General features: G+C 39.4%; 5 protein-coding genes and 2 long non-coding RNA genes across 8 annotated transcripts in view; 6 read left to right on the top strand and 1 right to left on the bottom strand.

Annotated features, from left to right (window-relative positions):
* Positions 1-1,455, top strand: part of fgg (fibrinogen gamma chain) — a 3,109-nt gene extending 1,654 nt beyond the window's left edge. Inside the window, exons 6-9 of the mRNA XM_014968274.2 lie at positions 11-144; positions 287-471; positions 608-885; positions 993-1,455. Of these exons, the coding sequence (XP_014823760.1) occupies positions 11-144; positions 287-471; positions 608-885; positions 993-1,180 (785 nt within the window). The 3' untranslated portion in view covers positions 1,181-1,455. The remainder of the gene's footprint in view (positions 1-10; positions 145-286; positions 472-607; positions 886-992) is intronic.
* A 5,656-nt stretch (positions 1,456-7,111) lies between these two features.
* Positions 7,112-13,081, top strand: plrg1 (pleiotropic regulator 1). Of its 2 annotated transcripts, none has more exons than XM_014968273.2 (15): positions 7,112-7,261; positions 7,472-7,578; positions 8,397-8,533; positions 8,673-8,723; positions 8,847-8,940; positions 9,028-9,118; positions 9,497-9,595; positions 9,693-9,785; positions 10,162-10,311; positions 10,502-10,603; positions 11,240-11,342; positions 11,443-11,551; positions 12,049-12,188; positions 12,334-12,527; positions 12,606-13,081. In XM_014968273.2, the coding sequence occupies exons 1-15, from the start codon at positions 7,253-7,255 to the stop codon at positions 12,663-12,665; spliced, it is 1,539 nt and encodes a 512-aa protein (XP_014823759.2). In that variant the 5' UTR covers positions 7,112-7,252; the 3' UTR covers positions 12,666-13,081. The 2 variants fall into 2 exon arrangements, with proteins under 2 accessions (XP_014823759.2, XP_014823758.2); XM_014968272.2 differs by having other exon boundaries at positions 8,670-8,723.
* A 608-nt stretch (positions 13,082-13,689) lies between these two features.
* Positions 13,690-31,905, top strand: LOC106904113 (protocadherin-23). Its single transcript, XM_088003710.1, has 13 exons — positions 13,690-15,637; positions 17,621-17,812; positions 17,900-18,104; positions 19,125-19,361; positions 23,726-24,754; positions 24,828-25,015; positions 25,723-25,822; positions 25,894-26,063; positions 26,623-27,466; positions 27,974-28,213; positions 30,588-30,722; positions 31,592-31,801; positions 31,853-31,905. Exons 1-13 carry the CDS (start codon positions 13,892-13,894, stop codon positions 31,903-31,905), a joined length of 5,349 nt encoding a protein of 1,782 aa, XP_087859836.1. The 5' UTR covers positions 13,690-13,891.
* Positions 31,906-32,344: 439 nt separating this feature from the next.
* Positions 32,345-36,067, top strand: LOC148160325 (protocadherin-23-like). The gene is made up of 6 exons (XM_088003709.1): positions 32,345-33,645; positions 33,730-33,843; positions 34,483-34,694; positions 34,781-34,932; positions 35,500-35,630; positions 35,736-36,067. Exons 1-6 carry the CDS (start codon positions 32,841-32,843, stop codon positions 36,065-36,067), a joined length of 1,746 nt encoding a protein of 581 aa, XP_087859835.1. The 5' UTR covers positions 32,345-32,840.
* Positions 36,068-36,238: 171 nt separating this feature from the next.
* Positions 36,239-41,981, top strand: LOC148160324 (protocadherin-23-like). The gene is made up of 2 exons (XM_088008682.1): positions 36,239-37,026; positions 38,053-41,981. The coding sequence occupies exons 1-2, from the start codon at positions 36,867-36,869 to the stop codon at positions 40,656-40,658; spliced, it is 2,766 nt and encodes a 921-aa protein (XP_087864808.1). The 5' UTR covers positions 36,239-36,866; the 3' UTR covers positions 40,659-41,981.
* A 4,214-nt stretch (positions 41,982-46,195) lies between these two features.
* Positions 46,196-47,521, top strand: LOC148160323 (uncharacterized). The gene is made up of 2 exons (XR_015764249.1): positions 46,196-47,159; positions 47,306-47,521. It is a non-coding gene; the product is annotated as an uncharacterized LOC148160323 (long non-coding RNA).
* A 2,049-nt stretch (positions 47,522-49,570) lies between these two features.
* Positions 49,571-52,600, bottom strand: LOC148160322 (uncharacterized). Its single transcript, XR_015764247.1, has 2 exons — positions 51,637-52,600; positions 49,571-51,490 (listed from the first exon to the last, which is right to left on the bottom strand). It is a non-coding gene; the product is annotated as an uncharacterized LOC148160322 (long non-coding RNA).
* Positions 52,601-62,883: the final 10,283 nt, after the last annotated feature.

Here is a 62,883-nt window from a genome sequence, read left to right as displayed (position 1 = left end):
TTTTTATCAGACTGCCAGGATATTGCAAACAAAGGTGCCACCACCAGCGGCCTTTACTACGTGAAGCCAGCCAGTGCACAGGCGCAGTTCTTAGTCTATTGTGAGATTGACAACTTCGGTCGAGGCTTCACTGTAATACAAAGGGTATGCACCCATGGAATTGCTGTTTTAAGCTAATTTTCAGTCATTTGTGAACATTGTCTAAAATACCTTGGACAGATTTGGCATTATCAGTCCTGAAATAAAGAGTAAAAGTCTTCACTCTTTAATACTGTGCTGTCCACAGAGACGTGACGGCAGCGTGGACTTCTTCCGGGACTGGATCCAGTACAGGGAGGGCTTTGGGTATCTCTCCCCAGATGACACCACAGAATTTTGGCTCGGCAACGAGAAGATCCACCTGCTGACGACCAGCTCTCCCATCCCAACCGTGCTGAGAATCGAGCTTGTTGACTGGGAGGGTAACAAAAAGTACAAATGCACAACCACCCACACACTCATGTGTTATGTAAGGGAGCAATGGCAAACATGACCCCCTTTGAGATTTGGCAACCTCCTGAGAGCAAATTCAGTCAGCAAACTAAAAACAAGGCTTGTTTGTCTGCAGGTATGCCGACTACAACATGTTCCGAATCGGCTCAGAGGCTGACATGTACAGACTCACCTACGGTTACTACTTTGGTGGCGATGCCGGCGACGCCTTCGATGGCTTCGACCTTGGAGAAGATCCCAGTGACAAGTTCCACACGTCACACAACGGCATGCAGTTCAGTACTCACGACAAAGACAACGACAAGTACTCAGGGAACTGTGCCCAGCAGGACGGCTCCGGCTGGTGGATGAACAGATGCCACGCGGCACATCTGAATGGAAAATACTACCAGGGTAAGAACCTTTGACTAAAACCAGCTGCGACTCTGCAGCTGCAAATGTGAACTTCAATCCGTTGAGTCATTTTGACAATTTAATATTTTTTTTCCGTGTCCTTCCAGGGGGCAGGTACAGTGAAAAGGATACTGGTGAGTACGGCTTTGACAACGGAATCACTTGGCTCACATGGCACAGTCGCTGGTACTCCCTGAAAGAGACCACCATGAAGATCATTCCAGTGAGCCGCATCTCAGCGGGAGGCGGACAGCAGACTGGGGTCAAACAGTTTGGAGGACTCGGAGATGCATAAACCAGAACGATTGTTTTGGTCTGTTTTCAACTCTTAAATTGACCCAAAATAAAAAGGCTCCAATTGTTTCTCTCTGATGTTTGCATATTTTCCTTATGTTAATCTGATGTAACACAATTTCTGAGGTTAAATTTTCTTTAGTTTACTTATTTAGTATAATAGATGCTATTTTGTATAAAGTCCTTAGACAAAAATAAGATTTTTTTTAAGCTATACTGTTGACAAAAGAATGTTAAAGCAAAAGCAAGTACATCAAATAAATGGTTACCATTGGATTTCTCTGTTTCAATTATTTTTCTGTTTGATGTCATCATTGCAAATCAAACATTTCTCACTATTTAGATTATTAACAATCTTGTTTTTTAATAAAAATAGGTATGAAACTATTCTGGTCCTTTACTGAAATAAATCAGTAAATGGCCAGTAAAACAAACAAAAAAAATCTGCTATCAACACAGCTTTCATAATTCACATTTTTAATCATTAAACAAGTTCCATTGGATTTACTTCATCATTCTCTCTCTCTCTCTCTCTCTCTCTCTCTCTCTCTCTCTCTCTCTCTCTCTCTCTCTATATATATATATATATATATATATATATATATATATATATATATATATCTTTATGTATGATGTATATTGGCTATCACCTGTATAAAAGCAGAGTGATCTGGAGCTAAGAGGCCTATTCCAACTCAACAATGAGACAGAAATACATCAGCATTGTCCTTTGAGAGGACTTTTTGTTGCCTATCTGGGTTGGGAGTGTTGTTTTGCCTTTTCCAAACTATTTTGAGTCCAACTTGTAGAGGGAGAAATATTATTCACAAATAGAGAATATATAAGACAGTTCCCAATTTTCATAAGAATAGACCACACGGTTAGACCATCCAATGCTCAAGGTGAATAGTAAAAAAAAAACTGACACAAAAATTATTCCTTAGTCAAATATCCGCCTTGGCCCAAACTGTGACTTAACACAGGACAATGATCCCAAACACAGCAACGCCTCCACAGCAGAATGTTCAAACAAATAAAATAATCAGTGTGTGGCATTGATTATTTTCAACAGGACAGAAATACTGTAGAGTGTAATTCAAAAGAGAAGGATATAAAGTAGACTCAGAGAATCCACGCAAAAGAATTGTGGTAAAAAATGTCCATTCAATGATGTGAGACTGATCAGGAGCTGCTTTTTCTTTTTTTTTTCTTTTCTTGGTGTTTAACCCAACTTACAATGAAAATTGATTCTGTGTGTGGTCTGTTTCACCACCTTGTTTTACACAAAGCCAAACATTTAACCCTGCCATGGTCCACCACTGTGTATGATCAAAAATGCTGTCAAATAAATATACTAATGGAAAAGAATTTCAATGAAGAAGAATTTGAATATTTAGTGCCTCCGTTTTAGGATTTTGTAGTTTAATGTCCAACCATACCATAATATACCAACTTTATTTATAAAGTATAAACTTTATTTAATGTCCAACATTATACAGCCCTTGTCATTTGGTTCCACTGTCAGTGAGTCAGCTGGAGTTTGGACTCTTCAAAAGGAACAAATACTACAGGTACAAAACCAGAGTAAATAAGCCATGTTACTGAGTAAACAAACACATCCTCTGACTATAAGTCAATTTCTTTGGACCAGCATACTGCGTTATCACTCAAAATGGCTGCTTTTTCAATCAGGTTGAAATATATATATCAGTGTTGTGTTCAAGACCACCTAACCCGAGACCAAGACAAGACCAAGACCAGAGTGTATCGAGACCGAGACAAGACCAAGACTTTTAGGGTCCGAGACCAAGTCAAGACCAAGACCAGCGGCCCGCGCTACATGACACAATAAAATGTAAAATATGATCGAAATTGCTTCTCAAAATAATCTGAAAGATCCATATTCCCATAAAAACACCTAGATATTAAATACTTAATACATTTTACCAATATTAAATATTCAATTTCTGTGCTACAATGTGTGATGGTCTCGTGCCATCCCTAAAAACATAACACCCTGGACATTTGCCCATATTGCTCATATAAGAAACCACCACTGTTGCACCATTAAACATAGCAATTGAGGCAATGCCCTGACGGTAAATAACGCTCAACTATGAACACTGACCAATGAGCAACAAGCAAGAAGTAACCAAACAGAAGGCGCTCATCGTGACTGTTTTCACTCTCTCTCCCAATACATGAAGCCAGGTTGTCTGACACCATGGCAGATATTACAGCTGCCACTTTGAACAAAAACAATCAAAGAGCATTGTGCATGCTCTGCGTGCTCTTTCGTTCTTGTGTTTTAGTTATTTGTTAATTTAAATATCAACGTACATAATTAAATAAAATAATGATGCAGTGTACACAGAGCATTACAAGAACAAAGAACGGGTGTTCTGTCAGGTCAGATCGTCATACGCTTAGCAAAACTCACGGTGTTCTGTCAGATCAGCATACGTTGTCAGATAGTCGTACCCTTAGCTCAGACATGCATACGCTGTCATTACCATATGATTTTATTTAATCAGCAACATAGAATCATGACGTAGATCATTATTAACAGTAATTAACAGTTGTATGGCATCCAGCTGCAGCCAGACCCTGCTTTAAATACACTTTGAAAACCATGGCAACACATGTATATCTATATAGTTATCATTGAAAACAATTTAATGACTTATTTTCGTCATAACTTGCTGCGTATGGTGAACTGACAACTCCTCTGACGGTCGGACTTCTTAATGCGCATACGTAGGCATGGTACTCACTGCATGTATGCTATTCTGACAGCGTATGGCTATCTGATAAAACAACGGCTCTCAGCGACACTCCAGTCCAATCTAATAAGTAAAGAGACGAGCAGATGAATCGTACTGTTCCTGAATGTCACATCACTATATTCATCACTATATATATATATATATATATATATATATATATATATATATATATATATATATATATATATATATATATATATATATATATATATATATATAAAAATTCCCCTCTCACCCTCCGTGGGTGGTCTCTTTCATCCTCTGAGCTCGGGTCCTCTACCAGAGGCCTGGGAGCTTGAGGGTTCTGCGCAGTATCTTGGCTGTGCCTAGAACTGCACATTTCTGGACTGAGATGTCTGATGTTGTTCCTGGGATCTGTTTGAGCCACTGCTCCAGTTTGGGGGTGACTGCCCCGAGGGCCCCGATGACCACAGGCACCACTGTGGTCTTCACCTTCCAGGCCTTCTCCAGTTCCTCTCTGAGGCCCTGGTATTTCTCCAGTTTCTCATGCTCCTTTTTCCTGATGTTGTGGTCACTTGGTATTGCTACATCCACCACAACGGCTTTCCTCTGTTCTTTATCCACCACCACAATGTCCGGTTGGTTCGACATTACCATCTTGTCTGTCTGGATCTGGAAGTCCCACAGGATCTTAGCTCGGTCATTCTCCACCACCTTTGGGGGTGTCCCCCATTTTGACCTCGGGGCTTCCAGTCCATATTCTGCACAGATGTTCCTGTACACTATGCCCGCCACTTGGTTATGTCGTTCCATGTACGCTTTCCCTGCCAGCATCTTGCACCCTGCTGTTATGTGCTGGACTGTCTCAGAGGCCTCCTTGCACAACCTACACCTTGGGTCTTGTCTGGTGTGGTAGATCTGAGCTTCTATTGCTCTGGTGTTTAGGGCCTGTTCCTGGGCGGCCAGGATGAGGGCCTCCGTGCTGTCCCTGAGTCCAGCTTTCTCCAGCCATTGGTAGGATTTCCTGATATCAGCCACTTCTGTTATTTGTCGGTGGTACATCCCATGTAGGGGCTTGTCTTCCCATGATGGTTCCTCCAGCACCTCGTCCTCTGTTCCCCATTGCCTGAGACATTCGCTGAGCACATCGTCCGTTGAGGCTTTGTCCTTGATGTATTTATGGATCTTAGATGTTTCATCCTGGACAGTGGCTCTCACACTCACTAGTCCTCTGCCTCCTTCCTTACGGCTCGTGTACAGTCTCAGGGTGCTGGATTTGGGGTGGAACCCTCCATGCATGGTTAGTAGCTTCCGAGTCTTAACATCCGTGGCCTTCATCTCTTCCATTGGCCAGCTAATTATTCCGGCAGGGTATCTGATTACTGGTAAGGCATAGCTGTTTATTGCACGGATCTTGTTCTTGCCATTGAGCTGGCTTCTCAGGACTTGCCTTATTCGTTGGAGGTATTTGGCTGTGGCTCCTTTCCTTGTGACCTCATCGAGGTTGCCATTTGCTTGTGGTATTCCCAGGTACTTGTAGCTGTGCTCTATGTCTGCTATTGTTCCATCTGGGAGTGAGACCCCTTCTGTGCGGACGACCTTCCCTCTCTTTGTAACCATCCGGCCACACTTCTCTAGTCCGAATGACATCCCAATGTCAGTGCTGTAGATCCTGGTGGTGTGGATCAGTGAGTCGATGTCTCGCTCGCTCTTGGCGTACAGCTTGATGTCATCCATGTAGAGGAGGTGACTGATTGTGGCTCCATTCTTGAGTCGGTATCCGTAGCCAGTCTTGTTGATGATTTGGCTAAGGGGGTTCAGGCCTATGCAGAACAGCAGTGGGGACAGAGCATCTCCTTGGTATATGCCACATTTGATGGACACTTGTGCAAGTGGTTTGCAGTTAGCTTCAAGGGTGGTTTTCCACAGCCCCATCGAGTTTGCAATGAAGGCTCTTAGAGTCCTATTGATGTTGTACATCTCTAAGCATTCAATGATCCAAGTGTGTGGCATTGAGTCATAGGCTTTCTTGTAATCAATCCAAGCGGTGCACAGGTTGGTGTGTCGGGTTTTGCAGTCTCGGGCGACTGTGTGGTCTACAAGGAGTTGGTGTTTGGCTCCTCTGCTATTTATGCCGATGCCCTTCTGTGCATCGGCATGCTCATGTATTTATCCGTGCTCATGTATTTATCCATGTGCCCGCTTATCTTAGCTGCTATGATGCCTGACATGAGCTTCCATATTGTAGAGAGACAGGTTATCGGCCGATAGTTGGATGGGACTGAACCCTTTGAGGGATCCTTCTGGATCAGGATTGTGCGCCCTTCATATATATATATATATATATATATATATATATATATATATATATATATATATATATATATATATATATATATATATATATATATATATATATATATATATATATATATATATTAGTATATATATATTAGTGACGTGCGGTGAGGTTCATTGCTGGTGAGGCACTGACTTATGACTTAGACATAAGTCATAAGTCTTATGACTTATGTCTTATGTCATAAGACATAAGTCATAAGACTTATGACTTATAAGTCATAAGTCATAAGTCCGTAGGTCCCGTATTGGACCTACGGGAATTTCGCGCAACAGTTACAAGTTACAACAGTGCAATTGAGCTATGCAGTGTGGGTCCCTAGGCAAGACCCTTGGAGCTATATAGCCTACCTCATACAATGAGAGACACTGATATATATATATATATATATATATATATATATATATATATATATATATATATATATATAGCAGAAGAACTGCTTTCTTTAGTTTTTGGGGGTTTTTTTGTTTCTGCAGTTCTGCAGTATTTAAGACTATATAGACATGCATATAGACTGCATGTCTCTATGTTCTTTCATATTTTTTTTCATAAAAATGGAAAAATATCTAAAAAATAAAAAACAGGGATTTGTTTGTTTATTTATTTCCTAAAGCTTTTTATAGGTATAAATACAATGACTTTTATTTTTATAACAGAAATAAAATGACTCCTTGAGAAACTTGTACTCGTGACTTCACGTTACTAAAAACAATACATTACAAAACTCCCTCAGCTCTGGGAGTTGAATCCGTCCCACCAAGCCGGACATGACAAGTCCTCCGGTCATCTCGGCCGGTAGGTGGCGCCAATTGTATTCCCTCGACAGCTCTTATGTTTATTTCCGGGGCATCTGCGTTGCTTGTGTTACAGCGGTTCGCACACTTGTGTGTCGAATATTTGGACTTGGTACCGGGTTTAATTTAAAAGAAATAAGTTCATATTCTGCTGTATATTTATCACCACAATGACGGAGGTAAGACATATTGGTGTTCATTACTGCTTTTCGTTGATCTTGTACCGTAGATAAGTTGCTACGGTACGCACATACCGTTGGGCCTGGCTAATAGCTGGAACAGTTAACATTTATGTATTACATGTTTGAGACAAGTATGTTTATTTTGAGAATTATGGTCTTTTTATAAATTTAATAAGTTTTTTAAGCTAATGTTATATGCTTCCACAGGAAGTGCAGAAGCACTCTGTCCACACTCTGGTGTTCAGGTCTCTGAAAAGGACTCATGACATGTTTGTCTCTGACCATGCTAAGACCATCGCTCTGGATGAAGATAGGTAAAATCTCGCCTGAATTTGCATACCGGTTGCTCATAAATTGCTGAAAGTAACCACAGATTTACACCATCTTTAAGTTAATTAACATGGTGCTTGTGTGATTCTGTGATCTTGGTTTGCTCCTGTAATAAATGCGTTTTTTGTGGGTTATTTGAACAACACATCTGTTGGAATAGATCTAGGGAGGGTATTTTATTATACAATTGTTTATCTAATAATCAAGAATTTACGCTCAAACTCCGCCAAAAATCAGAAATTTGTGCTATTGCTTTGTCTCCTTTACAATAACAGCCGTTATTTTTAATTTTAATTACATCAGTGTTGGTCCCATTTAGTTTCACCTTCTGGCTGAGGAACAATGCAGTGGCTCAGATCAAAACATACTAATGTATTAGAATGATGACTCCATGTCCAGACCAACACCTAATTGAGAATTTTTGGCAAAACCTGGAAACACTTGTTTCCATAAATTCCTCATACAGACTAAATTTAAGGTGTTTTGCAAAGAAGAGTGAACCAACTGTCATTTTTTACATGTACAAAGTTAGCAAACGCATACCAAGCATTTGTTACTCTTGTAAAATTAGACTCCCCAAAGTAATGAGTCAGGGGGCTAAATAAGTACATATACATTTTTCTAATATTTTTCAGCCTAACTTCTTCTCTGCTTTCAGTGTATTGTTCACCTCTCTTTCAGAACTAATTCCAAGTATATATTTAACATAATCATTTATTAAAATAGACAAAGTGTGAATTAAAGTGAATGAAATGAACTTTAATGCCTTTATGTTAAAACACCTCATTGTTTCCTGACTCAGCCACAAAATGAAGATGGGCGTTAAGCTGAAAACAGAGTACGCTCCGGTTTTGCACATGCCTGTTCTGAAGGAGGGCAGAGACCGGGTCTCACAGCTTTCAGTGGGCCAGGAGCTCCACCCGGGCTACGCCCATCCAGGTCAGGAACAAAGGTCTCCATCACAGACCAGTGACCCCATTAATACAGTTTTAAGAGTATTTTCTTTTATAACGTATATGGGAGGTGTTGTTTTTGAGTCTCTTTTGTTTTTCTTTTTTAACAAAATAATTTTAAGGAGATGAAGCAGAATATCTGATCACTGGGACACATGCTTATCCCTCGGGACCTGGTAAATATTCTTTTCTTGTATAAATGTCCAATATTTTCAGGGGGGAGGAGGGGGATTTGTTGTTGTTTTTAGTAAATGAAAGAACATTACTTAATACCTGTATGAACAATTTCTGATCTTTAGGAGTGGCTTTGACTGCAGACACTAAGATGCACAGGAATCCCAGTGAGGGAGGCGTCATCTCCATGGCGCTGGCTTTGCCTCCCTCACAAGTCCGGTAACGTGTTCAAACATATTAACACAAAATCCTGGAATTAAGTCAGATAAAAACTCTCCTGGATTATAATTTGTCACAAAACTTTAGGCAAGAGGCAAGTCGGACTGCAGCCAGCGTTGCAGAAATCCATCGACACGCAGGAGGAGCAGACAGAGTTCACCCTCAGTCCACTGCTGTGGTAAGACAATCCCACATTTCCTCTCAACATTTGTCTTCATCATGTTGCAGGAATTGCAAAGCTGACATGTCAGAGATGAACTGTCTGTTTTTATGGAGTTCACATGAAGACCTTTGCAGGAAATCAGTGTTTCATGACGGTTAAACCAACCTGGCAACATTCAAAAACCTGCATTTTATCCCCATTTAGAATAATTGAGACCTGAATTTTCAACTTTGCCTGGATTTTATTAACTGTATGTTAAGAGCTTTAATTCTGCATCACTTTTTATGCTTCATGAAACCAAAGATGGTTCACAGCAGTATGTTTTATAAATGACCTCAGTGGAACAAATGAAGATCCTTTTTTGTTTAGTAAAGTTCTGTTTGTTTGCTTCAGTCCCTGCTGGAGGGTGGAGGCACCAGAAACTCTGCGCTCATGAGGAGAGCACCAACGATGCCCAAACCACAGTGGCATCCTCCATGGAAACTGTTTCGGGTATCTGCATGCCATTTGAACAACAACTCATCGATCCATGCCTAAAATGATAACTGAGTGTGTGTGGTTATGTATTGTGGTGGGTGTGATCTGACAGGTCATCAGCGGTCATCTGGGCTGGGTGAGGTCCATAGCTGTGGAGCCTGGGAACCAGTGGTTTGTCACAGGATCTGCTGATAGAACTATAAAGGTAAGCTGTGCTCATCCCTTCACACTTAAGAAACATTTGATTGTTTCTGAAGTGTGAATATTGCCATGTTTTTTTTTTTTTTACTTAAAACTATGAGCCGTTATAATCTAAAAGTGGTTTTACTCAATCATGAAAAGAATGAGGCTAAAGAAAGTGAGCGTCATGTTTCAGCACCTCTTCTTATTGATTTCTTTCTTCATTCAAATAATGTGAGTGTTTTTATGGGTGGAGTTGATCTAGAACAGTTCATATCAGCATTAATTCATTCCTGGTAAAAGGCTCCTTTGAGGATACCAGGTAATATCCCAGGCTCTCTCTTCAGCATCATTTCAAGGTGCCATCTGTTGTATAATTTTCTGGATGTGTGTGCTGACAGATCTGGGACCTGGCCAGCGGAAAGCTGAAGCTGTCGCTGACGGGCCACATCAGTACGGTGCGCGGCGTGGCGGTGAGCAGCCGCAGCCCCTACCTGTTCTCCTGCGGGGAGGATAAGCAGGTCAAATGCTGGGATCTGGAGTACAACAAGGTACACTGTTCACACAGGGTTATTGTCAGCAAGAGGGTTTTATTTTTTTAAGATGGTTGTTTTAAACATGCTTTGATGTTTTGTTAAAAAGATCAAAGATCCATACGTTTTGTTATGTAAGGATGTTTTATTGTGTTATCTGTTTAATGATGTCTTAGCTGCATCTTGACAGTATTATTTTGACCTGTAGGTGATCAGGCATTACCATGGACACCTCAGCGCCGTGTACGATTTGGATCTACACCCAACGATTGATGTGCTGGTGACGTGCAGCAGAGACGCTTCAGCCAGGGTGAGCTCTCACTGAGCAGCGCATCACATCGGTCAGCTCAGCAGTCCAAGCAGCAGAGCAGAGAGTAAAGAGGTTTAACTCCCTTCAGTTCAGTTGGCTTTAGTTTGTAAACTAAGATTCTGTTTGACTGCAGCAGTCACAGTTCACCTCTGGAACCAGATGTTATTCAGTGAGCAACATTGGTTGTGTTTCCTTTGACCGTATAATTGCGCAATTTGGCATTTTGAAAATAAATTTGCGTAATGGAAACAGCAACTTTGAAAGAACTCTTGTCTGTCGATGGAAAGCTTTGACCTTTGGATGAGCTGAGGGTTTTTGTCCGTGTTGAAATTTGTGTATTTTGCAAAACTCCAAAGTAAACACTTTTTTCACATCAACAGCCAGATGTTTATACTGGCGCAAACCACGAAGAAAAAGATGACAGGAAGTAGTTGGAGGCTGATGGCGCACCATGTTTTTAAATGACTTATTGTGTGAATACACTTATTCATGTGTGATTTAAATTTTGTTTAATAGATCATTGTACTTGTAAATTTTGAAGCTAGTAGATTGTAGACTGTCCGAACTACGGTGAGGGAGGATCTCTAGCAGTGGAGCTTTGTTTTAAATGATGCTCTCTCGTTAACATACCTGCAGGTTTGGGACATCAGGACAAAAGCAAACGTTCACACACTCACTGGTCACACCAACACTGTCGCCACAGTGAGATGTCAGTCTGCTGAACCACAAGTCATCACAGGTAAATATTAGCTTTAAAAACCTTACGCTAATGTAAGACAGTGCTCTTTCAGCTTTTAAACAAAGTCTTTGTCTTCCCTCTGACTGACTGTTTTTTGCAGGCAGCCATGATTCAACCATCAGACTGTGGGACCTGATTGCTGGAAAAACCAGAGCGACTTTGACAAACCATAAAAAGTCTGTCCGAACTCTGGTGCTGCACCCCAGGCAGTGAGTAGTAGACTCGGTTTAATGTGCAGACAGGAAACATTCTGGGATTTGGTTGGAGTATTTTATTATTTAATAAAACTGTGAAAAAAGGTTTAATTTTTAATACTTTATTACCCATCTGATGCTCTAATTTCTTTTTTTCATTCTGTCTTCTTATTTACTTAATGATCCGCCTTCCATTCTCCATCGTGCCATTACTCCTCACCATCCTCGTCTCTCTTTTGCTCTTTGACCTCTCCTTTCCTTTCTTCTGATTGTCCTATTTTCTTTCTCCTTCTTTTAAAACCTCTAAAACATCTAGAATATGTCTTTAGTGATCCCTAAATGGACTGAAAGAACTTGGAGCTCTGGATTATTTTTGACTTCTGTTTACTAGGTGTAAGAGGGTTGTTTTTTTGTTTGTTTCTTTGTTTCAACACAGCCTTTTTGGAAATAACCTCTATTTAAAAATGCAAAGGTGGAGTTTTTATGTAATATTTGGTTCTTTGTTCCTTCAGGTACACCTTTGCTTCAGGATCAGCTGATAACATCAAGCAGTGGATGTTCCCTGATGGCAGCTTCATCCAGAACCTCTCCGGCCACAACGCCATCATCAACACGCTGGCTGTCAACTCTGATGGTGTTTTGGTGTCTGGAGGTGATTAAAAAAACAAAAAAAAACTTTTTTTCCTCTCACTTTAACATGACTCTTGATTACCTTATGATACATGTATCATGAGGTGTGCCAGCAGCAAAGTGACAGAGCATATAGATTTACACAGAATAATTTGCTCGTACTCTAGCTGACAATGGAACCATGCACATGTGGGATTGGAGGACAGGCTACAACTTCCAGCGGATCCACGCCGCTGTGCAGCCTGGATCGCTGGATAGTGAGTCGGGAATCTTCGCCTGCTTGTTCGACCACTCCGAGAGCCGGCTGATCACCGCCGAGGCTGACAAAACCATCAAAGTTTACAAAGAAGATGACACGGCTGTAAGTTATCCTGTTCCAGTTAATGAGTTTAGAATCCGTCTGGAGGAAAATGGCCTAACGGTGTTTTCTGTCTTACAGACTGAAGAAAGCCATCCGATCAACTGGAAACCAGAAATCCTCAAGAGAAAAAGATTCTGAAGATTTTTTTTTTATTATTTCCCATCCATCCGATTTTGTTTTGGTTAGACAAACTGTGTTTCATTTGTGAGACTTTAGCCAAACCAGTCCCATTTTGACTTCCTTTATTTTAGAAACCATGTACAGTCACCACTGAATGTTTCCAGAGCAGTCAGAACATCCTGTTGGAGAGCCAGGAACTTCCAGATGAGTTCCTGATGAGCGCTCAGTTCTGTCTCCTCCACTCTTCAGGTCTAAGCTTTATTCCCTCTGATGTGGCAGAAGCCAGAAAATGCTCAGTGCTGATTACTAGTTGTACATACATGAAAACTTTCCTTTGTTGATCTGAGCTTTATTTTTGCTCATTTTCATTAAAGACTGCTTTTTTACAAACTTGTTTGCTTTTTAAATAAAGGTTCTCCACCTCCTTGGATAAAGTGTTCCTGAAGTATTTTCATCTGGTTCTTTTAATCTCCTCCAGGTTCACCTGTGAGGTCGACACATTTAAATATCTGATTGTATTACAGAAATATTAGTAACTGATCAACATTTAATCATTACAACACATCTCAATTATTTAAATTCAGGGTTCTTACATAGTCTAGAAAAGGACGTGTGTGTGTGCGTGCGCGCGCGTGTGTGTTTCTGGCACTCAGGCCTTAAAAATACAAATTTTATTTAATTTCTTTTTCACCAGCAGAGGGAGCCGCTTCAACACTCTTGCCAAAGCGAAATAGCTTGTTGAACTATGTTAAACTATTAATTTATTTATAGCCCTCATTTCACTTCATTTGATAAGAGTAATCACAGATTTTCTCCATAACCGATAGGGTTACACGGTCTCTGTCTCTCTGGTCTCCTGTTTCTAGTCCAGAACTAAAAGGCCACTTGCCAGCAGGGTAATCTGCTGTCCTAATTACATTTGAAGCAATCACGGCCACAGATGGGGCCGATCTGCGTGGGGCCCGGTGTTACAGCCTGCAGGGAGGAGCTATCAGTGCGCAGACTGGACTTTACGATGTGCCGCATTGTGTGAGATGTTCCAGCGGAATTACGCAGCATCGTGCCAGAAGTTCAAGATTTCAGTTTTCCTGGAAAAACAACTTAAATACAAATGGATATTTACTGGAGTCTGCGAAAATACGAGATAAGTTCACCAGCTTTTGTTTTTAAAGTGGTTTTAAAACGCGACTGACGCGAAAAAGATGTAGTTTTTCTTCACCTTCTACTGAAAGGATCCCAAAGCCATGAGTGAAGGAGTCATGGGCGGAAGGAATGCGCCAGTTGCGCTCCTCCAGGTGTTCCTCCTGGCGCTGTTTTGCGCGCAGTCGCTCGGACGGGTCTTCAACCTGACGCTGACCGTGAAGGAGGGCCTGCCCGCTAAAACCATCGTTGGAGATCTGGGAGCGGTCCTGAGCGCGCCGAGCACCGGCTTCTTCATCTCAGAGAGCAGAGACTCGTATGTGTTCAGAGACCTGGAGATAGACGCGGACACGGGCATCATCTCCACGGTGGCGGGCCTGGACAGGGAAAGCAGAGACCGGTACGAGTTCGTGGCAGCTACTCTCACAGGAGAGATGATACGGGTGAGGATAGAGGTGGAGGACGTGAACGACCACTCACCTGTGTTTCCCAGAAAGGAAGTGGAGCTGGGAATCTCAGAGCTGAGTCCACCGGGGAGTCGCTTTCCGCTTGAAGGCGCAGCAGACCGGGATGAGGAGGAGTTCAGCACGCGGGGATACAGGATCAGAGAGAGTGAGATGGAAGAATTGTTCCACTTGGATTTTCGAATCGGATCTGAGAAGCAGCACAGCCTGGATCTGGTCCTGAACAGCAGAGTAGACAGAGAAACACAGGACTTCTACACTCTGACCATTGAGGCCTTTGATGGGGGGATACCAGCCAGGACTGGGACAGTCCAGGTTGACATCCGCATCCTGGATGAGAACGACAACCCTCCTGTATTCAACCAGAGTGAATACCACAGCTCAGTACGTGAGGATGCTCCCATCGGGTCCATTGTCTCTCAGGTGCTGGCCAGCGACCGTGACCTGGGTGACAACAGCAGGATCACTTATGAGATCAATAGGCGGCAGAGTGACCCCAACCATGTGTTCTCCATTAATGAAACCACAGGATTTATTTATTTGAACAAGCCGCTGGATTTTGAAATTCAACCGTTTCATGAGCTGATTGTCAGAGCCAGAGACGACGGTACTCAGCCTGAGTACAGCAGCACCTTTGTTGGTGTCAAGGTGCTTAACATCAACGATAACAGCCCCACCATCAGTGTGCTGTTCCTCAGTGAGACAGGAGAAGCTGTGGTGTCAGAGGCAGCCGCCGTTGGGGAATACGTGGCCCGGATTTCTGTGTCAGATCCAGACCTGGAGGAGCGCGGAATCAGCGTATCTCTTGAGGGAGGAGATGGGAAGTTTACCCTGAAGCAAACAGATGATTTTCTGTATGCATTGTGTGTCAACTCTGAGCTGGACAGGGAAGAAAAGGATCTGTATGAACTGAAGGTGCAAGCATCTGATTCTGGAAGCCCTCCTCTGAGCAGTGAGACACTTCTCCTCCTGAAGGTGTCTGATGCCAACGATTGCCAGCCGGTCTTTGAACAGGATGTGTACACTGTTAACATTGCTGAGGATGCTCCTGAGGGGAGCTCCCTCATACGAACAAGGGCCCGGGATGCTGATGAAGGCATCAACTCAAACATCAGATACTCCATCCTGAAGTCACACCAGGACGGCCTGGTCGCTATTGACCTGACCTCTGGCCTGGTTACCACTGCCGCAGGCCTCGACAGGGAGACTCAGATGGAGGTGTGGTTCCTGGTGCTGGCAGAGGATGGAGGGGAGCCATCTTTGTCGTCTACTGCTACAGTCACAGTGCTGGTGGAGGATGTGAATGACAACGAGCCAGTGTTCCAGCAGCAGCTGTACAACGTGTCCATACCTGAGCACATGGACACTGGAAGCTGCTTCATACAAGTATGCTATAGCTAGCTATCTTGAAATTTGTATGTTCCAATTTTGAAATCTATATCCTTAGGTTCTCCTTTTTTTTTTTTTTTACAAGATTTGTTGTCACTAAAATCCATCCATCTTCTTCTGGTTATCCGGAGTCGGGTCGCAGGGGTAGCAGCCTAAGTAAGGAGGCCATGATCATAGATGAGGTCATGGTAGAAAAAGCTCATGATCATAGAAGAGGGTAGGAACTTATATCGACCGGTAACTAAAATAAATAATCAAATAAACTTTAAGCTGAAGCCTTGAATCTAGGGCGGCACTGACTGCAGTTTTCTGGCTGATCACCAATCTTTAAGAAGCCTGACCTGCCTATTCTGCTGATTTGATTTTAGCAAATACCAATTTTTTTTGTCTCAAAAAATATATTCCTTGCTAAATAAATTTCTTGCTAAATATAGCAAGAAAGTTGCTGAGACAGCAAAAGTGGGGTGACTTTTAACTGCAAACTTGCAGACATGATCTGGTGGGCCGGTCTAACAGTCAAACCTCTCCCAGCAGAGCAGAAGAGGACAGTGGATAATTTTTAGACCTTTCCAGAAGTCGATCAAATCGGCTTTACATGTCAGTATCGGCCGATCTCGCAAAATTGAGAGATTTATCAACTAGTCGATTTATTGGTGCACCCCTCCTTGAAAACTACTTTTCTACCCTCACATTTTCATTAGAAAGAAGCTTTTAAATGAAAGCTAGAGATCCTCAAAGTCGAGTCCTTTTTGTGCTGAGTGGATTTTTTTTTTCAACTCTTGAGACAAAAGTAGCTCTGGGTCTGACAACACAAAGGCATCAGTGTTGTTTCACCAACAAACACAGTCTACATCCCCGGCTTTCAGCTCAGCTTCGTGGTCTTCATATGACAGACTCGATGCGCCGTGCCACTCTCCTGCAGCCCGGCACCAACATATGCTAATTACAAAAAACCTCTCTAATCACGGCACAGAATTGATTATAGGAATTGATTATAGGTAATGTCTGAAGGGACTTTTGCATTAGGTGAGAACTATGTAGTTCTGTTTTTATAAATGAATACAACATGCCTTTAGTGAGTAAATGAATAAGTGGGACGTCAGGTCTTTTTTCTCATATACGAAAAGCTGAGTTGTATCAGTGTGTTGGTGATCAGTGTGCTCTAGTCCACGTTTCATTAGACTCTGGCCTGATGTCTGTAAAACGTCCCGTGATCAGAGTTCATTCATTCTGAGCTGTTATCTTCTTTATGGCCTGGAAATGATCTGCCTCACTGTAAATCTGCCTCTTGTCTTGGTCGTAGGTGGACATGAAAGAAACTGTCGGTACTGAGGTGTTTCTTACTGTTTCTTTGAACTACACAGCGATGACACTCCTCGCCCTTTGACTTCCAAAGATTTTTTTTTTTTTTTTGCACTTTTATTATGTTGACCTTCACTAACGGAATAACTCATTATATGATTCACAATTTCCAGAAATGTGCAGTTAAAACAAACTAGAACAACTATGATTACATGAGAACACATTAAAACAAAACTAAGTAGCATTTTATAAAATGGAAAAATATGAGGTGGATTTTGTTATGATCAAATGGATTAATTAAGTATATAATTTTAATTCTAAAAATAACTTACTTTACCTGTTTTTTTTACCATTGTGAGAGTAGTATATGTTTTTCCTCATATATTTATTCAAAAAGCCGAGTTGTGTGTTGGTGATGGTAAGACCAGGAGTGAAGGTTGTTGTACTTAAACATCACCTGACTGATACAATCGTTTAGGACAGATTTTTTTTTAATTATTAAATCCTCATTTTTAATTAAAAAAACAAAAAACATCTGCTTTATGAAAAACAAAGCAGATGTTTATTTTTCACAAACATCACAAAAAAACATCAGACATGTGATTTGTCTGAACCGATGTGCCTTTTATAATATTTTAACACAAGTATATATGAAAATTGTGTTTATCTTTGCTTTAGGTTGTTGCCACGGACGCAGACAGCCCTGAGTTTGGTGCTCTGCTCTACTCCCTGTCGGATGGATTCGACAGTCAGGAAAGTCATCCTCTTTTCCAAATCGATCCTCACACAGGAGAGCTGTGTGTCTCTCAGGATATTGATCGGGACGACGGGACGAGTGTCCATGACATTTTGATCAAAGCTGAAGATCCAGTGAGTGGAATCAAGATCATGATTGAGAGATGATGTCAAAGTTTTCTTAAATTTTCTTAGTTCTAACTCTTTTTGTTTCTCGTTCAGGGAGGCCTGAGTGCTCAAACATATGTTCACATTGAGATACAAGACTTAAATGACAACGCTCCAGTGTTCAGTCCTGAGGAATACACCGTGAGCATCAGCAGCCATGCACCTCCTGGTACCGAGGTGGTCAATGTCATCGCTACGGACCAGGACTCCGGCCGGTTCGGACAGGTTACCTACGAAATTCATCCAGGAGACATGTCCAGTTTGTTTACACTGGATACACACACAGGTGGACTATATTTGTATTTTAAAACTGTAAAACTATACTTCATTAGTTTTGTCTGTAGTTTTGACACCCACCTCTGTCATCATTACACTGTTCACCAGTTCATTCCAGAAACGGTTTTAAAATGATTGACTGCAGAGTCTTGAATGAACAAGTTATTTTTTTATCTCAGATTTACTCTATTATCAATCCACCAGCCAAGTTTAATGTCAACAAGGACCAATCCTCTCATATAGCCGCTATTGAACAATATGTTTGTTACTTAAATCTTGTTTATTGCTTTAAAAAAACACCTTTAATTAAATTGGACACTTTTATTGTGCTTTATGCTTCAATACATATAGTTTTGTTTTTGACTATTTAATCCAGCATTAGGGGCAACATCAACATCTTAGCTCAACATTTTAGGTTTATTTAACATTTTTATTGTGTTGAGCACTTTACAAGTTTATCTAAAATGAATTATTTTAAATGAATTCCCACCTTACGTCACCTTATAAAGCTTGTTCTTCTATGAAGCTCTTTTATTAACTTAGGGTCGTATATAAAATGTTATAAAAATGGCTTCTAAGCTTGATTTGTTGCACAGATTCACTTGTGTTTAAGTAACCTGTTTGAGTGTCAGTTGTTTTCAGGGATAAACGCCTTGTTAGCTGCTCTAAATCCCCATGATATGATTCCAAGTGTCACCACTCAGCAGGGGTGGAGCACAAAGCTTAAAAGCTTTGGATCCCAGTGTGGTCAGGGGTAAAACTAGGTCTATGCACAGCTACAAAGAATTTAAAAGTTGCGAAAAAAGAAAATACATCATCAACTTGTGTTTAACAATGCTCTAAATGCCATTTTCTAACATGAAGTGGTTGTTTTGACGATTATTCAGAGAGCTAGATTAAAGAAATAAAAAACAGCTAGATGAATCTGTTATTTTTGCATCATCCTAGTTATATGGAAATACTAAGCAAACTCTACCTGATTTATTTCTGAATTTTTTTGTAGGAATGCTCTTCTTGAACTCTTCTCTGACACACTTGGGTGCAGCCAGCATGAAGCTCCTAATAACAGCGCAGGATGGAGATGGTTTGTCTTCAGCCAGACCCGCAGAGGTCACTGTCAACGTTGTCCAAAGTGCTGACGCTCCAGCGGTGTTCCTGAGGTCGCGCTACGCCTTCACAGTGCCTGAAGACGCACCGCTGGGAACATCTGTGGGAACAGTGGAGGCCAGCAGCCTGAGCGGTGAGTGGAGAAGGAAGCAGAAGGCGTCTATAAGCAGTAGTAATCAGATTACACTTACTTTATTGCGTGCTGAAAATCCAATTACACATACTGGACAGCAGTATTGCATTGCCTTTAGTGTTAATTGCATCTGTGATTTGCATCTAATTCTCCATGATTTATGAATAAAATGAACATGAATAGTATCTGCACCAAGCTGAGCTGAACTGCTCAGGTTTTGGGTGTTTTCTAGACAGCTTCTCCTGATGTGTGTACAAGCACTCACATATCACAATATATCTGGTGCAAAAGTATGAACTAATATTATAAATCTAAGTGATTGTTCAGTTAACACTATGATTTACATTGTTTTTGATGTAGATTAAACAAAAATAAATTAAGTTTAGCTGCCTTCCTGAACCCAAACACCTCAATGTTAAAGAGGCTGCATTATGTAAAATGAAACTTTTTTTTTTTTTGTAGATATGTTTATTAATTTTTGTTTAATAGCAACAACAACAAAACACAGAACAAAACAAAAGCACAGCAGTGCAGTCCATAGGAGACAGAAAAAAAAAAAAGATAAAATAGGGGGGCACACATATTTCCGTCATTATATAGTTCACATCTAACCATTTATAAATGCTCGAGACAGGATGGTAGACACGTGTCCTTCAGCATAGTCCAAGAAGGGCTTCCATATCCGTCCAAATGTGTCGGTCTTAGAGTGGACTAGGCATGTTAGAAAGTTGAGAGGGATATATTCCAAAACAAGTTTCTTCCACCCAAAAATAGTAGGAGATTTATTAGAGATCCATTGTAACAAAATATTCTTTCTAGCACAGAAAATTAGGACATTATACAACTTACTCTTGTTTTGATTTTGAATATGTTTATTTGGTAAACCAAGGAGAAGAGATACTGGATCAAGATCGATATTAGTTTTGATAATTATCCTAGTCTCAGCCAGAATTGAAACGTTTTTTAAACCTTACATCATTGATTCTTTTATGCATGTTTGAGAAATCTTTTAATCTCCACAGCCACTGCACAAAATGCCTCCCTCCCATTCAGCTCCTTCAGACTAGCTAGCAGAAATTAGCCAACACCTGGTGGAACTGTGCATCAGTTGAGCTCATCATAGAAGCTGCTTCTCAGTGAAACGCTACCAGCGCTGTTTTTACCATGTTGTTGCCATGTAGTGAAGACTTCCTGAAGGTGGAGTTTCAGAAAGAGAGAGTTTTCAAAGAGACAGAGACCCAATTGACCAACTCAATAATAATAACTGAAGTTAACATAGTTACTTGATTGGGCTATAAAACGATACTATGTGCCTGGAAAACTCATAATACTGCCCCTTTAATAATCTAAACCATCCAAACGAATACAGTATGCACATGCTTAAAATGTCTGGTGCAATTGTTGTGCTGACAATGTATTTTTAAAACTACATGGAAAAAAATCAAATTATAAAGCAAACCTTATTAGACACACATTAAAACAGAAAAACAAAATAATTAAGCATCATGTTGCAATTCTGAGGAGAGTCTCCATTGGACATCATTTGGTTCTTCTACAGAGCAGCAATGAGCAAACTGATTTTACTGGGCTTGTTCCCTCTGGTACCATCCTACACCCACCAGCTCCTCTAATCATTTACACACCATGAGCAGTAAAGTTGGTACTTTGTGATCTGGTAGTGATTTCTGGAAAATATTAATTTAGTTTTGTTCATCTCAAGAGTCAGCTTTAACCAACACAGTGATCCCTGCAGCAGGAGGCTCAGCCTGGGTTTTCTTCTGTCACCATTCAGGGTCCAGACCTGTGGTTCTGGACCTGTGGTTCTGGGCCTGAGACTCTCCACTTTATGATTAAGGAATTCTTGACATGTCTGTTGAACCTCAGATATCAGCTGCTTACATCTGGCTCTGGCAGTGGACGCCTGATGGTTCCTCTCCTTGGCATCCAGAACCAAAGTGTGAAACAATTTAAAAATGTTATCTTGCTATTTTTTTTTTACTGCAGGTGGAAGCAGGAAAAACAGTTTGCTGGAAATTTAAAGATTAGACGTTGAAAGAAATATTATGCAACTAAGTCTTTAAATGAATTAGACTTTTCTTTGATTCTGATTGGGTTCTCCTTGTGGTTCTTGTTCTGAGTTAATCTATTAATCTATTAGCATATCACATTTAGTGTGAGTCAGCACTGCTTGTTAGGCTCAGAGAACAGCTCTCTATTGCCAATACAGAGCTGTTAGGAACAAAATAAGTTCTACTATTTTTAAAATGCTGTGGTTTGGGGGATTACACAGAGAAAAACAGAGAGAAAATTCAAACTAAAATAGTACTGACTGGAGGTAGTTTGGTCCTTGAGGTTTATCAAGATCTACTGAAATAAGGAAAAGAGAAGTTTGCATTCATTTCAAAAAACATCGTCACCAGGATTAAAGATGACATTAACACCAACAGGGGAACTGAAAAATTCAAATCTACAGACAAAAAAACTGAGCAAAATGAATAAATAATAATAAACATAATTTCACTGAAATAACTAGGAGCACACTGAACTAAATATGATTTACAATTCTTAAGGCAAATAGATAAACAACAAGCCCAGAAAACCCCCAAACGACTGAAGATCCTGATTGTATAAAACGAAAAATAGTCCATTTGAAGGGCAATGAAAGGTGACACAAAATGGATTAGACAGGATTTGTCTTCTTTGTGACGAAAACAATTACAGATATCAGTCGAACTGACATCCAGAATAAAAAAAAGAGTGAGAAATTTCTATTGTTTTCTTTAATCATACACACGTCAAATCAACATTATTTACCATGTCTCATAATATTATCATGAACATACAGTTATTAAACAGCTTATTATGTACTATTTTTTTTGCTCTGTTTTATAAATATGTGTGTTTGAAGGTTTCCAGGATTATTCTTACATAGACATGCTGCTCCACACGACTCATTAGTTAAAGCACTCAGCCACACACAGCAGACAGTCATTTAAGGCTCTCTAATCAACTTACAGACTAACACTTCAGTCTAAAGTAGAAACAGCAGGGGCCAGCCAGTGTTAAGCTCTATGCTTGTTTCAGTAGGTTGTAACTGAAACAGTGTGTGTGTTGAGATGCAACACACACACTGAGGAGATGATTGAGATTATTGGGATTTTCTGACCTATAAGGTAATTAATGTACTCTGTGTGTGTGTGTGTGTGTGTGTGTGTGTGTGTCTTTAGGTGTGTGTGTGCATGTGTGTGTGTGTGTGTGTGGGGGGGTGTGTGTGTGGGTGTGTGTGTGTGTGTGTGTGAGAGAGAGAGAGAGCTTACATTTGTTACACTGTAAGCACCATTTCCTTGTGCTGTGTTGTTTTGGGGTCATAAGTCAAGTTTCAGGCTAAGGCGTCAGTTGAGTTTAGGTTAGTTTTCGGGTTACTGGTAATGGTTAGTTTTACAGTGTAGGTCAAGATTAAGCTATAGAAATGAATTAGTCTTTGTAAAGATAGAGAAACATAATGTGTTTATATTCATAAGAAGAATGAATCCATGTTGATGATCCGGTTGTACAGAGTCTGTATCTCGCAACATGTGACATTATTTTGTTTCTATAAATAGTAACCCTGATGGGGTTGACCTCAGTCAGACGTCTCTTATTTCAATTACTATTTTATGACAGATTTTGTTCAACATTATAAAATACACTAGCACTTTAATACCTACCCCCATATTGATTTTATTTGTTATTTTTATTGCATTTTTCTCTTTAATGAAATTTTATTATTATTGTTTGCATGTTGTGCTCTTTGTTTCATGGGACTACAGACAGAAATTAGCATCTTACTACATTGCCACATTGTATTTGTGGCAATGTGGTACATTCATTAATGTGCATTGTCCCATTCAGATAAAATCAGTTCAGTTAAATACATTTTCTATATTATTATGATTCTAAGTAGTATTTAGTCATCATCAGGTCGTTAGCAGGTATTTCAAAACCTTTCTTTATATGGTGGCTGTTATTTTTTTTTCCTTTTTTTCTCACCAGTTGTAGTTGGCCAAGAAATAATTTATAAATTCATCTAGAAATGGGAACATTTTGTGTTTTTGCCACAGGTTGTTGGTAAAAAAAAAAGAAAGATCTGCTTTAATCCATTTTTTTGTAAAACTGTTCGTTCTGTGCAGACACAACACTGATGCATCCCTTCAGGAGTCCTTTAAAGCCTGAATAATTCATAGTTTAGAGTTTAGTAGCTTGACAAAAAAAAGTCACGAAAAGTACTAAACAGAAATTTGTTGGAGATGTTTCATGTTGAAACTAAAAAAAGTCTAGATAAAACTCCACCATGTATTGAAAAGCTTTATTTCATGTCTTTCCAGATTCAACGGAGCCCGTTTCTTACCGAATCTCTTCTGGAAACCTTCACAGTTGGTTTTCTGTCCATCCAAAGTCTGGTGTGATCAATACCATCAAACCTCTGGACCATGAGTCTCAGCCTTATGCCCTGCTGTTCCTTCAGTCCTACACAGACACTTCTCCTATTTACAGCACCACCCAGGTCAACATCACCATCACTGATGTCAATGACAATGCCCCTGTGTTTCCCAAGAGGAAAGACACCATCACTGTTTCTCGAAGCACTCGGCCTGGAACAGTGCTGTTCATCGCTCACGCACATGACCATGACAGCGGTGCCAATGGCGTAGTGCAGTATCATCTGAAAAGCAGCAGAAGTGAAGTGTTTGCCATTGACTCAAACCTTGGAATGGTTAGACTTAATAAGAGCTTACATGTGAGCCAACAGCAAAGATACAACCTGGAAATCTTGGCAAAAGACGAAGGAAAACCTCCCCTGAGCTCCACCCTGACCCTTTCGGTTAACATTGACCACACAGCTGCAGATGACAGCCTGGCCTTTGAGACGCTGGTCTACCAGGTGGAGATAGGGGAAGGCTACCGCAAAGACTCCCGCGTCATCCAGGTGAGGGCGCACCGCACCCGAGGGTCTCACACTTCAAACTCAGGTCTCACTTACTCTTTGGAAGCAGAAGCTGGATTCCCTCCGCCTCCTTTTCGCATCCACCCAAAGTCTGGATGGTTGTATCTCTCCAGCAATCTTGACTTTGAGACCGAGTCAAGATATCGTTTTCAGGTGTTGTCCACCTCTGGAGAGGCTTCACTGGCCAATGTCACAGCAACAGCAATGGTGAATGTACTGGTGCTGGACGTCAATGACAATCCCCCAGTGTTCAGCAGTGATGTGTACTACTTCACTGTATCAGAGGGGTCATCTCCACAAGGGCTGGTGGGAACAGTCAGAGCCAAGGATAAGGATTCTGGGAAGAACAGCCAGCTGTCCTACATCCTCCTCTCAGATGGGAAATACTTCCGCATCAATGCTAAAACAGGTAAAAATGGTTTTATTACCAGCACCAGCCAGCTGTTTCCTCTCCTCACTCATTTTTCTCTTCTCTTTTTAAGGTGAAATCATCAACTGGGTGGCGCTGGACCGGGAGCAACACAGCCAGCACAGCCTGACCGTTATGGTGACAGATCAAGGTCACCCTCGTCTCAATGCCACCGCCAATGTTCATGTCCTGGTCACTGACATCAATGACAACACTCCACAGTTTAATCATCTGCCTTCCAGCAAAGAGCTGAATGTTCCTGTAAGAAATTTGACTTAGATGGCAGTATGAACGAACTGAGTTTGGAGAATCACAGCGTGGCTCTGATCAGAGTTTAAATGCTTCTACGGTGGTTTTTGTGCACCTTTATACTGAAATTATGTTAGCGCTTGTGTTAAACCGAAGTGTGTGTTGCAATGTAGCAAAGAACACACAACGTGGATGTGAATCCCAACATAGGAAACTGTCTTTTTTCAGGTTACTTCAAATGGCCTTAAAAGGATCACAGATTTAGTCACATAAACCTCATCATTGGGCTTTTAGTATCTCATTCCACAGTCAGTTCAATTCACAAAAACCTCATAGAGTTGTTAACTCTCCTCTCTCTGACGAGCTGCACACTGTTATAACATGCAGAATTGCTCATTTATAAGCTCTATTTTCTGGTATTTGTGAGAGGAGCAAAAAACACATCTGCACTGTTTACCCAATTTAATTGTCCATCTGTTGTTAACTTCTGTCGAGCATGTTGTGTTACACTAGTTTGTAAAACAAAATAGCTAAAAATGACTTTTTGGATAAATAACCATTTAGTGCAAAAGTATTGATGACGTAAAAGTGAATAAAATCTTTGCTCGAACTGATTTAGAGCTTCAAGTGGCGCCACACACAGCAACAGAAAACCAGAGCAGAACCATCTCTAGATGTGCATTCATGTACATATTATTCACGTTGTGTCTTTATTGCAGATATGGGCAGGCGTACCTGCAGGATTCTTGGTGACCAACATGTTTGCCAAAGACTTGGATGCTGGAGAGAATGGAACCGTCACCCATTCACTAGTAACAGGTGAGTGTGAAACGTGTTCTCTGCTGCGCAAAAACATGAGTGAGATCCTGAATGTTCTTGTTCTCTCTCAGTTGGATCAGAGGAGAACGGTCTCAGGCACTTTGAGATTGACAGTAAAAATGGAGACATCAGAACCACGCAGCTCTTCAGTCAGAGAACTGAACCATTTTACACTCTCAAGATAACAGCCAGGGATGGTGGAACCCCATCTCTGGAGGACACAGCAGTGGTTCACATACAGGTACCTTCCATATGCCACATCCATCCAGCCATCCATTATCTCCTGCTCAATCTGAGGTCGGGTTGCAGAGGCAACAGCCTAAGCAGAGAGCTCAGAAACTCTCCCATCCTGGGTCTTCCTCGAGGTCGCCTCCTGGTGGAGGGAGGCCTTATTAAAAAATTTCACAATTGGTTTCATTTTTAAGTTACAAACATTGTGTATTTTATTCAGATTCTATGTTCTTTAGCTGACTCTTGAAGGCATTTAGGTGCACTGGATTTTATTTAAGTTATTCAGAGTAAAGGGGGCTCAGTACAAATGTACATGAAATTTTATTGGTTTCAACATTTTGAAAATCATTAATAATTATTCTTCAGTTTTACAATCACACATGTTGGTCTTCCACATGGAAATAAGATATATTTAGTTAGTGGTTGTAGCCTAAAATAGAAGACATCTTATTGGTATGAATGCTTTGCCACAGTAACTTTTTATTTTAGTCTTTGTCCAATTTAAAGTTATTTTCTTTTTTTCTCAGTTTACAAGAAAACACATTTAATTTGGTGCATTTCTGCTGCAGGTTTATGGGTTGGAGGATGAGTATGGCAGCTCATATCAACAAGCAGTGAGGCATTTCTCGGTTAGGGAGGACGCCGAACCTGCAACGGTCATCGGCTCGGTCAGCGTTTCGGATAAAGGCAGGTTTCAGTATAGCATCGCCGAGGGAGATGGGAGCATTTTCTTTGGAATCGACGGCACGTCTGGCGACATCTATGTCAACCAGCCACTGGACTACGAGTCTGCCAAGCAGTACTTCCTGGTGGCTCGAGTGGAAGACGTCGGTGCATCTGTTGGCTTGAACATTTCCGTGCTGGTGAGCGTGACGGTGGAGGACGTGAACGACCACGCCCCCTGGTTCCCCAACAAACTGCTGATGTTCGGTCTGAGGGAAGACGCCGCCGTTGGATCGTTGGCCTTTGCTTTTCATGCCAGAGACGCAGATGGGACTTTTGCAAACAGTGCCCTTCGCTACACTCTGACCTTTGACCCTGAAGTCAGTGGATCAACCCCACACTTCCCCTTTCACATGAACTCACACACAGGTGCAATGACAGTTGCGGCACCGTTAGACCGTGAGAGCACGCCGACGTTTGTTTTTACTGTCGCCGCCACAGACCAGGCAGAGAGGATGGACGAGCGTAAACAGACGTCAGTGACGGTCCGGCTCCTCCTGCTGGACGTGAACGATAACCGGCCTGTGTTCGTGTCTGCTCACTCCGTGCAGCTGATGGAGGACACGGAGGTGGGCAGTCTGCTGCACCATTTTGTGGCAATAGATGGTGATCAGGGGGAGAATGGACTGATCTCCTACTCCATTATAAATGGAAACAAGAAAGGATTCTTCTCACTGGAAGAGAAAACTGGTATTTGTTTGTTTTTGTGCATAAACTAGATGAGCATGAAATAAATAAGTTACATGTTTTAAATATTATTCTTACCCCAAAGCAAAATGTATTTTTGATGGTATGAATTCCCCTTTTTTCACATTTTGACATGTTACAGCAACAAACAAGGCATTGTTTGGTATCATATGATGCTCCCAAACGGTGCACACATTGGTCAAATGGAAGGAAAAATACATCTGAGATCAACAGCTGAGGTTTGAGAAGAGCTGCACTTAAGAACAATATTAACTATTGGAAAGCCATCGTTAACGAGCCATATGTAATATTGGGACTAGAAAAAAGGTTCTCAAGATAAATGAGCCCAAAACTGAACTTTTTGTCTACATCCAAATCTCCATAACAGAAAAGTAATGCTGCTGCAGCCAAGGAAGAATAAATTCTATATTTAGCATTTCTATCATTCTTCCTTTATCACTGGAATATTATTTCCTCAGCTGACTGTTTAAACTCTCTTATCCTCTTTAGGCCTTCTGTTTCTCTCTGCCCCTTTGGACTATGAGACCCAGCGTGTCCACCGTCTGACTGTCCGAGCAGCAGACCAGGGCGTCCCCTCTCTGTCTTCCACCCAGACCCTGACAGTGGAGGTGGGAGATGTTAACGACCAGCCCCCCGTCTTCAGTCAGACCACCTATGTTACTAGTGTGGTGGAGAATAAAGGCCCTGGAGAGCCACTGCTCAGAGTCTCTGCCTCTGATATGGATTCAGGTATTGATTATGAGTTACTTACCTACATCTTTCCCTTTAAATATTAAGATTCTAATTAATCAATCCATCCACACTTTTAAGTGTCATTAATAGTATAAAAGGTGAAAAAAACATTTTGATCATTTTTAATGCTTTTATTATTGTGGAACATTATTTTTAATGAATGGCACATTTACAGCAAGAGCAGATTTGTTCTGCCTGACTAATGCTATTTTCTATGTAAATAAAAAACTAATTAAAATACTTTTTTGAGTAATGCATTTTCTTAAAGAAACTGTCTAACAAAATCATCTACATCTATTTTATTTCCTTCTCGATCAACATTTCTGAATTATTTTTTTAGATGAAAAACATAAGGTAACAACACTTTCAGTTCTTAATTTCAAAGCCTAATTTTCTTATTGTCTGATTGTAAACATTTCACCAGAATGAAGCATGAATCAGAGAAAAAAACAACTTAAATAAGAAAAAAATAGAAGTCAGTTAGTTTTGAATAAATTACCTTTATGCAGGTTTTTACAGCCTAACATTTAGCTCCAAAACAGTGCAAACAATGTAGGAAACATTTACAATATAAGTATAAATATGCTAATGTTATTTTACACACACATACACCTAATACCACCATATAATTAGTGCATGTTAGAGATCAGGGTGGGAAGAAGCTGTTCTGAGTCTGTCCATTTGCATATCAAACATATTCCTTGTAATTAATTTACTTTAATACCTTTAACAGCTTTAAAGCCTGTCTGGGTGGAAATTGCAGTGTTTCTGTACCGTCCCTAGATGGCAGCATCTGCTTCTGGACTTAAAGTTTTACAAAGTTACAGCAGGAAAACAAACACATTAAGTTAACATAAAACTCAAAGAGAACAAAATAAAGTTCTAAAAAGTGTATTTTTAAGACTAGTTTCTGCAACTTTCTCAGTTTAGTAATTCAAAGTTTGGAGAAAGTTTATGCCAAAGGTGGTTAAATAACTAAAACTTTGCCATGCCTGCTGACTGACAGCATAACAGTGAATTGAAGTTATGGTTTGCTTGATTTATAATAATCCCATCAGAATTGCGGTTGATCATAAAGTTTATTCATATGTCCTTTTATCAGCGTCTCTCTCAACCACAGTGCTTATTTTACATCCTGCTAAATTTCATTCATATGATCCTTATTTATGGTTCCTACTCAACACCTTTGTCCCATTTATTTTAACACGTGGGCTCTTGCCCTCCAGAATCACAGTCTGTCTCATGGCTCTGACAGTCGGAGTCTTTTTAAATGCTGGAGGTTGGAGGCTGTGCAGCAGAAGGTTCAGGAGGTGGGGAGGGATTGACTTGAACCAACATTCCTGTGACTGAGAATTGTCCAAGAACAGCAAGCATACGGCTCCTCTGGGAGATCTGAGTGGTCGTCTCTCGTGATGATTGCGGTAATCCAAGCCATCTGTGCCAATAGAAGCCGCTTTTTTTCGTTGTTTTTTTTCTCCTAAGATTGCCTCGGCTCGCAGCTCTGGGCGCTCTCCCACCATCTTATTTGATTATCATTTATGCTGCTGTTTTCCATAAGCTCCCACCAAAGATATCCATTGTTCTGTGCTTGTGATGATCTATTTATCCACTTCATGCATGTTAAGCAGTCAAAGGAGATTTTCAGTCTAAAAAATGGATGACAGTTTCATTTTGTGCTGGTTGGCACATTCAAGCTTTGATCTTGATAGGAAATATGTGATTTAACTGGTTGCAGGTTGGTGGCAAAATGTGATTTGAGTCTCGAGTTTTTCATGCACACAGCTAAAGTTACTTTAGGAAACAGTCTGTTATTAGACGTTTCTCTGAGCTCCAGTGAGCCAGTGGAAGGTCTTTACAGCTGGGTGATGTTTTCTCGCTTCCTGGTTTTAGCGAGAACGCCAGCAGCAGAACGCTGTCAGCAGCTCAAAACTGCTTAGTAATAAACGATGCTGCTCAAAGAGAACGATCATTAACAGAGGTTTCCTCAAGGCTGAAGACTTTTTGCTGTTATATCTGCCATTCATCAGTCAATTACCACAGACAGTCAATCAACTTTATTAATACCGTTAGATGGATTTGGTTACTATGAGGTTACTCAGGTTACCAGCTTTACCAGACGGGAAACTTTACATTATCTCAACAATATTCATAAAAATAACAACAATTCAAAAGAGACCGATACTCAATACTATGAAATATTAAAAACCATAAAAACAGTAGAAAATACAAATAAAAAACTAAATTTTCCTCTTTAGGAATAGCTTAAAAATTTAAATAAAAGAAGATCAAATAAAACAATGTTAAGGCTATGCTAAATTTTGATCAATCGAAACAACCTGTGTAAGTCCCTGTCCCGTGTTGTTCCAACCAGAGGACAACGCCGTGGTGTGGTACAGCCTGCTGCCGGGCCCCGGCTACGAGCTGTTCAGCATCAACCCGTACACTGGTCTGATCACCACCACCACCCACCTGGACCGAGAGCAGCAGCAACATTTCACCCTCAGAGGTACAACACCTGACTACACCCAAACACTGATGAGTTCATCTTTCAGGTCTGACTGCAAGCTCCAGACAGAACCAGGCCCAAACCTCCGAGTGAACATTTCTAACCACCGTCCCACCATGCAGCTCATCATTACATTTGTTTCCCTTCTGATCTTTTATTTTCAGGCAGATGATAGTAAGGTTGAGTCTTTCAAATGATAATAACGCAGCCTGATTGCATTTCAGTCTGTTTCTTATCAATTCATAAAGAGGTCTGCCTTCAGTGTGAGGGTGAACTGATCCAGCAGGCTGATTTATGTTGAAGGAAGCTGAGAGTCTGACCGGTGTGCATGTCCAGCCTGGGCCGACTGCAGCCTTCTGTTTGCTTTCACTCTCACGTGGCTGCATGCTGTAATTACACTCACCACCCGTCCAGCCGTGGTTAGTGATTAAAAACGCTTTCAGATGTTTTATAACAATATTTGTACAGTCACCAGTAGGACGAACAATTAAATCCAATAATAAAATCTTAATGACAGGAAACCTTGAACGTGAAGTCGAGCCAAAATCACACAGGAGTTTTTGTCAGGAAATACTAAAATATGTGGTGACAATTATCCCAGCAGGAAGAATTTTCTTTAAAAAAAAAAAAAAAGGTATTTTAGACTGTGTATTAAAAGCTGTATGGATGCTTTTATCTTTTTATCTATTTTTCTTTTCTTTCTTTTATTTTTACTAAATAATAAATACCTAAGCTCAATTTCTTGGTCTGGAGGAGCAAACCCCAAATGTCCCTCTGAGCTCCAGGTTGTTTCTGTTGCATTGTGTCAGTCTGTCTACTAACTGTCAAGGTTTCCCTTATAAAGACTCATTTGTGATTTCTGTCTGCAGTCCAGGCTCGGGACAACGGTTTCCGTCCTCTGTTGGGGACAGCCACAGTCTTGTGCTCCATCCTGGACGACAACGACAACCCTCCAGAGTTTATGCAGCCACTGTTCCAGATCAGCCTGCCAGAAAATCTTTCTCCTGGAGTTATACATACAGCTCTTGCCTCTGACCCTGATCTGGGAGAAAACGGCACCATCCACTACTCTGTAATAGGTAGGTTTAAAAATTCAGAGCTTAATCTCAAAATTTCTGTTTTTTTATCAGAATTTTACTCCTCCTTCTTTTCTATGTGCACTGGCCCTAATACACCGACGTAGAAAAGTGTGTTACTGTGAAATGTGGTTTTTCAGAAATACATGTCTGAAAAGTGTGGCATGCCCATGTATTTAGGGCCCTAAGTCACCTTCCACTACAGTTAAAGCTGCAGATGTTGGGGGAGGAAAACTCTTCTTATCAGCTTTTCATATCCACTGCTCATTTTCCTAAGCAAAGTAGAACAAGCTCATCTTTGAGCATCAATTTTCAGGCTTTTGCACAAATTTTCAAATAAATTTAGTTCTGAACTTTGACATTTCCAATCCAACAGATTAATATAACTTTGATGTAACCATTCCATTGTTCCATCCTGTATGGTGGACCTCCGCTGTAGCCTGAAGTATTTTCAAGCTTTTGCCTTGTTTTGCGTTGTGTTTAACCTCCTTCATCTTAAGAGTAGCATCCACACAGCATGATGCTGCCACTGTAATGGTGGTGTTTTCAGCATGATGTGGAGTGTTAGATTTCCAGCATGTAGAGTTTTGCATGTAGGCCTCAAATTTCTCCCAATGCACAGCCTTTTAACGTTTACTGTGCTGCTAAATAAATAAGAGAAATGCACAAAAACTGTAATTTTCCTTCCAGTTCACATTTTTGTACGACTTTTTGTTGGTGTGTAACCTAAAATCCCAATAACATATTGCACTCTGTGGTCGTAATGTAATAAAACATGAAAACATTTAAAGGATATTAATTTTTATTTTTTTTACGGTTTTGTGTTTGTTGTTTCCATTTTTTGTTTGCTGTTTTTTAAAAATTGCTCACACTTCACTGGAATTATATGATATCAATGTTTTATCTATTTGTAACAACAATCCAAACTGTGATAACCTGAAATGAGCTGCACTCTTTTGGTTCTTTATTTCTTTAAACGACTTTAGGTGAGGACTACGGAGGCCGATTCACAATCAACAGTGAGACCGGAGCGGTCAGCACCATGCAGGCTCTGGATCGGGAGGAAATTCAGAACTACACTCTCACCATTCAGGCTCAGGATTCGGGCCCCGCTCCTCTCAGCTCCACCACGCAGCTTCTCCTTCTCCTGCTGGACCAGAACGACAACGCCCCCTCCTTCAGTCCTGAGAGCTACCACGCCTCCGTCAGTGAAGGCTTACCGCCTGGGGCAGAGGTCTTGCAGCTGACCGCCTTCGATCCCGATGAGGGTCCCAACGGAGAAGTGACCTACACCCTGACAGATGACAACAGCCAGGGGGCTTTTTCGGTGGATCCCTTCACCGGAGTGGTCCGCACCACCAGGTCTCTGGACAGAGAGAGCCGGGCTCTGTACACCCTGAAAGCCGTGGCCACAGACGGCTCCGCTCAGGGCCCACTGAGCTCTGTGGCTTCACTGACCATTCAGGTGGACGACGTCAACGATAACGCGCCCGTCTGTGACCAAAACCCACTTCATGCCTGGGTCTCCATTAGGACCCAACCAAATCAGGTAGTGACCACAGCGGTTGCTACAGACGCTGACCAGGGTGAGAACGGGACGGTCCAGTTCAGGTTTTCAGGCGAGGAGAGTCTGTTTGACATCAACTCCGCTTCAGGAGAGATTTCACTCAGGAGGCGAGTGAGGGCGGCTTTCTCTGGCAGAAAGCTGGAGGTCCTGGTCTCAGACCGAGGACGTCCTCCGCAGACCGCCACCTGCCTGCTGTTGGTCCATCTGAAGGGGGAGCATGACGGGCTTCAGTTCACAAACAAAGTGTACAACGCTACCGTCAAGGAGAACAGCAGAGCAGGTGCGTCTCATCGCCTCTGCTCCAAATGTTTTCAATAAATAATACAAATAAACTGAGCAACATTTTCATGTTATGTTTCTCAAGGTACTTGGATTACAAAAGTGGAGGCCAGTGACGACACCAACGGCAGACAGAGGATAACTTACACCATATTTAGTGGCAACGAGAATGCAGCGTTCTCCATAAACCGCTACACAGGTACAGAGCACATTCAAACTGTTTTATTCCTTTCTTTTTATTTTAAAGCTGCTGCTGTCACAGTTAGCATTAAAGGGTCAGTGCAGGGAATCTGTAGTGCCTCACACTTGGATGTTTTAACATTTTGTCAAATTACTCCTTACGTCAACTGTTTTTTGTGATTTATTTATTTTATTCTAAAAAAAATAAAATAAAATCAGCTGTTGGGGGAATGTATCCATCAGCTGTGCACATCAAGAAGCTGAAGGTTTGGCCAGTTCTTAGTAAAACTGCTCAACCTCAGTCAGATTTAGTGGAGAATGTGTGAGAATCTGTGTTCCAGTGTTGTCTCCGAGTCTTAGTTTGAATTAAACTTATGAATATAGCAGTCACTCTATGATTACATGTCCATCCTGCTGGAAGCTCAACCCCAGTCTCAAATTTGTTTTAGCCTTTAGCATTGACCCACAGTTAGATCCTCCATTTTCGCTTCCCCTGCTGAAGAAAAATATCATTTTTCTGTCTGACTGTCTTATGTTCAGTCTATGCTCTAAGCTGTTCATCTGACTGAAAGTAGCTGAGCTAACAGCTTTTAATGGCTTTTGTTTTAGCAGCAGATTTTTTTTTTTCTTCACCGCCATTTTTGTCCGTCTTTGTTAGGTGAGATCCGAGTGCAGAAGGAAAATTCCCTGGACTTCGAGGTGAGCCCTCAGATCCAGCTGGTGGTTCTGGCCGACAGTGGGCTGCACACGGCCCACTGCAGGGTTTCCGTCACGCTGCTGGACGTCAACGATAACGCGCCGCTGTTTGAACTCAGCAACTACAGAACGGCTGTTTGGGAGGGACAAGTTCGTAACACCTACGTCATGCAGGTACAGCCACTTTATCCACCATGTGGACAGATCCAGTAGTAGTTGGGCTTTTCAATGATTCTTATTGTTTCCTGTATTTCAAACAGGTGTTTGCCTCTGATGCTGACAGCAGTGAAAACGGACAGATTGAGTATTCCATCCTGTCAGGAAACATTAATGAAGCTTTCATTCTGGACTCTGTGAGAGGGATCCTTGCTACCAACGTTCTGCTGGACCGTGAAATAACTCCCTCTTACAGGTAAGAACAGTGTGTGTCAACTAGTGTTAAATAAACTTCTGCTGCTTCCAGGGCTTTAAAATAAAGCCCAGTTACATAGAGAAATATTGACACATTATTTATTTAATATTGAGTCAATAAAACTATCCAGTTTCTTTAATCAGAAGTTAGACCTTCGAGGTTAAAGTGTCTGGTTACTTCCAGATTGTTATAGAAATGAAGTACCTCTTCCTGCAAGCATTTTAGATACATTTTTATGGTATACTTAAGATCTGCAAATACATACTGAGGTTAATCTACATGTAGAATGAGTCTCTCTACTGGTTATGTGACTTCTGAAGTTTGCGCTGTGTTTTATTTAGCAGCAGTCAAAGTGAAGGAGAATCAAAATGCAATTCTCTGATCATTTTTCCTTTGATTGCAGAATTATATGCAACTTTGTGTTGGTCTATTTCCAAAAATCTCAGTAATGTTGATTATAAAGGTAAAATTGTGAAAAATATCAAGGGATCTGAGTGCTTTTGCGAGATACTCATGAAATGATGTTCAGAGAAGCATTATCTCAATCGTTCCACCGTTATGTCCCAGGCTGATTCTGCAGGCAGCAGACAAGGGGAATCCTCCACTGAGCAGTACTGCCACCGTCAGAGTCCAGGTGGTGGACGTCAACGACAACAGCCCTGCAATCCCACCCATGGAGCCCGTCTATATATATGAAAGTTAGTGTAATCCTTCACAGCGGATCCTTCGAAGCATTTTTTTCATCATAGAATAGAATTGGAAAAGGATTCCACCTGTTATGAGATTTTTTTCTCTCTCTTTAGATCTACCAGCAGGTTATGTGGTCACCCAGGTGACTGCGAATGATGTGGACCTCGGTTCAACCATCACCTACAGTTTTTTAAACAGCAGCATCACCAGCGACCCATTCGCTATTGACCGCTACACGGGTGTCATCACGCTGACCCGACCTCTGGACTACGAGGTGGAGACAGAGTTCACTCTGAGAGTGTCTGCGTCAGACTCGCTCCATCAAACTAGCGGACAGGTCAAAGTTCAAGTTTTGGATGCCAACGACAACAGTCCAGTCTTCACACAGGTCTCCTACCAGGTACAAATAAAAGAGGAAAAACAGGTTCATGATTTACAAATGTGAATTATAACTCTGCTATGAGATTTTATTACAAATCTTCATTCCTTGCTAACAACGTTTTGCACTCAATATAAACTATAACTCATTCTCTAAAATTAAAATCACAGAATGAAGCAATTCATTTATCCACTGCCTGTTATTGGCCTCTTGATGTTTTCCTTTTCACCCCACTTTTCCTGATTGCATCACTTCAACCTCCAATGAAAACTTTGGTCTGGACTTTAGAAAACTGTCCAGTGAATTAATCAGTTATACAATTCACCATCATTACATGAACATTCAGTGTCATGACCACAAATTTATTATAGTTATTAATGTTGTCATAGTATTGTCACAATATTATTATGTTTAGCTTTAAGATGAGATCAGTTGTGTCAATGAGATGATCTGTATAAAACAAGATAAAATAAAGTAAAATCCAAGTAAAAATAAATAAATTTAAGCTATGGAAATGTTGCATTTTTTTTAACGGTGATAGTAATTACAAGTCGACATTCTGCACTGCTTAAAACACCTACAAGTGTTCTGTTTTAAAATGACTGCTGATAGTTTCTGTCCTAGCACTATGTTTACAGACACCAGTACATTTTGCTCCAGACCTGCAAAACTAGAGTTGTTTTCCACGTACAGCTAAACCATATCGTTGTAGTTTGTCTTTTGTAATGTAATCAATGACATTGTAAAATGTTTTATACTTGAAATTAGCTTTATCTCTTAGTTTTAAGCTCTGGAAATGATATTAGGTTTATATTTTCATGGCAAACTTTAAACAGAAACTCAGACATTTTGTAAATCCTGCTGTATGGTTTTTTTGTTCCAGGTGGAAGTGTCAGAGCTGGTCTCAGCTGACACTTTAGTTGTGAATGTTGCTGCTACTGACAGAGATTCTGGTCTCAATGGGAAGATCAGCTACAGACTTCTTTCTTCTCCTCTTCATGCCTTCTACATTCAGAAAGATAATGGTAAAAATGGAGATTATTAATGTGTGTCTATTTATATGGTACTGTTTGGCTGTTTAATTTTTGTATATGCCAAGGAAATTATTTTCTAGCAAATGTTTTTTTTTTGTTTTCTTGCCTCATTCAGCACCAAAGTTTACTAAGAGTTTGACTGCTGCCAGCAACAGTGTTTATATGTTCAAAGCTTATGTAAATTATTGAGCCAGAAAAATGAGAGAGCATAAAGTAACTGTGAGGCTATCGAGTCTCAGAAAATCTATAGCTTTGGTCTTGTGCCACTTTAAAAATATATATATACATATATATTCTTAAAGTAACTAAAAGCGAACCATTTCTCATCAGTCTGGCCTGTCTTTATTAAATAAAGAGAGGATTTATCCTTCTGTATTATGTTTCAGCCCTAACTTCAATATGCAGTGAAAATTATATGCATTCATTTGTGGAGAGGACCATGACAGGAAATGTGCATGAACACTAACTAAAGGTTTATGACTACAATCCAAAAACGTAACACAGCCTCTCTGTGGCCCCGGGACTTTTTGTCTTTCTGTGTTCCTCAGTGGACGGTTCTGCTCCACTTGCTCATCATGGACAGAAGTTTAAGTGGCAGTGAAGTGGAATAAGAAATTGTTTGGTGAAACTCTTTGATGCCATCCAAGAAGAAAATTGCTCCTGCAGTCCACATGTGATATTCATTTAGAACGTTATTCTCAGGACATGAGGTTGTTCTGCTGCATCTAATGACTTCTGCAACTTTGATGCAACTCCAGCAACACACAGCCTTACAATACCATCGTTATTCATGCAAAGCAAAATAAACCAAGTGATAATTTGCGTATTTGGTTAAATCAGACGTTGAATCAGTTTTTAATGTGGGTGATTTTTCTCCCGTGAGAGCAAGTATGAGACTTCTACTACCACTAGCTAGAGTTATACATGTTTATTATGAATGCAGATAGCAAATGGAAAGGAAAAAAAATAAACCCAGTGAATTAAATCTGTTTAATAATACACACTTTCTAATTACAGGTTCTATTTTCACCAACAAGCCTTTAAGGACCATCACATACAGCAACATGCTCCATCTTCTGGTTGAGGCGAGAGATGAGGGCGAACCCGTTCGATCCACAGTCACCTCTGTGGCCCTGGTGCTTGTAGACGCAAACGACCATAAACCTTTGTTTCACCAGGATGTTTACACACTCACCACTGCTGAAGATACACCCCCAGAAACCACCCTGCTCACAATTTCTGCACAGGACGAAGATTGGAGCCCAGAAAACACCCATTTGGACTACGCCATCGTCGGCGGAAATGAAGAAAAGCGATTCTGTTTAGAAGTGAAAAAGATTCCTGTTGAAAATCAAATGAAAAATGTCGGACGACTGGTTTTGTGTAATCCTTTGGACCGTGAGACAACTGAGTATTATGAATTGACAGTTAGCGTTTCTGATCGAGGAACGCCTCCCCTGAACAGCTCATCGATCATTAAAGTGACTGTTACTGACTGCAATGACAATGCTCCGGTCTTCTCCAGTGCAGAGTACCATGCAGAGGTGAGTGAAAGCAGCCAGATAGGAACCAGCTTGGTCCACGTTAGTGCTCTGGATCCTGATCTTAGTGTCAATGGCCTTGTGCATTATGAAATTATTTCTGGGAACAGTAAAGGTCACCTCAAGCTGGACTCCCAGTCTGGCATTTTGATGGTCAACCAATCACTTGATTATGAGGAGGATTTAAGGTATATCCTCACCATCAGAGCTACCGATGGGGGACAGGCATCAGAAAACCAAAACATGGCTTTCGCAGTTGTCTTTGTTAATGTTCTGGATGAGAATGACAACACTCCATTCTTCATGTTCCCCTCAGTTACCTGCTCAGTGCTGGAAAACCTCCCAGCATTCACCCATACATGTTCTGTCCACGCTGTTGACAAAGACTCTGGGCCCTATGGCCTGCTGACCTACTCAATTCTGTCCTCTTGCTTCATGGACTATGGCAGTGGAAGCCCAGAGAGGAAGGAGGCCTTTGCCATTGATGCCCTTACTGGTGACATTCACACTAGACAAACATTTGACTACGAACGTGAGAATGAGTACTGCTTTGTAGTGGAGGCCAAAGACAAAGGTGACAAATCAGCTACGGTAAGAGTCCAAGTAGCCATAAAGGGAGTAGATGAGTTCAGTCCCATCTTCACTCAGAAGCAGTACCACTTCCTTCTTCCAGAAAATCCCAACACCGGGAAGACAGTTGGTTTTGTGATGGCAATGGATCATGATGGAGGAGTGGACGGGCTGGTAGAGTACTCGCTTTTGACTCCATCTCCATTTTTTTCAATTAACAAAACAATTGGAGCTATCTTTGTGTCTGGTCCCGTGTATCGCAGAAGAATCAGCCATGTAAGTGAGGATCTGGTGGAACTGGTCGTGTCTGCAGGTAGTCCCAGACTGGGTTCCAGAACAACAACTTGCTTAGTTTTTGTCAATATCTCCAGCTCAGCCGAAGCACTACCTGGGGTTCAGCATGATTCCCACATATTTAGTCTGAGTGTGTCGCTGCTTTTATTCGTCTTTGTCCTAGTTATCTTTGTGGGCTTGGTTCTCAGATGTAAAGTTAAAGAAGCTGTCCTGAAAAAGGCCTCTGCCATTGCTGCACAGTTGAACCATGGTACTGACTCATCCGGTGAATCGAACAGCCAGATGCACAGTGACGTTTCCTTGCAGGAGTTGACGCAAGTCGAAGGTTTTGTTGCAAAGAGAGACGTTTCTAACCCATACACCCAGTCAGATTCAAGTGGCCGTGGATCAGCAGAGGGTGAGACAGCTGAGGATCAGGAAATCAAGTGGATCAATGAGTTTCCCTGTTATAAAAGAGAGAAAGTCAACAAGCTTACCACAGAGATCCCCAACTCCACCCTACCAGTTGATAAGAGCTCCTGCCACTCTATTGATGTAGGGCCAGAACATATTTTATCTCTTACTAAATGTTTAGCACAGGGCATAGCAAGCACAGAAAGTCTCAACCATTTCCAAGAGGAGGGAGGAGGAGAGGAATTACTGCCTGCAATACTTAGAGTTAAAGATTTAGAGGATTCCATGGGGGCAAGAGGGTATGCCCCTCTCTCCAAGGCTCAAGCTTCTGCAGATTCTCTGACTTCACTGGTGTGCCTTGAAGAGCCACTGGAGGGTAGCTACAGCTGGGACTTCCTTTTAGACTGGGAACCACGCTTTCACTCTCTGGCTGCTGTGTTCACTGATATAGGTATGCTTCCTGATGAGGAGCTTCAAGGAGGCCATGAGGACTTTGCTACAGAGTCAAGTTCTCTCATGTACCCACCGCCTCTCATAACCGGAGTGGCTCAGCCAGGCATTCGGACTGTTCCTCCGAGAAAACCTGGACGAGTACCAACCCTGAGCAGGAAGCCTTCCTACCCTAAATATGCTTATTCTCCATTAGCCAGGAACACAGGACTCACCCCGTCAGCTATGACACCCACTTTCACCCCATCACTGTCCTCTCTCACCATGAGGACCCCCAGCTCCTCACCAGTTGTCTCGGACACGGGAGTTGGAGGGATTAGACTTGACTCAGGGCCCCATACTGCAAGCCTTTTGGAGGCTGAAATCCAAGTGTAGGCACGGACCATTTTAAATGTAACAATGAATCCAGTGCTCCATAGATCACTTGAAATATTCTGGTAATATCCTGCACAGTTAGTTATTGACATTTTAAGATGTGCCTGATCATTTGTCCAGCATCATCCAAATGCCTGTTATCTCTAAAAGCTTTTCTTATACCAAAAGTGGATTCCATGAGCCACACAACAGTTTTATGCTGCAGTGAAGAAAGTAAAATCTAATCCCTTCCAGCGTAAACGTGCATGCAGCTTGGTGGCACCTGCACACTTTGACTAAGCCCGCACTGCCAAAAGACACAGGATATCTATCAAAGTGCTCTGGATTGTCCCACAGCGCTCTTTAAAATATAGCATCTCACCACATTTCCTGATCCGTATTTCATTTTCTGTCTCGTTGTAGCATGGGCAATTTTTTTTTACTTATAGGATAACAGATTCATCATCATATTTTTTTTTCATGGCAGATAACATGTTATTTGTTTAAAAAAGTCTGGTGTTTAAAACGGTTTACTCCTACTGTTATAGCAGGTTCACCACATGCTACCTTTGGTCTAAAATGTTTGATTTGAGTTAACATCTTGGGATTTGAATAATTTCTTTCTTCCATGGCAGCTGCCTCTTTCTGGCTGCAGAACTTTATTATTTTGAGTCCAGCTGTTGCGAGTCTGGCCTCAACGGGGAGATACTGACAACGGGGATTTAGTTAACATTTTAAGTTGTTTTCAGGACAGATCAATAGTAAATGTGAACTTATATATTTAAAAAGTCTGAAATAAAACCTGCTTTTCATCACAGTCTTTAAAAATCCACAATTTAAATACAACCAGATGGTCATTTTAACCAATTATTGAATGTTTTAAACAAACATTCAGAAAATGAAACACTTTTTATTGCTGTTCTACAGTTATGTTTATATGAAAAGCAAAGAAAAACAAAGAAAACAAAGAAAAGCAACATACTTTGTAATTATGTCTCTCTCTCTTTCTAATCAGAAAAATGGCCTCCTTCATGTTTTAATAAATTCTACCTAAGGGCAGTGAAAGAGTTGATGTCATCAAATGACACCTGTCATATCAAAGTACACATTATACAGATTAAAGAGTGAGATTTTATTTTATAGTCACTGTTCATAAACCAAGTCCAGATTTTTGGTCTGTTTGTTTCTCTACTGTTTGTGTGTGCTGACCAAACGGCACTCATTTCTGTACATTATCATTTTTTGTCAATACCCAGCACTTTATGTACAATGTGTAGATACTTTTTGACTTTGAATATTAACACATTTTCTAAGAAATTTCTAATAAAGATTCTTAATAAGTGAGGTGGATGTGGTGAATGGTTGTTTTTATCCATGTAAAACAAGTCAAACTAGAATATTTACATCAGTGAGATAGACCCTCATTTTACCAGACTACTGTTTTGTTCAGAACAAGCTTAATTTAGCTTGCTAGAAGTTCCAATCTGTCAAAAGAAATTGGGTCATTATCACTTGATATGAAGTCATGTTATTCACTCATATTAAAGAAGAAACAAAATTATTTACTGTTGAAGCAATGTACCTGTTCTACAGCTGAGAGGAAAGCACATTTCCTCTCAGTTCCCAAGATCTATGTATTATTTTTTTGGCATGCTGAAGCACTCAAATAGATGTAATGAAAAATTCATGAAAGTGGAACTGGGCATCTCTCCAAACAAAGAAAAACAACAACTACAACAAGCACATCTTTGTGGTTAAGCAAACTGAAAACTGTCAGAAGTTATTCACTTAATTGTGGAGATTAGGTAGCCAGTGATTCTTGAGAATAGGGACAAAACAGGTCCTATGGATAAAGCATGAAATTTGAATAAAATATACACAAAATATATTTTTTTCAAATATCTAACTAAACTAACCTGGGTCATGTGAGCACAACAATGTATATTTTTCTTTTTTTTGCTGAATATTTTTTTATTTTAAACATTGTAGTCGGTGGATGATGCCTGTAAAAGCCCTTGTCCAGGAGCAGAACTCAACACATTCTTATAGTTTAAAACAATTAAAGAAATACTAAAATTATATATTATGACAATTAAGTATAAGTAGTCATATAAATAATTATAAAAGTATCGATAAATTGAATTAAAAATAATTTTTAGATATTTTCCAACTCCGTTGAAATTTGTCCTTAGTTTTTGTCAACACCCAGAAATGAAAAGAATGTAAAAAAATCAGGCATTATTGGGGGGCACCAGAACTTCTGAGGACCCCATGACGTTGTCTTTTCTCTTCCTTTGCTAGGAGGGCTAGTTAGCTCCGGTTAGCTTAAGTTATTCTTTAGTTTTTTCTTCTGTTTTATTCCTAAGTTGTTTGTCACAACCATGATGTGTCAACTCCATAACTGACAATTTACAAAACTTTGATGAAATTTTGCGAAATTAAAGCTTAATTTTGGTATAATGTAAAGATTTCATGGACCTGACGAGCTACAATATGGCCTCCTTCAGAATAACACCATATAAATTGAGGTAGTTTGGCATTTCGTCAACTCCGTCAGATGTCAACTCCGTCAGAGTTTTTCTGACTCTTTCAGTGAAATTGTTGTCAAATCTCACTTAATTGTGCAACTAATTCATTTTAATGTATTTTACATGAATTGCATTACTTCACATGTACCAAGTTTTTCATTTTACTCACTAGTTTGTCAGCACCTTCAGTTCTGTGTCAACTCCGTCATGCACTGTCAACTCCATCAGATGGACTTTTTCTTGTTTTTTGTTTTAAATAATATTTATTTTATTTCTTGAGAAGCATTTGTCTGTAAATTGAGTAAAAATATCACTAATGGGGTATTTTAAAAATCATTTTAGATTTATTTTTGTCAGATGGTGATGACAAAGTTCTGGGTCAGGTCAATTAAAAATGTAATTTTTTTTTAAAAAATTCGCAACTGGGAGCCTGTACCTTAGTATCTTCATATTTTCTAAACATTATTTGTCATATTTGCATACATAAGGTTGAGAAATAATTTAAAAAAAATATGGGAAAATTAAAACCCATTTTGTCCCTATTCTCAAGAATCACTGGTAGCTTAATGCATATCCCAGTTTTATTTCACAATACCTGTTTTCCTGTTTGTGAAGCTGTTTTCCTTGTATCATTATAGAAGAAACAAAAATGTCATATATGCTATTATAAAATCATAAAACATTCAAATTAATTAAACATTTAAAGCTATGAGTCAAATTTATACTAATCACAAATATGGCAGAAATTACAGCAAATGTCTACAACACACAGGAAAAAGAAAGGAGAAATATTTTAAATGGGGAATGACGGGACCAAGGTTATGCATGACACATGAAGACTTCTGACATTGTTCACAATAGTCAGCTGTGTACAGATCATAGTCTGTTAATGACATATTGTGTCAGACAGTGTGACATATAAAACAAAAAGACTCCTGACTTGTCCTGCTGTACTACATCCTTCATCTTCAGTGTTTCGATTATTTAATTCTGAACTGCAAAGACTTCATCTGGGGGAAAATATCTTCCTGGATGGTGCATTGCTGTAAAGAAAAACCTCACAAACAATGGAGTCTCTGCAAAAAGTCCAGATACTGAGCTACAAGCCTTCAGGTATTACTCAAGTTCATAATGCTATGTGTTGTGGCATTCATCCAACAGTTGAAGAATGAGTTGGAAAATTGCAAAACTACATGGTTGGCTCAAGATTCAAAAGATGTCAAAATCATCTGTGTCATTTTGAATTTCATCTTGTGAGTTTTCTTCTGCTGAAGAATCCTCAGAGATTTCTTCAAATTTGTCACAATTTCCTTGCTGTCACATCTTGGTTTCACATCCAGGTCCTTTATGTTTTTAGGAAGTCTGGTAAAGACACTGTTTGTAATGTCTGTGTTGATAAAGAGTTAACTGTGGTTGTTAAAGTAACTCACTCAGCCTGTGAGCCAGCAAACACATCCAGGACTACTTGGTCATGAGGAACATTGACACTTTCAAAATCAACAAAGTCTCCTGATGCCTTTACTGTTAAATCCATAGTTGTGGTTTTCACGGTAACTTCCTCATCCTTAGAGGAATCTTCCATGTCCTTCAATGTCCTAACCAAAGTATTTTGATCTCTCGTCCTCAGAGCTCTCTACTAAAACGTCTTTGCCTCTTATGCTCTATCCTAACAACTTTTCAACTCCCTTCGTAACAAGAAATCCAAGGTCCCATCAATATCAAAAATCCTCTTGACTTGAACAGTTAAAATGGTTTGTAAAATCAGTTTGAAGTCGTCTCTCTGGAATCGATCTACCTCCAACCAAGTTGAGAAGCAAACTGAGAATTCTTGTATTCTTGTATCTCTTTGAACTCTTATGACATCATTGATGAGAACATAGAGGTTCTCATCGACATGATGATGTCAAACAACCTGTGTCAGGTTCTTGTTTTTTTAGTTGCTATGGAAACACAAGGAGCTAAGAATGGGATTAGATTACTGTCAATTAAATATGCATGGGTAGACATCTAAATTAGATTATTCAACAAATGTGTATAATTTTAAGTTTTGTATTTGTCCTGTTTTTCAACTCATACATGTAAAAATCTGAATTTTTCTTAGAATACTTGTAAACAAATAAATTTAAAATATTTTTGATAGGATTTATAAATAGATTAAGTATTTTTCCAGATGCTACACTCACATCAGCTTGATCTTTTGAATTGTGGGTGAGGAGGATCCTCTTAACCCTCTGATGTGTAAGTGGGTCTTTTCTGACCAAGTGAGGTCATTTTTATGGAATATCTTTGTATTGAAAAGTTTTCATCATTTCACATTCCAGGTATTATACAAATATTTTTAAAAAAATGGGGAAAAAATGAAAATATTTCAAATATGAAATAATTTTTGTGTGGAATAAAACTAGTAGGAAATATATTTTTAAAAAATTAAATATTACATATTACTAAATATTAAATATTTTCTATTTCATTAGAAAATCTGTTATTTGTTATTCTTTGTTTTATTTCCATAATGGCAGCAAAAGAATGTATTTAGGCATCTAGAAGAGGTGAAGATGGTTTCCTGAAGTATGGAAAGCCATTTGCGCCAAAATTGAATAAATAAATAAATGGGTTAAATAAATAAAAAATGAGTAAAATAAATCAAAAAATGAAGTAAATGAGTGAAATAAATAAAAAATTTGTTAAATAAATAGTTTAGCTTTTTCATTAAACCAATTTTTAATTTATTTATTTTTCATATTATCAATTTCCCAATTTCTCTTTTTCATTTATCTATTTGTCATTTATCCCTTTATCCATTTACCCATTTTTCATTAATCTATTTTTCATTTGTCCATTTTTCATTTATCCCTTTATCTATTTACCCATTTTTCATTAATCTATTTTTTAATTTAACCGTTTTTCCATTTCCTTTTTCCATTAACCCGATTTGCTATTTCCCACTTTCATTAATCAATTTCTCATATATCCCTTTTCTTACTTACCCATTTTCTTTTATCTATTTTTCATTTACCCATTTTTCATTAATCTCTTTATCTATTTACCCATTTTTCATTAATTTATCTTTTAATTTAACCATTTTTCCATTTCCTTTTTCCATTAACCCGATTTTCCTATTTCCCACTTTCATTAATCAATTTCTCATATATCCCTTTTTTTATTTACCCATTTTCTTTTATCTATTTTTCATTTACCCATTTTTCATTAATCTCTTTATCTATTTACCCATTTTTCATTAATCTATCTTTTAATTTAACCATTTTTCCATTTCCTTTTTCCATTAACCCGATTTTCTATTTCCCACTTTCATTAATCAATTTCTCATATATCCCTTCTTTATGTACCCATTTTTCTTTAACCTATTTTTCATTTAACTTTTGTTTGAAAAACTTTTAATTTTCCCATTTTCCAATTTCCCTTATTCATTTAGTATTTCCTTATTTTCTTATTTATCACATTCTATTTTCCCCGCAAAACTTAGGGGGAAAAATAAATGCAAATGAGGAGTGGCACGTCATCAGGCTACAACTTCCCCAATTGGTTGGTTAGCGTCACACCTACTTTGCTTTCAAGAAAGATGGCGACCTACTACCGGGTTATCAATAAGCTGAAGCTCATTAACTTCATTAGAAAATAGTGTTATTACTCCTGACTTTATTTTTGTGTGGCCGCTCAGACAGAACGTGTTTCAGCTGGCGGCTCTCATGGACTCAGAGCTTCACCGTCGGGGTTTTTTATAGTTTGGACGAAGCGGCCGCTGAAGTTGGCTTACGATTGAAGGTTCAGGACGCCTTCGTAGCTACCAGCTGTGATCCAACTATAAGGAGCAGATTTTACTGTACATCGTAAGTGAACTGCAATATCCAGTGGCAGCTCTACGGAGCATCGAGCTGAAAGAATGACGGTGGCAAGCCTTGGAGATCTGCATCGGAGGCCATCTTTCAGACATGCACCGCTGCTGTCCGTCCAGGATCCTCCGGTTGCCCAGACGGTAAGCTAACGCTGATGTTTTCCAACTATAGTCATATTTGTAACCAAACTTGAGGCCAACAGGTGTACTTTTGATCGCCACCAGGTCAAAAGTACAGCTTGTTTTTGCAGCACATTCATTAATGTTTCTATCGTGTATGTTTTCAGATGTTAAGCTGTCACAGCAGATCATCCTGCAGGCCTCTGGTCTCTGTTTCCAGTGGGCTCACAGCTTCAGGGTGACCAGAGACCTTCACCTTTCTGGAGCAGGAACACCCGGCCAAATGCACTGCTGACACATTTAAAAAATGTGGCTGTTCTTATAGCATTGATATGCAAGAACCATCTACTGTTTTTAATAATAAAAAAATATATATTATGAAATCTGTGTTCGTTCTCATCTGTGTAGTTCTAATTTAATCAAATCTCATGTTTTCACATCCCAGAGACAATAAGATGGATATTTTGTTTGTGGCTTTAACCCATTCATTCCAAATTTTTCCCAAACATGTAAATATGAAAATCCGATGTCATTGATAGCCCTTTGAACTAATCAGGGAAATAATTTTAAAAATTGTGGAAAAGTATGTAAAAAAGTGTGTTTTATGTTCGGTCACAATTGTGACCGGTGGGATAATATGGTGTTCTAATACTAAGATGAGCTAAAAGTGCTTTTTCCAAATAGACATGATCATAATATGTGAACATTGTTTCTTTAGTATAATATATCTTGCCACAGCATTACTTTAGTGCAACATTTGCTCTGTAAAGTACAAATTTGACTATCAATATATTCTAAACCAAGGTAAATTTGAGTGCTTGAGTGTTTATGCATAATTATATTGAACTTCAGTCAGTTGTAGTGTCATCACAGTAACATAGATCATAAAGATAACATCTACAGTAGAGGCTTTCATTTATATTTCTGAAAATTATGAACATTTGTCACACTGTCATAAAGTAAAACTCAATAGACTTAGTCCAGGGGTCTCCGTCTCCAGGATTTAGGGCCTGTGTCATGCATCTTTTCCATCCGCCTCTGCTTCAGCACACCTGAATCAGGTGATAAGCAGGACTCTGGAGAACTGGACTGCATACTGAGAGGGTGATCCATTTAATTCAGGTGTGTTGGACCAGGAACACACCTGAAAGTTGCAGGATACCGGACCCCAAGGCCTGGAATCAAAGGAGAGTAGTATGGCTCCTTCTCACCATTTGGTGACTTTGGTTTTCTTCAATTTTAGGTTATTTCATCTCTTTCTTACTTTCCATGTTCTTTCTTGAAGCACTCAGTGTGCAATAAAACCTTGAATTTCTCCAAGGCATGGGTGGTGCAAAAGCAACAACTGGAACAACATCTCTGGAAACGACTCTTGCATTGACTGACCAGAAAGTGTCTTGGTTACATCTCGTCATAACTTGAAGAGAAGTGTCCATTTGAGATCTATTTCCATGACCTGCTGGCCTTATACCAAACCTTTGCATAAGATAATAAGCCATGATGAGCAAATCAGTTGTTCCTCCTACGACACATTTGTAAAATAATATCTGAAAGGTAAATGGCCTGTACTTGTGTAGTTCTTTATCAAGTCCAAATGACCTGAAAATGTTTTCACCACATTTAGTCATTCACCCATTCACACACACATTCACACACCGACAGCAGTAAGCTACTATATTGTAGCTACAGCTTGCCTGCCACAGTTTGACAGAAGTAAGGCAGTCATACACCGGCTCCTCCACCAGGGTCCTCTGAATACCACCGGCTGGCATGGTGGCTGAATTGTCCTCTTGATCAAGGTCACAACTACTGACACAAACAAAGTGGGGGTTCCAGCAGGCAACCCACCAGGTACAAGATAAACTCCAACCTCCTAGGCTACCGGCACCGTTTCAGGTGTGCCTTTGGTATGGACCATGTTGAGAACGAGAATCTCAATCGATGAATCATAATTTGTATTGACACACGGAGCATAAAATCAGCCAAGAAAAGCATTCAGACTTAACTTATTTTATTAACTTTCAGCGCTGAAAGGAGACGCTTTACCATTACATCCGAGAAGAGTTTCTAAAAAAGTCTGTGCAGCGTCTGAGGAAAAAGAGGAGGGTAGCTGATTATATGAACTGAAGACACTCCCTGAAATCACACCATGTCTCTGTGGCCTGATAAGTTTCTGTTTCTCGTGAGAAATGGACCTTAGTGTCTAACAGAATCAAAAATGTAACTCTTTACTATGGGCCCTTTGTCTAACAGCGTGTGACTCTTTCTCGGCCTGGTAAAGCATCTCAACAACCACCATCACTTCTTGGACCTGACCATGACATTGAACCTTGAGGGGGTTTGGTCATAAAGGTCTACACCTCATGTGCTCATTGATCTAGTTGACATCAGTCTCTATATAATTCTTCATCTTTGTTTCCATTAGGAAAATATTGTTGTTTTTCTAGTGGATCAGCAGTTTCTCATCTTGTGTTGGAACCTCATTTGGATCCTCTTTAAAGGGTACATCAAAGAGACAGCTGTCCCTTCGTCATAAACTTTTGCAGGTGGTAACAGAGTACCACATGCCTGATGAAGGGTCAGATTATCCTCTTTTCCCATGAACTGATCATATGCATTCAAAATCAGGCATGGAAAATGGCCCATCTTCCCCTTATAGTCCATGTCTAAGCCATCACTATCAAAATCAGTAAGGGTTCCATTTTTCTCACAACTACATTGTTGTATGCTTTGTCTGGCTATAACAAAGTCCAACACATCAAGAACCAAACTCAAAATTAATTTTAAAAAGGAAGAAGTTAGGAATTGGAAGAATATGGTATGTATTTAAATAAGTGGACCTATTGGTCAAACGTATTCTCCCACCTGTCACTATTATGACCGTCAACATGTTTACACATCCTGCTCACACACCTAACAAATTTTTATAAATGCAAAGGTGAATATCATAACTAGACACTTTAAAGATGATGTGCACCAAAAATCTTTGTTGTATGTTTATTTAAACATACATTGCTATCCTCTTCTTTGGGAGGTTTGTGGCACTCTTTTTCTCGCCGAGGTGCAACCAAGATTTAATCAGCTCTAGTCATGTGATAATTTAGTCTAAACATGTGATACTGCATAAGTATTATCCAAACACTAAACTTTGAATGTTTGCTGAACATTAACTGAAAATTTAATCAGCAAGCTTTTTAGAGTCCTTGAAAGTGAAAAAAAATATTCATTTTTCCTCTGATGTTTGGGTGAACTCTTCTCTGCGGAGGTTGGCCATCTCTCTGGTTCTTCCTGAAGGAGATCCATCAGGAGTTCTGGTGCTGCTCACAGTGCAGACGGTTCTCCTCACTGTTTGCCGTTGTCCCTCTCTCAGACAGAATCTCCAGTCATTTTTCTTGATCCTTGAATAAACATAACAGAATATGTTCTGGGTGTTATTTATGATTCGTTTGTTAATTAAAACAATGTTTAATATAAAAATAAGATTAATTTATTTCCTTAACAATTCCTTCTCCTGTTCCCTCAGAAGGAAAGAGTTTAGGACTCACTAATTACATTTACTCAAATATAGTTGAGTAACTTTTTGAAACTCAAATGAAGTTTTAGGAGTACCGTTACCATGCTGAACTTTTTACTTTTACTCAGGTCATTTTATTATGAAGCATCACTATTCTTATTTAAACAAATTTTTTATTTTGTCTTTAAAAAACTAAAAATTCCGCTGAACTTTATATTTTGAGCCCTCTAATTGTGTAATTTTTTAAGATATGAAATAATTGATAACTTGATCAGTTACTCAGTACTTGTATACTTTTTACCAATGCTTCTTTACTCATGTGTAATTTCTTATTCAGCTACTTTTTACTTAAACATGTAAGTAAGAGATAAACATGAGTAAAAACATGTTTGGAGTACAAATTATGGAACAGTAACCAAATGTTGAGGCACATATGTTGAACAAAAACAGGGAAACTAAGGTGGCCAAGTTATACATCCACAAAGAACTACTGAAATGAATAGTCATAATTACTTTATATGAATACGACATGTATGTATGTGGGCCACACTTGGCACATTTCAGGGATGTAACCAATAGGGACAGATTTTAGCAGGAGTTCAGCTTTTATCCATTCTGCATTCTGTACCCTCACTAAGGTCACTGTATTCAGGTAGTCTGTTTACAAATATCAGCGTTAATTTACCCCCACATTTTTTAAATTAAATGTGTCAGCAGTGCATTTGGCCGGGTGTTCCTGCTCCAGAAAGGTGAAGGTCTCTGGTCACCCTGAAGCTGTGAGCCCACTGGAAACAGAGACCAGAGGCCTGCAGGATGATCTGCTGTGACAGCTTAACATCTGAAAACATACACGATAGAAACATTAATGAATGTGCTGCAAAAACAAGCTGTACTTTTGACCTGGTGGCGATCAAAAGTACACCTGTTGGCCTCAAGTTTGGTTACAAATATGACTATAGTTGGAAAACATCAGCGTTAGCTTACCGTCTGGGCAACCGGAGGATCCTGGACGGACAGCAGCGGTGCATGTCTGAAAGATGGCCTCCGATGCAGATCTCCAAGGCTTGCCACCGTCATTCTTTCAGCTCGATGCTCCGTAGAGCTGCCACTGGATATTGCAGTTCACTTACGATGTACAGTAAAATCTGCTCCTTATAGTTGGATCACAGCTGGTAGCTACGAAGGCGTCCTGAACCTTCAATCGTAAGCCAACTTCAGCGGCCGCTTCGTCCAAACTATAAAAAACCCCGACGGTGAAGCTCTGAGTCCATGAGAGCCGCCAGCTGAAACACGTTCTGTCTGAGCGGCCACACAAAAATAAAGTCAGGAGTAATAACACTATTTTCTAATGAAGTTAATGAGCTTCAGCTTATTGATAACCCGGTAGTAGGTCGCCATCTTTCTTGAAAGCAAAGTAGGTGTGACGCTAACCAACCAATTGGGGAAGTTGTAGCCTGATGACGTGCCACTCCTCATTTGCATTTATTTTTCCCCCTAAGTTTTGCGGGGAAAATAGAATGTGATAAATAAGAAAATAAGGAAATACTAAATGAATAAGGGAAATTGGAAAATGGGAAAATTAAAAGTTTTTCAAACAAAAGTTAAATGAAAAATAGGTTAAAGAAAAATGGGTACATAAAGAAGGGATATATGAGAAATTGATTAATGAAAGTGGGAAATAGAAAATCGGGTTAATGGAAAAAGGAAATGGAAAAATGGTTAAATTAAAAGATAGATTAATGAAAAATGGGTAAATAGATAAAGAGATTAATGAAAAATGGGTAAATGAAAAATAGATAAAAGAAAATGGGTAAATAAAAAAAGGGATATATGAGAAATTGATTAATGAAAGTGGGAAATAGGAAAATCGGGTTAATGGAAAAAGGAAATGGAAAAATGGTTAAATTAAAAGATAAATTAATGAAAAATGGGTAAATAGATAAAGAGATTAATGAAAAATGGGTAAATGAAAAATAGATAAAAGAAAATGGGTAAGTAAGAAAAGGGATATATGAGAAATTGATTAATGAAAGTGGGAAATAGCAAATCGGGTTAATGGAAAAAGGAAATGGAAAAACGGTTAAATTAAAAAATAGATTAATGAAAAATGGGTAAATAGATAAAGGGATAAATGAAAAATGGACAAATGAAAAATAGATTAATGAAAAATGGGTAAATGGATAAAGGGATAAATGACAAATAGATAAATGAAAAAGAGAAATTGGGAAATTGATAATATGAAAAATAAATAAATTAAAAATTGGTTTAATGAAAAAGCTAAACTATTTATTTAACAAATTTTTTATTTATTTCACTCATTTACTTCATTTTTTGATTTATTTTACTCATTTTTTATTTATTTAACCCATTTATTTATTTATTCAATTTTGGCGCAAATGGCTTTCCATACAAACTGAACATCAGATGGAAGAATGGAAATCTAAGTGACCTTGATCATGGCACAGTAATTGGTGTGTGAGTGTCTGAACCTACTAATCCAATGTCATTTTTCCTCAAAATCATCTCTCCGCCTTCCAGAAAATGCTCAAAAAAAGTAAAATTTCAAAGAGCGGTTTTTGTGTGATAAAAAAAAACTTTTTTGATATCCAGTTGAAGAAGGGAAAACAGACAGAAAGGCAAAGCAGCTACCCAAATAATTATTCATTACAACCAAGCATATACACTAGCCACATCAGGAGACCCTGTCAACTCAAATGAAAATAAAGCAAACAAGCCTGCAATTTGTAGCTGTAGGAGCCCTTTACTTATCAGCATGTACTTTGTCAGAAACAGACAGATGGTTTTTACATGTCGAAGTTCGAAAATGTGTTTGACAAAAGTGTCTGTCTGAGGATTATCAGTGTCCAGTCACACCGTGGGATCACAGGCTATGGAGAAACAGATGATCTCAACAGACAAACCTCACTGAACTGAAACAGTTGGATTTCTCTCAAATACTTTATGTAGTTGCCAGGAAGGCTGCTGTAACGTTAGAGCAAAAGTAATGTTCCATTGTCTTTAACATGTTGCAGATATTCTATCTGAATTTGTTTAATCAAAAAAAAAAAAAAAAATCCAAACAGTGCAGTACAACTTATTGGAAGGAAAAAAATAGACTCTTGTTTCATCACCTTGTTTTTAGTGAATTGTAGAGCGCAGAAGTTGAAGCACTGAAGGAATTTCATTTACATCCGAAATTTGTTGCATATGAAACCTCAGCCTGGGTAACAGCTGATTGGTAAATTGTTAGAAAACTGTCTTCAGTATCCCGAGTAAACCTCAGGGTTTTCATTTTGAAAAATGCAAAGTTTAATTTAATATAATTAGAGCGGTTTGATGTTAGTTTTATTGCTTTTCTTGCCAAATACAACTTTGTAAGTTTATGGCGCAAGATTATAAATTCCATCTGTTGCTGTTAGAGCAGAGTGACTGTTCTGAAGCTCTCTTATATGAAAGATGGTGGAGATTATGGGTTGAATAGAGATGGAGAAAAATGAAAACAATATGCTGAAAGAAATCATGCAACTTCAAAGGATATTTTCTCCATGTTTTACACACATTAATCTCTCTGAGGTAAGGAAAACAACGCTTATTTTCATTTCACCAGCAGAAGTTTATTATTGTGCAAACGATTAAATTCCCTTCCAAAAATGTTGCTTCATTTTATAATGACTTGTCTTGATGAGCATGTGTGTGGCATAAAAAAACCATCCATAACTAAGCATTGTTTTTGGTCTTTTTGAGATGTTAGTAGAAAATCCATCCCAACACGAGCCTTCGGAAAAATGTTGTCATGATGCGATGTCACCACTGCTGAAGTCGTTTCCAAGCCCCCACAGCGAAAATCTCATTTTATTCTTATGCAATCTGTCATTGTGGTGGTCTTGATTTACTGGAATATATATTGTGAGTCAATCAAACAGAGGATGCAGAGCTGTTTCATATTAATCCTGCAGACATTTTCATGAAACACATTAAAAGAATAGTTCCTTCTTATGAGGCATAATCATTCAGTCATAACCATGTGGTTTGACACTTCACTGTGTCTTTTAAACACATTTTTGTTTTTGTTTTTTTATCTTTTTCTACAACGTTTAAATACCTCATTGCTAGGTAAAAGGGTAAAGCTTGTTTCCTGTTCTCGACACAAGATCCACAAAAACTCCCTCAACAACATTTTGTTAGTATGCTGTTTTATTAGACCAGGCTGTAAGTGGTCATTCCTTCTCATTGCACTGCAATGATGCCAAAGTCCAAACTAATCAGACCGAAGGGGCCTGCTGTTCATCAGCGTTTCATGAGGCCAAATTCAACTGAGGAATATGATTCCTTTACCGTAAAGCATTTCTTCTCCCTCCAGCCTTATATTTTTCATAATTTTCTTCTATTACTATCTGATAAAAATATGAAATGTAATTAGATTCAGCTCAGTTTTAATAAAAGGCAAAATTCCTGTATTACATAGATTAATTACATGTAAAGGTAACACTTTATTTCACAGGGTGTGCATGAGACTGGCATGACCATGAAGGAGTCTTTATGAATGTCTATGACTGTTGTAATGACAATTTTAATGCAAAGTTGGAACTTTTAATGGACTTTCAATGGAACCTTTAGAGCAACTTTGCATTAAAATTGTCATTATTTAGCAAATGACACTCCATGATAACACTCATAAACATTCATAAAGACTTCTTTATGTTCATGACAGATGTTATGTCATGTTTATGACTGTGTCATGTCAGTCTTATGCACACTCTGTCAAATAAAGTGTTACCCTGTGAATATATACATTGGAGTTTTTATTTCTGTTCATTTAGATGATTATGGCTTACAGCTAATTTAAAAAAGACTTGATGACGCAAACAGTCACTGACCCTCTCCACAAGGTAGATACAGTAAACCGCAGAAAAAGCCAGCTGTTTACAAAGTGCTGTACTCAAACTTATGAATTAGTTCATAACAATTATATCAGAATTCATTCACTTAAATATAGACTGTCATCAAATTTAGGAGAGAAAAGGAGAAAAGGCAGCAGTTATAAAGTGTTGTTTAACTTGACGTTCTTTGGCACTCAGACCTCGGCAGAAGAGGCAAATACAGAGAACCGCCAGGAGCCTGAATGAACAGATCAGGGCCAGGGTCAGGGTCTTCTTCCCTCCAGGGCCCAGACATGGGTGGTGGAGCAGAGACCAAAAAGGAGGGAATCCTGGAGGAGGACAAGAGGGGAGATGGAGCAGAGGTGGGTTGAATCACAGCAAGGAAGCAGGTGGATCCATGGATGATGATTATGGATTCCTGAGTGATGATTGACTGCTGCAGGAGGCAACTGGATGATGCAGGTAGACTGGAGGCAGTCTCCTAGTTTGAATTTACGTTCCAATCTTCAATAAGTGAAAAACTGTGTCCATGAGAAAACAAGATGACTGCATTGAACCTTTATGTCAATGCAGTCTCTCATCCTAAGCAAGTACAGGACGACTGTGGAAAGGAAAAACTCTGCCTTTAGCTGGAAGAAATGTCCAGCAAAACCAGGCTCAGAGTGAACAGTCCTCTGCCTTCAGAGCACAGAAAAAAAGACTCCGACACAACAGAGAGACACCAGATTCATAGCAACTCTGTGGGAAAGAACGACAGAGAGACCAGCTAGTGGCAGCAAGGACGGCAAATATAGCAGATAGAGGGGAAAGGGTCAGCATAGCTGTACGCTTTACCAGAGACTGACACAGAACTGTGAGTTGGTTATATTATATTATATGGGAATGTTTGTGATTAGAAAAAGACTAAATTGTTCATGGATTTTGGATTATTATTTATTTATTCGTTGTAATTTACAGTTTTTGGAGTTTCTATGCAACTGGTTTTGATTTTTTGTTCTGGCTGTTTGCACGCTGTTTATTTGTTTACACCAGTCGGTTTTGCTTCCCGGTCTTCTACCCACCTGGATCTGAGTCATCACACCTGTAATGTGTGTCTGGTTACCTTCCCTCAGGATTTAAAGCACTTGGTTTTCAGCTGCTCCTTATCAGATCGTTGTGTATAACTTTCTTCCCACGAATTTGCTCCTCCAGTTCCATCCTGTCTATGTGATCTTGGGTTCTCTGGCTTTATGTTTTGGTCTTCATGTTTACTTTGTGTTAACTTCATCTGTTCTGGTGTCCTGTAGCTGGGTTGTCTTCTAACAAACAACCTTTTCCACAACATAGAGACTTCATAACTGGTCCCATATTTCTTTTACAGGACAAAACTGATTCCAGGAAGGGCCACAGTTGAACTTTAAAGAGTCATGTTCAGTTAGGTTCTTGAAATGTAAGAGCCTGAGAGAGCATGAAGAGATTAAAATAATGCAGCAGGTCTGTAAGTTTAAATAAAGATGTTTCTGCTAAGTGTAACCTCAAGCAATGAAACAGATTGAAATGCACAATGAGGTCACAAGTTGTGTTACATTTGCAGCATGACAACCAGTGAAAAAACCAAATTGATGAAAATAAATAAAAGTTTTATAATCTGTCAGAAAAACAATCTGAAGAATGAATTCTTCACCAGTTGGGGGACTGGAACCGATCCAGTAATCACAGGATCAGAGGTCACCAGTCGACACAGAACAACACAAAAGACAAAATCATTCGAGCAAACACCGAGAGGCAACTAAATAAGTAACAAATTAATGCATCTCTCATGCTTTTAATATGTCATGTTAGAGAACTAATATACTTATTTTTATCCTGCTTGATGGACCCAAAATGTCAGCAGTCCATTGATCTAAACTTGTTTTCATTTTGGGCCATATCAAACATCTGAATTTTCTTAAATGTCCAGTTGTGCCAGAATATATTGATAAAACCAATAAACTAAAAAAAATCCTATTAAAATCCTGTTCCTACAGGATTTTGTGATTGTTTTAGTGTTTTCTTGCAATCAAAATGACAGATTTTGTGATGACAATCTAGAAATGTTTTAGGGAATTTTCAAGACATTTACGCTAATGTATGACGCAAATGTGACTTTTTATTACTCGTACCAATTACAAAATCAAGTAAGGCTGAGGCAGCAGTCACTTGAACAAAATTTTCTTGACCAATTTTGAGAAAATGTGCAGTAAAATAAAAGAAAAATGTGGAGATTTTTTCATTTTGTGTGAATTTTACAGATGTGTGAAAAACTGGACAGACTTATTGTGTTAATTTGGAGTCTAGAAGGCCACATAAAAGGATATGGTGGGCCAGATTTGGCCCCCAGGCCTTCAGTTTGACACCTCTGCTCTAGACAAAATAGCTGCCTCATGATGGGGATAGTTTTAACATTCAAAATTTCAAAGGTCTAATCATTTTAAAAAATAATAATAATTAAAAAGCAACAGCTTCATATAAATTAAACACAAGTGATTAACTCAAATACAAGAATTTGAGCAAAAAACTATTTTAAAAGTTATTTTAACAAAGCTAAAAATAAACTAAACAACAAATTTATTCTGTTTCAAAAGTCCAAAAAGGACATTTTAAAAAAAGACATTTTGAAGAAACATGTAGGTGAAAGATCACACGTAGTAATGTTTGTGTGCTGTTTTTGTAACATTTCTCTAAGTTATTTTCAAACATTTTTGCTTATAATCTCTGTTGCTTAAAAGTTATTTCCACTCACATTCGAAGCAACTTACACATTTTCTCACTTTGGGCCGTTTGTTTCACATGTCAAGAAGTGAAGCAGAAAAAGCTGAAGCAGGTCATTTTCCCTCAGCCTTGTTCTCAGATTCTGTGTACATTTGATGAAAAAGATTATTTCAAGCTTAAACATTATCATCCATCTCTTTGCCTTTCAACTTCATGCAGTGAACATGTGACCCTGGCCCATACTCATACCCACAAACCTGTAGGTTCATCTAAACTGTGATGCTGAAAGCTTATACAAACACTGCCACACTGAGAGCAGGCTGCTTCATTTTACAGTCTGGAAACAATCATCTTTCTCTTTTCCTCCTTCCACCACGAATGAATCTGACAACATTAAAGAGACGAGTTAAAAATCATTATTTATTGGAAATTGTAATATTTATTTATTATACAACCATTTCCCGCAGACACTTTTATTCTCAACAAAGAGACGAACAAGACAATTTCTGTAAACAATTACAAACAGAAGTGGAAAACCCAGCAATGTGACCAGAACCTCCATCTGTTTCTATCAGAACCATATGGAAAATTGTTTCTATACGACTCACATGTTTGACAGTGAGTGGACGATATATCCCAGATATACGCCTGAGTCTGATGGAGATTAATACAAACATGATGTGGTTTAGCTCCAAACCCTGGAACTCTACTTTGAAGAGTAGATGCATGGAGCACATGGAGCCAAGCTTTTTATTTCTTTTCTTTTTTTTTTTTTGCTTTGATTTGCAGACTTTTAATACTTATTTTCTTGTTTTTATATGTTTACGCAGTAGAAACCCAACTGTTTTCAAATGCAAAGCCAAAAGTTGAAAATTGGCGCATTAAGAAATAATGTTTTTGGTCATTTGAATCCACCAGCATCTCGTTAAAACACAGCTTTGGTTTTGATGAGACAAGTTAATCTGGGTATTTTATTAGCATTTTTACTAAAGTTAAAATAAAAATCTGTTAAAGCTTATAGAGAAAATACAAACTGCAACCTCATACATAAAATCAATCATATTATATAAATATAATAAATAAATATAATTCTATTTATATCATAAATGTTAAATAAAGAAAGAATAAAACCTAAAGAAAAGACGATTTAAAAGCTTTGACACACAGGTTCTCATATCTTATTAGAATTTTGTTCCTCTTCAATTTTAAGGATCTTTAAAACTCTGACATTTTGTTCAGTAGATTTAACCTGAGATTCAAGATTCAACCTGACCATTTGTCCTTATTCCACTCCTCTCCAATTTGCATTTTTACTCTTATTTGAACAGTTAACTCTATACTGTATTATTTTTTTCTCCACAGAATCTTCATCTGGTCTGGCATTCCATTTAGCTCTAATTCCTTCCTGATGGGAGGCATCGGCTAAGACGGCTTTGTTGAACCCAGACATCTGAAGGAATGTTCTTGACAGATCATTCCAAGAAGAGAACCAACTGTGAAGCAGATGGGTGGAAGTGTCATGGTTTGGTAATGTGTTGCTGCTGAATCCATCATGAATTCTATCATATAAAAGATGGAGTGAGAAGAAAATATGAGACAATCTGAAAATAAAATATAAACTGAAGTAGAACTAGACAAAATAAACCCATGAATACAGAAATAAAAATACTATAAAACTGAAACTCCTGGCCAGAGTTGAAGCAGAGATCTTTATCATTTTGAGATGTTGTGCAGTAACTTGAAACAGGCTGTAAATACAAGAAATCCCTCAGACAGCTGAAAGCAAAAAGAGCAGGCCAATCTTTATTTAGACTGATATTGGAGACTGGCAGATGGACACTAGCAGGGTCAGACTGAAATTATTTTAACTGAAGGGGGTAAGCCTATAGCTTTAAAAGAGATAACTTTTTTTTTCTCAGCTATAAGCCTTTTAATGTATAAAACAAGGTTGCAATTTAACAATTACATTTTCTTACGAGAGATAAATAAAAAGCAAGATTAGACATCAACAGATAAATATTTCATCATAAAAAGAAACAGAGGAAATGTGTGTGTCCCTACTTCCTCAGACATTATTTTCAGTTTTCCAGAGCTTTGTTTGTTGTTGCCTCACACATCAGCTGTTTCAACTCCAGGCAAGCTGTCTCTGACATTTTAAGTCTGTTGTTGCTACTTGATTATTAAATTCTTAAAAACATCTTGGATACATTTTATACTTTCCACCTATTCATACACACCAGTAACCATGGAGACGGGCCTAGAGGTCTACCGCCAATTCAACCAGGCCAGTGGGGGGAGCAGAGAGAGGAGGTTTGTTGTTAGGGAGCAGAAGGAGGGTCAAACAGCCTTTGGATGTCTGAACAAGCCTTAAGCGTTACATTTGGCTCCAATCAATTCTGGGATCTTTTTTTGGTCACAATATGTAAAACAGATGGACCAAAAATGAGGGGTGTACCACACCGGGGGAAAAAGTGATCCTTTTCTTTGTTACGCCCGTGACTTGTGCCTTGCAACTTCTACTTCCTCAAATTTGAAATTAGGTTGTTGTCTTTGTTCTTTCCAGGGAATCTACTGGTGATTATTGTAATGAAGCTTGTGTGGCCGTCTGTTGACTTTAATAATATTTCAGTCTCTGACCTGCCAGTAATTTGAGCTCTTTTAACCAAAGGCCAGAGTGTGAATGTCACATTAAGAGATCATCTGTGAACACACAGCGTCGTCTCACAGCCTCTAACCTCTCAGAGAAGCTGTGGGAGGTGGATGGAGAAGTTTGAGGGGGTCGAAGGGGATCACATACTCCCCACAGAGGCCACTTCCCCCCATTTAAAGGGAGCTCTGGTTCCCCTGTGATGCATGGGCCTGAGATGCCAGGCTCCTCTGGGGCAGAGTCCAGATCAGGGGGACGCACCATCTGGGAAAGGAATGTCGCAGTTGACCTTAGGACAGAGATTTATGTCCCGTCCCCGGGTTTGAATGGCTGCGTCTGACACCACACAGACAAGGTGTCCATGACGGCTTCCCCTCACTCGTTTTCAAAAAGGGGCCAACGTATTTTTGACTTAGTGAATGTCAAAAGGGAAACATTGTGCCCAAAATCTAATTTCTTTCACTGTTTTTCAGCACAAACAAGTAACACGAGCGCAGCTGGGATGCATGATGAGGTCATCCCTGACCGGTACGTCACCGTCAACTCATTAGCTGTGTTTCCATTACAAATGTAATGGAAATCAAATCTTTGTCTATATTCTGCTAATGTTAAAAAAACAAAAAGGAAAAGGAACATTTTTTGCAATTATGGTGTGTCCACTAAATAAGAAATGAAATTAACATATTTGTATCCCATCTATGGTGCTGGCGCAAATGGACTTACAGCAACTCCTCATACTGAGAACGAATGGAGTGACAGGGGAGAGGAAAAACTCTATTTTAACAGAAAAAAACCTCCAGCAGAATCAGAACCAGAGGAGGTGTCTTCTCAAACCCTTCGTTGTTCCAACACCAACGGAGGGTTTGAGAAGACAGAGCATACACACAGAAAAGAAACAGAAGGACTGATGTAGTTACTGGATTACTTTGATTGCACTGGAACGCTGAAAGAGAGTAGACATTAAAACAGTTACAGTACCAGATACACATATGAGAAACTGGAAAAAAGCTAAGCCTGTTTGTGTCCCAAGGTCCAAAACATGACACAGTCCAAAACAGGTTGATTGATTTCTCTAAGTTCTTAGGTGTGTATCTGTGTGTGTATGATTGTTTGTTCTGCCTGTCTCTCTTCGCCTGTCAAGGGAACAGCCTGCCTCTTGCCGTTGGAGATAGGCACCAGCATCCGTCATGGCCCCAACAGGGATAAGCATGTCAGAAATGTTTCTTTTATTGAAGTAGCACTGAAAATTCTAGTAAGACAAACTGAACCACAAGCTTGAGTCCTTCACCTATTAGCACAGCCTTATTTAGCCTCTGGGACAGCATTTAGTCATCTCCCGAGGTTGGAGATGAGAGGGATCTTTGACCATGTTTTGTTGTACAGATCATCCACAGTCTCGGGTCTTCTCCCATGCTTTCTTCTGTCCCCTCAGGGGTTTTATGAAAGACAGAGGATTTTGTGTCTGTGAAACATTTCTGTGTTGATTTTGGACATATGTTTTGGATCATCATTCTGCTGAAAAACTCAAAGATCACCTACTTTCAGTTTTCTGACAGAGGCTGATAAATATATATTCAAGATGTGAAAGCATCCCTGATGCCATGCACTCCATCACGGTTCCCAGAGCCTTTAGAAGAGCATCACAAATCCATCACTATACCTGTTATTAATCTGGAGTTCTTTTTCAGATGAACATCTTTTGGTAGGATATAGGAATCCTTTTCCTGGTATGACTTTCAAAACAACCACCTGACATATAATATCTGTTGGTTTAAATGAGGACTTTGTGACCCCTACTTCACAGATTTGGAAGTATTTTTTCTACCTTCCTCAATCATTTTCTTTGTGTCAAATCTCAGTCTGTTCATGAAAAATCAGAGCTCAGTTCTGGTTGTTATTCTCCTCCTTTATTACTTTATTTCCATATTCATGTCATATGTAACTAGAGTCAAAGTCTTCTTACTAGGTAAAAAT

Source organism: Poecilia mexicana, unplaced genomic scaffold (genome assembly GCF_051168715.1).
Source record: "Poecilia mexicana isolate PSO_F unplaced genomic scaffold, ASM5116871v1 scaffold_2, whole genome shotgun sequence".
NCBI lineage: Eukaryota > Metazoa > Chordata > Actinopteri > Cyprinodontiformes > Poeciliidae > Poecilia > Poecilia mexicana.
This window is presented reverse-complemented; position numbering and strand designations above follow the sequence as displayed.

Bases quoted from the DNA above. Each gene is read 5' to 3' on its own strand.
- plrg1 (XM_014968272.2), top strand. The intron at 9,786-10,161 runs GTAAGCTGTGCT...GTGTGCTGACAG, and splicing joins CTGCTGATAGAACTATAAAG to ATCTGGGACCTGGCCAGCGG. The intron at 12,189-12,333 runs GTGATTAAAAAA...CTCGTACTCTAG, and splicing joins TGGTGTTTTGGTGTCTGGAG to CTGACAATGGAACCATGCAC.
- LOC106904113 (XM_088003710.1), top strand. From the start codon at position 13,892: ATGAGTGAAGGAGTCATGGGCGGAAGGAATGCGCCAGTTGCGCTCCTC. The intron at 27,467-27,973 runs GTATTTGTTTGT...TATCCTCTTTAG, and splicing joins CTCACTGGAAGAGAAAACTG to GCCTTCTGTTTCTCTCTGCC. The intron at 30,723-31,591 runs GTACAACACCTG...TTCTGTCTGCAG, and splicing joins GCAACATTTCACCCTCAGAG to TCCAGGCTCGGGACAACGGT.
- LOC148160325 (XM_088003709.1), top strand. From the start codon at position 32,841: ATGCAGGCTCTGGATCGGGAGGAAATTCAGAACTACACTCTCACCATT. The intron at 33,844-34,482 runs GTACAGAGCACA...CGTCTTTGTTAG, and splicing joins CTCCATAAACCGCTACACAG to GTGAGATCCGAGTGCAGAAG. The intron at 35,631-35,735 runs GTTAGTGTAATC...CTCTCTCTTTAG, and splicing joins GCCCGTCTATATATATGAAA to ATCTACCAGCAGGTTATGTG.
- LOC148160324 (XM_088008682.1), top strand. From the start codon at position 36,867: ATGGTTTTTTTGTTCCAGGTGGAAGTGTCAGAGCTGGTCTCAGCTGAC. The intron at 37,027-38,052 runs GTAAAAATGGAG...TTCTAATTACAG, and splicing joins CTACATTCAGAAAGATAATG to GTTCTATTTTCACCAACAAG.